Source organism: Malaclemys terrapin, chromosome 21, assembly GCF_027887155.1.
Source record: "Malaclemys terrapin pileata isolate rMalTer1 chromosome 21, rMalTer1.hap1, whole genome shotgun sequence".
NCBI lineage: Eukaryota > Metazoa > Chordata > Testudines > Emydidae > Malaclemys > Malaclemys terrapin.
The window spans coordinates 19,523,200-19,592,771 of record NC_071525.1 but is presented as its reverse complement, the minus strand read 5'-3'; the positions used below and the strand labels follow the sequence as shown (position 1 = coordinate 19,592,771).

The 69,572-nt window shown below is 52.8% G+C and overlaps 3 protein-coding genes across 4 annotated transcripts; all 3 read left to right on the top strand.

Moving 5' to 3' along the window:
- The first annotated feature begins 4,181 nt into the window (after positions 1 to 4,181).
- On the top strand, positions 4,182 to 15,896 carry LOC128827193 (phospholipase A2 inhibitor and Ly6/PLAUR domain-containing protein-like). Of its 2 annotated transcripts, none has more exons than XM_054010986.1 (6): positions 4,182 to 4,260; positions 9,044 to 9,146; positions 10,954 to 11,067; positions 12,096 to 12,248; positions 13,598 to 13,741; positions 15,170 to 15,896. In XM_054010986.1, the coding sequence occupies exons 2-6, from the start codon at positions 9,074 to 9,076 to the stop codon at positions 15,406 to 15,408; spliced, it is 723 nt and encodes a 240-aa protein (XP_053866961.1). In that variant the 5' UTR covers positions 4,182 to 4,260; positions 9,044 to 9,073; the 3' UTR covers positions 15,409 to 15,896. The 2 variants fall into 2 exon arrangements, with proteins under 2 accessions (XP_053866961.1, XP_053866962.1); XM_054010987.1 differs by lacking the exon at positions 4,182 to 4,260 and adding an exon at positions 8,901 to 8,944.
- Positions 15,897 to 35,241: 19,345 nt separating this feature from the next.
- LOC128827388 (mucin-1-like) lies at positions 35,242 to 49,672 on the top strand. The gene is made up of 5 exons (XM_054011236.1): positions 35,242 to 35,345; positions 36,745 to 36,871; positions 45,876 to 45,992; positions 46,900 to 47,052; positions 48,837 to 49,672. Exons 2-5 carry the CDS (start codon positions 36,823 to 36,825, stop codon positions 49,670 to 49,672), a joined length of 1,155 nt encoding a protein of 384 aa, XP_053867211.1. The 5' UTR covers positions 35,242 to 35,345; positions 36,745 to 36,822.
- A 6,067-nt stretch (positions 49,673 to 55,739) lies between these two features.
- LOC128826905 (phospholipase A2 inhibitor and Ly6/PLAUR domain-containing protein-like) lies at positions 55,740 to 69,179 on the top strand. Its single transcript, XM_054010452.1, has 5 exons — positions 55,740 to 55,814; positions 56,811 to 56,938; positions 60,931 to 61,083; positions 61,478 to 61,618; positions 68,026 to 69,179. Exons 1-5 carry the CDS (start codon positions 55,759 to 55,761, stop codon positions 68,238 to 68,240), a joined length of 693 nt encoding a protein of 230 aa, XP_053866427.1. The 5' UTR covers positions 55,740 to 55,758; the 3' UTR covers positions 68,241 to 69,179.
- Positions 69,180 to 69,572: the final 393 nt, after the last annotated feature.

Genomic DNA, 69,572 nt, shown 5'->3' with positions numbered 1-69,572 from the left:
ACACACACACACACACACACACACACACACACACACAGCAGGGCTCAGCCCCTCCAGAAGGCGGCATCAGGGACACACACACACACACACACACACACACAGCAGGGCTCAGCCCCTCCAGAAGGCGGCATCAGACACACACACACACATAGAGTCATACTCAGACTGTGGGCCTCACTAGGCGGTACAACTTGAAATACAGATTCCCTTGCTCAAATGCTCCCGTCACCCGTGCAGCCCCCCCCCAACCCCACCTCCCCCCAACCCCACCTGTGGCACGCACCAGGAGTGATTCCTGCAGTGTAACCATGCCAGTCCCCAGACAAACAATGCAACGTGCCGGAAACGCACATCAAGGAAGCGGTTTGCTGGGTCACTTCGGGAGTGTGCCGCGCCCTGCATCCCCGCCTGACGCCTGACTCAGAGCGACTCAGCATCGCTTCGCCGTCGGCCAAACAGCGGCACCCAGGGGACGAAATCCAGGCTCGAACCGAGGGGGGTTTTTTAGTCTCCAGAGAACTGGACGAAGTTTCCTCCTGGAACAGGACCAGGTGCTCCGGAGGAGCTGAGTGGAAGTGGTTCTGGAGGGGATCCCACCCTCTGGAACCAGAGTCGCTAGCGAAAATAATGGTGACAGCATAGGCGCCGACTCCGTGGGTGCCCCGGGGCTGGAAAAACTGCCAATCAGTTTCTCTCCCTCCCTCCAGTGCCTCCCGCCCACCAAGATCACCTGTTCAGTGGCCTGCAGGAGGTGCTGGGGGAGGGGGCGGAGCAAGGGTGGGAAGAGGCGGGACAGGGGCAGAAAGAGGTGGGGTGGGGTGGGGCCTTGGAGGAAGGGGTGGAGTGGAGACAGGGCCTGGGGCAGAGTGGGGATCTAGCACCCTCCGGGAAATGAGAAAGTCGGCGCCCGGGGGTGACAGAAAACCTTCACCTTGATTTCGTCTGCACCGTAGCCGCAGCCGTGTTAGTCCCAGGATGTTAGAGAGACAAGGTGTGGGAAGGAACAGCTTTGATTGGACCAGCTCTCTCGCCAACAGAAGTCGTGCCGATAAGGTGTGATGTTGAGCAGAATTTCAGGGGGGAATTTTGCAGGAAATGTCCACTTGAAAGGACTGGCCCGAGCCTCCAATTTTCATAGATGTTATGGCCAGGGGAGACAGCTGCACTCACTTCACCTCACCTGCCTAACACGGGCTGTAGGATTTCCCGAAATCATCCCCATTTGGACAAAAGTGGATCTTCTCGAGAAACAGCCAATCTTGCTTTTAAAATCGCCAGGGATGGAGAATCCACCGCAGGGCTTGGCCAGCTGTTCTATGTGTTAATTACTCTCACTGTTAAAAATGTGTGCCTTAATTCTCATCTGGATTTGTCTGGCTTCAACTTGCAGCCATTGGATCGTGTTAGACCATTGCTGGATTGAAGAGCCCCCGATCAAATTTCTTTCCCCCATTAAAGACTGTGATCAGATCACCCCTTCACCTTCTCTTTGTTACACTAAATACATCGAGTTTCTGGAGTCTCTCACGCTAAGGCAGGTTTTCCAACCCTTTAATCATTCTCGTGGCTCTTCTCTGACCCCTCCTCCATTTATCAACAGCAATAACGGGACACAGGATTCTCAGTTTTGAACTGTTCTTTGTGGTCACAAGAACTAGAAACTGATATTTTTTTATTTGACAAAAGTGGAGATTTTCACGTATTCACCTGACTCCAGGAACTGAGGCTTGAAGAAAATCAGCAAACATTGAAAGAATTGGCTGTGCCTGAATGGCGAAATCTTTCACCAGACTGTTATCCTGTTTTTTTGACTATTCTAAATGAAAGGATCCATAAAGCTACAGCCCACTGGGTGTTGGCTTCTGGGCTGTTGTCACTGCTGTAACTTCCCTTAGCATCACTGTGAGGTGCATGGTATTTTTAATAAACCGCACCCTGCTACTTCCCGCTTTCTGTATGAATCAGTCGACGTAAAGAACAGATGTGCTAGGAGGGGAGCTGGAGAGTATGTGTATTTCATGGGCTAATATACCGCTTCACTGAAACCACAACAGCTCTGTGTGAAGTGATTTTCCTCTGGTTTGTGCATAATATCTGACCTAGAGCTGGTTTATGGGCATTCGTAGCTCTCCCATAGCCCTAAACACTTCCCCCTTAGATTGGTGGCAGTAGTGGGATCCTTGGTCTTCCCCCAGGTATCCAGTCTTGTGCCTCTATCTGGCTTACAGTGGAATTTTGCGATTCTCCCACTCTTAGACCAAGTGTGGGCACAACACGCATGTGTACCGACCATTTATTCCTAGCCTGGTCCAACTAGGCATCTGTTTAGAGCTAGTGGGAATGTTCTTTTGCTGGAAAATACCATTTCAGCAACACCGAAATTCCCCATGGGACTGTGTCAATTCTGAAGAAATTTCATTTAGGGGGGAAAGATGGAAAACAAACAAAAGCATTTCAATATGGCTGCAGCTTCGACATTTTTGGGAGAGAATGTTTTGATTTTTCATTTCTTTGTGAAAGATTTTGATCTGTTTTGTTTTAAAATTGCGTAAAAAACATTTTAAAGCATCAACATCGAAGCCAAATGCTTTGATTGACCCACAACGAATGTTTCCCCCCCAAATACCCACCTAGCAGGAAGCGTTGACATTCATGATTTGCATTCGGATTTGTAAAGAAACACAAACGTCACAAATTTTCCAATAAATTGGCAGTTCCTGTTCCCGCACAGCCCTGCATCTCTCTCTTTCGGGAAGCTGTGATCGCTTCTATCCCGTAACGAGCCTTCTTAAAACAAGGAGGTTTATTAGCAAATAGACCAAAGCAGCAGAGAAACCGATTTCCAAACAACAAACAGCCGACACGGACGCTTCCGTGCATCTGAAATAAATTTCACTCCAAGCTAAGGGCTTGTCTATGTGGGGACATGAACACCCGCTTTGCAATGGGAGGAGATCAAAGTGCAAGAGGAAACTTTTAGTAGCAAGGTCCATGCGACAGCTAGTGCACTAAGTGCACCTAAGCTAGATGGGTCTCTGTCACGGAGCATGGGGGGACACAAGGCCCTGCACACCCGGCTTCCTGCGATTCACCATGACTCTCAGCCAGCCAGTAAAGCAGAAGGTTTATTTAGACAACAGGAATACAGTCCAAGACAGGTCTTGCAGGCACAGACAACAGGAACCCCCCCCCAATTAGGTGCATCTTGGGGTCCCAGGGCACCACAGCCCCCTTGGGAGGTCAGAGCCCCATCTGCCTCCCCAGCCCTTCCACCAGCCAGCTCTGAAACTCTCCCTCCAGCGACCCCTCCCACAGCCTTTGTTCAGTTTCCCGGGCCAAGGTGTCACCTGGCCTCCAACCCCTTCCTGGGTTCTCATGTAACATGCTCAGGTATTCTCCCTCATGGCCAGTCTCCCATCCCCCAATGCAGACCATCCTAGCCACACTCCCCTCTCAGCATTCAAAGACCACATTAAGAACAGTCCCAGTTCGTCACACAGCCATTCCCCAGTTTGTAGCTGTGCATTGGGGTCTCCCTTCCTAAGTGATGTTCTTTGCTCTTGTCTTGACAGAATTTCCTCCTGTTGATTTCGGACCAATTCTCCAACTTGTCTAGGCTGTTTCGAACTCTCAGCCTGCCCTCCAAAGTGCTTGCAACCCTTCCTGGCCTGGGGTCAGCCACGGATCTTAGAGACATGCTCCCCACTTTGTTATCCGAGTCATTAATAAACATATGGAAGAGTTCCAGTCCCAGGACTGGCCCCGGGACCCCACTAGATGTCCTCCCAGTTTAACCATTAATAGCTGCTCTTTGAGGAGGGTCTTCCAACCAGTGGTGCACCCACCTAGTGGTGATTTCTTTGAGCCCTCATTTCCCTGGCTTGCTTATGGAAATGTCAAAAACCCAGCGAAAATCAAGCTCTATCTCATCTTCGGTGTCTCCCCCGTGCATTAGGCCGGGAACGTTGTCGATCTTCAGAAACACCCATCCCCACACCTCTTACAGGGCTGCCCAGGGCATCAACTGCTCCCCACACATTTCAGTTATTATTTTGATTCCCTTAGTTACGCCGCCAGCAGTAACCAGGATCCTGAGGTTTTGCTGCTGTGTGTTCTTTCTCTCGCCGCTTCCGTTCTCTATCTGAACCAGCCTTTGGTTCTGCTATAAAGGAAGGAAGGGTGGGGGCTCTGGCCACGGCTGGTGACTGAGACTTCAGAGAGGGAAGCACCTGGGTCTGCTGAAGCCCACGATAACCAAAGGTACGTTTATTATTCTTCATTCTACGGTAGCAGCCGGTGGCTCCGGTTAGCGATGGGCGTCCGGGAGCGCCAGCTGCTGTACGCACGTACTGAAAGGGTACTGTCTTCCCCAAAGATCTTGCAGTAGAAGATCAGGGTTCCTGTTGTTCCAGGCAGTGCACAGACCCCAATATTGTCTCTGTTGTGCCGGGTGCTGCACAGATCCCAGCCAAGATCAGGGCCCCGTTGTGCCAGGTGCTGTGCAGACCCTGACCGAGATCAGCTGCTGCGTAAGCAGCTCATGACAGACAGTCCCTGACTTCAAAACACTTGCACTCTAGATAGACCAAGGAAGGATCAGTCTCTCCACTTAACAGATGGGGGAAACTGAGGCACAGTGTGATGCAATGACTCAGACGGGTGTCTGGGGCTGACCCAGGAATAGAACATGGGTGTCCTGAGTCCCACTGGGAACAGTGCTGCTCAACATAGCCATACATTGCTAGATTATTGGGCTCAACGGGTAGAGATCAATGACTCCATGTCTAGTTGGCAGCCGGTATCAAGCGGAGTGCCCCAAGGGTCGGTCCTGGGGCCGGTTTTGTTTAATATCTTTATTAATGATCTGGAGGATGGTGTGGACTGCACTCTCAGCAAGTTTGCAAATGACACTAAACTGGGAGGAGTGGTAGATACGCTGGAGGGTAGGGATCAGATACAGAGGGACCTAGACAAATTGGAGGATTGGGCCAAAAGAAACCTGATGAGGTTCAACAAGGGCAAGTGCAGAGTCCTGCACTTAGGACGGAAGAATCCCATGCACTGCTACAGACTAGGGACCGAATGGCTAGGTAGCAGTTCTGCTGAAAAGGACCTAGGGGTTACAGTGGACGAGAAGCTGGATATGAGTCAACAGTGTGTCATTGTTGCCAAGAAGGCTAACGGCATTTTGGGCTGTATAAGTAGGAGCGTTGCCAGCAGATCGAGGGACGTGATCACTCCCCTCTATTCAGCATTGGTGAGGCCTCATCTGGAGTACTGTGTCCAGTTTTGGGCCCCACACTACAAGAAGGATGTGGAAAAATTGGAAAGAGTCCAGTGGAGGACAACAAAAATGATTAGGGGTCTGGAGCACATGACTTATGAGGAGAGGCTGAGGGAACTGGGATTATTTAGTCTGCAGAAGAGAAGAATGAGAGGGGATTTGATAGCTGCTTTCAACTACCTGAAGGGGGGTTCCAAAGAGGATGGAGCTCGGCTGTTCTCAGTGGTACCTGATGACAGAACAAGGAGTAATGGTCTCAAGTTGCAGTGGGGGAGGTCTAGGTTGGATATTAGGAAACACTATTTCACTAGGAGGGTGGTGAAGCACTGGAATGGGTTACCTAGGGAGGTGGTGGAGTCTCCTTCCTTGGAGGTTTTTAAGGTCTGGCTTGACAAAGCCCTGGCTGGGATGATTTAGTTGGGGATTGGTCCTGCTTTGAGCAGGGGGTTGGACTAGATGACCTCCTGAGGTGCCTTCCAACTCTGATATTCTATGATTCTATGAATCTATGATCTGGAAAAACCTGTGAGGTGACCAAGTTTGCAGATGATACAAAATTACTCAAGAGAGTTAAGCCCAAAGCTGCCTGTGAAGAGTTACAGAGGGATCTCACCGAACTGGGCATCAAAATGGCAGAGGAAATTCAAGGTTGATAAATGCAAAGTAATGCACATTGGAAAACATAATCCTAACTATACATATAAAGTGATGGGGACTAAATTAGCTGTTACAACTCAAGAAAGAGATCTTGGAGTCATTGTGGATAGTTCTCTGAAACATCCACTCAATGTGCAGCGTCAGTCAAAAAAGGGAACAGAATGTTGGGAATCATCAAGAAAGGGGTAGATAATAAGACTGAAAATATCATGTTGCCTCCATATAAATCTATGATACGCCCACATCTTGAATACTGCGTGCAGATGTGGCTGTCCCATCTCATAAAAGATATACTGGAATTGGAAAAGGTGCAGAGAAGGGCAACAAAAATGATGAGGAGGATGGAACAGCTTCCATATGAGGAGAGATTAATAAGCCTGGGACTTTTCAGCTTGGAAAAGAGACGGCTAAGGGGGGATAGGAGAGAGGTCTGTAAAATCACGAGTGGTGCAGAGAAAGTGCACAAGGAAGTGTTATTTACTCCTTCCCATAACACACGAACCAGGTGTCACCAGATGAAATGACTAGGCAGCAGGTTTAAAAGAAACATGCGGAAGTACGACTTCACCCAGCGCACAGCTAGCCTGTGGCATTCGCTGCCAGGGGCACCATTTCAGATCCGGGGGGGGGGGGGGGAACTTTAACCATCATTCCAGGAGTTATGTAGGCAGCTGAAATCTTTAGTTTTTTTGGCAGATACTAACTTAGAATTAGGTGGCAGGCGCTCTGTATCTAATTCCTATATGAAGAAAGAAAAATATAGATACAAACCCCAGTGAAAGCCCCATTTTACATTTATGTGTAAACTTAGAACAATCAGGAGATAACATAGCAAGATATTCCCACCCCAAGCCTTGAGGGATCGTAAGAGAATAAGAACGGCCAGACTGGGTCAGACCAATGGTCCATCTAGCCCAGTATCCTAGCTACTACCAGAAGACGATGCCAGGTGCATCAGAGGGAATGAACAGAACAGGCATTGATCGAGTGACCCATCCCGTCATCCACTCCCAGCTTCTAGCAAACAGGCTAGGGACACTCAGAGCAGGGGGTCACATCCCTGCCCATCCTGGCTAATAGCCACTGATGGACCTATCCTCCATGAACGTATCTAGTTCTTTTTTGAACCCTGTTCTAGTCTTGACCTTCACAACATCCTCTGGCAACGAGTTCTACAGGCTGACTGTGCGTTGTGTGAAGCAATACTTCCTTTTGTTTAGTCATTTCACTGGGTGACCCCTAGTTCTTCTGTTATGAGGAGGAGTAAATAACACTTCCTTATTCACTATCTCCACTGTCTCCGAAAACATTGTATAGCCCTCTCTCATATCCCCTCTCAGTCGTCTCTTTTCCAAGCTGAACAGTCCCAGTCCCAGTCTCCTCATACGGAAGCTGTTCCATCCCCCTCTTCATGTTTGTAGTGGTTCTCTGAACCTTTTCCAATTCCAGTAGATCTTTTTTGCGATGGGGTGACCACATCTGCACACAGTATTCAACATGTGGGCATCCCATGGATTTCTATAGATCCAATATTTTCTTTTCTGTCCTGTTATTGATCCGTTTCCTAATGATTCCCAACATTCTGTTCCCTTTTTTGACTGACGCTGCACATGGAGTGGATGTTTTCAGAGAACTATCCACAGTGACTCCAAGATCTTTCTTGAGTGGTAACAGCTAATTTAGATCCCATCATTGTATGTGTATAGTTGGGGTTATGTTTTCCGATATGCATCACTTTGCATCTACTTTCCTATATCAGTTTTGAAGCCTTAATACAAAACCGAACATTTTAATGTATATTACCTTTTGGAAAATGATAAGCAGGCAAATATACGCACTTTTAATTTGTGTATCTCGTTGCTCATGAAAAAGTTGAGTCTAAAGCAGTTGAGTTTCCCTCAAACATTCTTCTGAAACACGGAATAACTAATGAATTAGAGAAGTTCGTTTTAGCTTAATAAAAAGGAAAAACAAAAAGCTTTTCGGCTGACACTGGAAATAAAACTGCCCGGCTTTGTGGGGGAGACTCCTGGAGCTCAGCACTCACCAGGTCCCTTCTCTGGGCCAAGGCTGCCCAGGACCTGCCCTCCCCTGGCTCCCATCCCACCCGCGGGGACCGAGGAGCTATTTCCCCACAGGAAGGGCTTTGAGTGCCCGCTGGTGCCGGGGCTGCGAGCGCTGCTGCTGGCTGCGGGGGCTGGCAGGGGGGCTAATGGGCCAGGCTCTCAGCCGCCCAGCCGGAGGGGGCATGTGGGGATCTCATTATACCCGCTCTGCTCAGGGTGGGGGCGGACAGAGCCACGCAGACAGCTCCCCCCTCCCCCCCCCCCCGACCACGGAGCAGCAGCAGCCCACACAGCCGGGGATTTACATCCCACAGCCCGGCGTCAAGAGGGGGAGCTGGGGGGAGCTGTCGGTGCAGCTCCCGGGGGACAGCCCTGTCAGCCAGCAGCCACGTCCCACTCAGAGCCCAGCTACGGGCTGCGGCTTCCTCCGGGGAGAGCGCGAGGCAGGGGTTCATTTTCCTGTTTGTACCCCGCTGTGGTAGGAAACTCGGGGGATGGGGGGAAGAAGCCCCCCTTGCCCTCCCTAAATGGCGACCCAGGGGATGTTGTGAAACCCAGAAGTATAACTGGGCTCAGAAGACAATGAGATCAGTTCCTGGAGGATGGGTCCATCAGTGGCTACTAGCCAAGGTGGCCAGGGATGCATCCCCCTGCCCTGGGTGTCCCTAAACCTCTGACTGCCAGAAGCCGGGAGTGGCCGACAGAGGCTGGCTCACTTGATAATCGTCCGGTTCTGTCCATTCCCTCCGGGGCACTTGGCACTGGCCACTGCCAGACACAGGACCCTGGCTAGACGGGCCATTGCTCTGGTGATGCGGATATATTTTCTAGTGGTCTTAACTCGTTTCATTTTCTTTCTAGTCCCACCACATTGTAACTCCCAGGTTCAGACCGCCGTGGCTCAGAGACCTGATCGGTCCCAGCTCAAACACACCAGGTCTGTGACTGAGACGGGGAGAGAACCCAGGAGTCCTGGCTCCCAGTCCCAGTGTCTGCCTGTTAATCACCTGACCTGTCAATGCTTGCTGTCCTACAGGGCCCACGTGACCTTGTGCTCTGCTCCGTCATGACGAAAGTGCTCGTCACCCTCTGCGTCCTCGGCGCTCTCCAAGCAACCGCAGCAGCTCAGAATGAAACGGGTGAGTCACCAGCGGTCGGGGCCGGCAGCCTGAGCTGTGGCCACCCCATAGGGGACAGGAGGGGCGTGGTCCTGCTTTAAAGAGTGTGTGAGCCCTCTAGCGGTGCTCACTGTGTTCTGTGACTGAGACACCCCCAAACCCCAGGTCGTCTGGGGATAATGTCGGTTGGAAAGTGGGGGGCGTCAGGGGGTTCCCCCCCAACGGAAATTTCAAGCTGTCCATGGAAAATCGAAACATGCAAAATTTCAATCCTGAAACGTTGCCGCAGTGCCTTGTGGGAGCTGTAGTTCAGGGACCTTGTGTTCTTTTGAGGAGGGGAGTGGGGTCTAGTGGTTAGAGCAGGGTGGGGCTGGGATCCAGGACTTCTGGGTTCTAGTCCCAGTTCTGGGAGGGGAGTGGGGTCCAGTGGTTAGAGCAGGGTGGGGCTGGGATCCAGGACTTCTGGGTTCTAGTCCCAGTTCTGGGAGGGGAGTGGGGTCTAGTGGTTAGAGAAGGGCCAGCTGGGAGCCAGGACTCTTGGGTTCTCCCCCCCCCCCAGAGCTCTGGGAAGGGAGTGGGGTCTAGTGAGTTAGAGTGGGGGGGCAGTCTGGGACCCAGGACTCCTGGGTTCTCTATCTGTTTCTGGGAGGGGAGTGGGGTTGAGTGGTTAGAGCAGGGGGCTGGGAGCCAGGACTCCTGGGTTCTCTCCCCAGCTCTGGGAGAGGAGTGGGGTCTAGTGGTTAGAGCGGGAGGCTGGAAACCAGGTGCATCATGAGACACTTAGTCCAGGTAGGAGAATAGGAGCAGGAGACAACTGAATGGCACCTCCCATGATGCACCGGGTGCCATTTCTGGCTTCAAATATGATCTTTTTTGGCCCCCGAAATCAATTCAGTTTCTGGCTGTTCAGCATTTCAGCCACAGGGGGTAGGGGGGCAGAGTGCAGTCCCGCGGGTGGGGAAAACAAAGACAAAACAACCCCACCAGCTACCCAATGGGCTGTGGGTGGGGAACTAGCCCTGCCAATCAGCAGGAGGTGTGGCCCAGCTGGCGTTGATCAATCACCAATCACTGCCGAGGCTGCGGGCAGTGGGCGGAGCCTGAAGGCTATATGAGTCGGACCCCGCGCACTCCAGGAGGGCCGGGGGGCGAGAGGTGACCCACGGCAGAAGGGGTCACTCAGCCGCAAGCCCTAGAGACAACGCCAGAGCTGGGTCTGACCCACGGCTCTTTGGGCGAGATGGTGTCATGTGCGGGCACCGATCAGAGCTTCTGTGAAGAGACGGAGAACTCACAGGGAAATGGGCCCGAAGCAAACAGCTGGAGATGATGGTGAAAGCTGTGTTGATGCACCCCTGTTTTGTAAGAACTGCTACGTCTTCTGCTTTCCTGTCTGCCCCTCACCTCAGTTTCTGGGTCATCTGGGCCCACAAACAATCGGGGGGTGACATCAAAATATTCAGCCCTTTGCCAAGGTCCATTTTCCATCCATGAATGGCCGGAATGGAAAATTTTCCGCTGCCATTGGGACCCGGCGGGGTAACATTTGTGGGTTATTATCAGGTGAACGCAGAAGATGTCACAGCCCCTTGGTGGTTTGATCTGCTCCCCAGCCCTGGGGTGGAATAGTGCCCCCTTGAGTGAGGGTGGCTGTAGGTGAGCAGGTCTATTGCACACTTCCAAGGGCTTTTGCACACTCAACCCTTTCCCCCGGGCCACGGGGTAGCAGTGCCAAGTCCGGGGGAAACTAAGGCAAGCAAAATTGGGAAGCCAGACGTTGGTTGGGTACAAAGATGAGTTTTTCTCCCTGCCCCCCCTCTCTTTTCAGGTACGCCTCTGGCCTGTTTCTATTGCAAATCTGGGCAAAGCTGTCACACCGTCCCCCAGACCTGCTCCCCGCCCCAGGACGCCTGCATCATCGTTCAAGAACACAACACGCTCGGTGAGTCCCGTCGTGGCGGCTGTGGGAGGCGCCCGTGCGGCAGGAACCCTGCTCTTGGGCACGTTTGCCATGCGCCTCCCTAGCTGCTCCCGAGGGCGGTCGTGGGGTCCCCATCAGCGGAGGTTTTCCGACCAGGTTGGACGAACACCTGTAAGGGCTGGTCTAGGTTGCCTTGGTCCGCCCTCAGCACCGGGGGCTGGACTGGATGAGGTCTCTTCCAACTAGCGGCGGCATGGGGCACTCGCCGGGTGATCGCAGGGAGCCCCCCAGCAGCGAGGGGCCCCCCAGGCCTGGGGACTCAGTTTCTTGTCCCCAGGGACAATATGACAGCCAAGGGGAAGTGCCCGCCCCACTCAGTGTCATGGCCCAGGGATGGCAGCCCCCCCGGTGGGATGATGCCAACCCCCCCCATGGTTTTGGGGAGGCAACACTAGTCAGGACCCTGGAATTGAGCCTAGCAGGGAGGGCACCCTGGGATGAACCCCCCGCTGCTTCCAGCCCTGCGGTCCTACAGAGGCAGCTGCTGATGGTTATAAGGTGGCGAGGGGTGAGGGGCGCATCCTGGAACGGCCGTGGCTCAGGGGCCGTCCTGCTGAGCGAGGCACCAAGGAAGAAAATGTAGAGGGAACGGCTGGGATTCAGGGCCCGATCCCCTGAGGCGCCCAACTCTCCTAGATCAGGGCCTTGGGCGGGAGGCCCCTCTCTCTGCCTGGGACGATCTCTCCCCTGGAGGTGGGCGCCCAAGTCAGGCCAGGCATTTCCCGTTTGGAAAGAAACAAGGGAGACCCCCAGGCCCGGCTAATCTCTGCTCTTGGAGCTGCTCTGACTGGGGCAGCTAACTGAATGGTGCCTGGGCTGGGGAGAAATCGGCTGTATTGCCTGGTGGTTAGCGCCGTCACCTGGCTGTGGGAGACCCACCTTGAGGATCTGCTCATGCCAATATTTAACAGGGGCCGTGCGGCTGCGGTGGCTCCGTCAGTGTAACAGGCACATGACATTCCCTTCTTGCTTCGCTGCCTTTCCAACAGGCGCGGAGAATTCGGGCACGTACCAGTCCTGCGCCGACTCCCGCCAGAGCCTCACGGGCTTCCTGGCTTTTTACTTCGGGGCCAAGGTGGCCGTGGAGATCCGGTCGGAGATTTGCAAGAGCGGTGACTGCAGTGCCGAGTCCACGCCCTCCAGTACGTACCGCCGGCTTCGGGTCTGATTCGCGGGCGCGGGGAAGCCGCTGGGTCGAATCTCAAACCTCCAAGGCGCTGCTATTCCTGGCCTCGGGGGAAAGCCAGGAGATTTCCGAAGACCCTGGGGCAAGCAGGCAGTTCGGGGGGAAGTCATTTGTCATGGGAAGCAAGTGGGGATGAGACACGTGCAGGGGAGAGAGGGAAGTTTTAATGCCTTTGTCCTGGTAAGACCTTTCCTTGCACACTGTGTCCAGCTGTGGTCCCCAACCTTCAAGGCAGATGAATTCAAACTAGGGCAGGTGCAGAGCAGGGCTACGGGGCTGCTCAGAGACATGGGGAGCCGGATTTATGAGAGGGGACTGGAAGAGCTGGGTTTGTTTAGCCTGGGATAATGCAGGCTGAGAGGAGACCTCATTGCTCTCAGGGGGCATCTTCTGGGGTGCAAACCGGACCAGTAAGGGGTCACCCTGTAACCACGTGTGCCTGAAAACGCCCTAGTTCTGTAGCTTACTGCCTGGATGCCTGCAGCCTGCGGTCCCCTGAGTGTCTGTGGGCTGGGCAGCAGGTGTCCAGCACTCTGCCCCTGGTACCCTCCACTCCGTGGCTGCTGCTTGCAAAGGTGACCCCAACCCACGCCCCCCCCGTCAGAGGCACAATCCGGTTTGTTTGCTCCTTTAAAGAGACCCTGCAGCTTGCCACAGTACCGGCAGTTAACCATCGCTTCTGTTCAAACACAGCACCAGGCTGGCTGAGATCAGTGGTTTTCCACCTGTCTGAGATTTCCAAAGGAGTCCGCACCCCCATTCGGAATTCTTTAGGGCCATTTCTTACCGACCCTTTTCTTCGATCCCTTTGGTTGAAGAACCCATCTCGGCCTCCGTCGCTGGACAGGCACCTGCGGGCCGGAGCTCCTGCACGCGGAGAAACATGGGTCCTTCCACCAAGGCGGGTTGAAGCCCCTGGAAACTGCTGGGTTTTGTCTCTTGAAAGGAGCAAACGTGCACGGAGCAAGGTGGACGCAAGCCCTGACTAGTCCGGAGTGTGCCCCAGAACACGACAGGGGGAAGCAGCCCTGAGGGATAAGAATGATAGAAGTTGGTGGATGAGGTGGGTGCGGGAACACACGGGCCAGGAAGTGACCGAGGCTGGAAGTCAGGATGTTTCTAGTGGCCAGAGGAGAGGGGTGGCAGGACAGCTGCCCGCTGGAGGTGTGGGGGCAAATAACCGCGCTAGCTGCCTGAGCGGGATGATGTGCCGGGTTGATGGCCCGGGAAGGTCCTGCCTGTCCTACGTTCTCCTGCCACGGTTTCTTCCCGGAGCAAAACCTTCTTTCCCCGGCTGCCTTTCAGGGCGGGCTATCAGCAACGTCCCCAACGGGCTGCAGTGCCCGGCCTGCTACGCCCCGGGCTTCGAGAGCTGCGAGAGCGACGGGAACCTGCGCTGCACGGGAGGTGCTGACCAATGTGCTGCCGTCGTTGGGACGCTGGCGCAAGGTGCGGCTTCCTTCACTCCGGGGCGGGTTGGGGAGCCGGGGGGCGTCCTGGGGCTCGTCCGCACCGGCTGAGCCGGGAAACGTCCCTTTGCTTAGCAACAGCCGAAACAATAGAGCCCATCACTCAAAACAAAGAGCTACATGATCAGACTCTGTCCCGGCTCCAAGCCCCCCCACTCTAGCTCACTGCACCCCACTCTCCTCCCACAGCCAGGGATAGTACCCAGGTGTCCTGGTTACCAGTTCTCTCTAACCACTAGACCCCATGTCCTTCCCAGAGGTAGGGATAGAACCCACATGTCCTGGCTCCCAGCCCCCCTGCTCTAACCACTAGATCCCATTCCCCATCCAGAGCCAGGGATAGAACCCAGGAGTCCTGGCTCTCAGCCCCCTGGAGATTCCAGCAAGACTTTTACCCCCTTTGCTGAGCAGCAGCAAAATTCTAGGGCCTTGTAGATCAGTTTCCCACTGGAGGAGAAATCCGTGGGGCAAAGTCTAGTATTTCCTTAGGGCAGCTTGCCTGTTTACACTGTTTCCACCAGTCCTGGAACAGAGGAGGGTGTAAACGGCATGCAGGCTGTCCCCTTAATCTCCATTCAAACTCAAGGGACTCTCAGGGAATATTTCTGGAGTTAGAGATTCATGCAGAGAGCAATTTCTCCTGCTGCTTGCCACAGCTGCCCTGGAAAGATACCACATCAAAAAAAAACAGACTGCAAGCTTCTCCGACTAGGTGAAACATCTGCCCGGAGGGTCATTGCTTCTGTAAGATGAGCACACTGCACCCCCTCAGAGCCCCCTGTGCCCCAGGAACTCCCTGCCATTCCTCCTTACTCCATGTGCCCCCCATACCCAGGTACCCCCAGGCCAGGGGCTCTGCATGCTCTTATCCACCAAAGCATGAGATGCTGTCATACGGCATGCAGGACCTCCCTTTGCTAGGCCAGTGATAACGATTCAGAGGCCAGGGCATCTTGCAAAGAAACGTGGGTGCATCTTGAGGACTGCGCTGGAAGAAGAGCGGGGTTCCCCCAACCCCCAGAGGTTTATTTTACCTCCATACTTGATACTGGTTCCACCGCTGATGGAATCCTGTGTCCAGTGCTGGGGTCGGGGAGCATGGTGGTAAATTGGAGTGTGTGGGTGGGGGTGGGGGGGCGAGAGGGGGGTCCAGAGAAGAGCCATGGGAATGATCCAAGACATGGAAAACCTGGCTTTAAAGTCCGGGGGCCTACGCTACGCAGGACGCCATGTTCACTGATCACAAGGGTCCTTCCTGGCCTGAGAATTATTAACCAGGCTGGGAGCTACCCCAAGACCACTAGGGCTTGGAGACGAGGTCCCTGGAGAACCAGCCTGGGCCCGATCATGGCGTCATGGAAGGGATTAGGCCGTGCCGTGTCTGATCTGCTCTGGTTTCCCCACACAGGTGGTGTCGCGATCCCGTTTGCAGGCCGGGGCTGCGCTACCCGGGCGGCCTGTGGCATCAAGATGCTGGAATCGGGGGTGTTCACCTACAAACTGACCAATGTCCAATGCAGCCCAGCGCCCAAAGCGCAGACCAGCAGCGCCACCCGGAGTCTGGCCTGGGGTCCCTTCACCCTGGGCAGCATCGTACCCCGGGTGCCCCTTTTCCTCCCTGCTCTTCTGGGGCTATGCCTCTGCTAATGCCCCATCTGCATGACTGGCCGCCCCACAGGCCATTAGTGTCTCAGTATAACCAATGCGCTCTGCCTTTCCCCGCGCCTGACTGTGCCTCAGTTTCCCCCTCTTTGTAAGGGGGATAACAATGGCGAGCTGCCCTTGCAAAGGTCTTTGGGATCCCTGGATGGGCAGGGGCTTGAAACAGAGTCCGATACAGCCAAGAGGAGACTCTCTGCTAATTCCGTTGGGTTTGGAGCAAAGTGCTGTGTATTATTAATATCCCCTCACAGCTTCTCCCCCAGCCTTTCAAAGATCCCTGCGAGGGAATAGAACCCTGGACTCCTGACTTGCAGCCCCCCAGCTCTAACCACTAGACCCCACTCGCCTCCCAGAGCTGGGGATAGAACCCAGGAGTACTGGCTCCCAGCTCCCTGGAGACTCCAGAAATGGTCCGAGTCCCCCTGTGCGTTTCAAATGGCTCTGAATAAAGCATGATCAGAGATGCAATCGCCCAGGAGCGTCCCTGCATGCGCGTGTGTTTGTGTGTACCAGCGCTGACCGTGTCTGCTCTGCTTTCATGTGTCTCTGCCAAACACCAGTGCTTCAGGGAGCAACTCTGCCTCCAGAACTGACTCCAATCAGAAGCTTCAGGGCACAGCAAACGCACCTGCTCTTGCACACCTCCCTCCACACAAAAACCTTGCACAATCCCCCCACCCCAGAACTAGCAAAACCCCAGCACGTCTCCCTGCGAGTCACAACTTGCTCGCACAATCAGAAAAGTCCTGCCCAGGCTAAGTGTAACAGCGCCACCTGGTGACACCTGCCCTAATGATATTCTGGAGTTCCCCCTATTCACTATTTACGTGTTGTTATGCTGAAGGTTGCTAAGGGCTGCCAACGGGTGACTCTTGGGTGCAAAGACAACCCCAGACCACATGAAAGCCGATGGCTGTGGCAAGCACCTGCCTTCAGTCTCAGGGCAAGGAGCAATTAAGCCCCTCTAAATAGCAGAAAGAGCCTGGAAAATGGAGGTGACCACCCAAGGCACATGGCTGCTCAGAGCTGAGCCCCGTGGGCTGTGGGGAACCCAGGCACTAGGAGGTCGGCTGCAGCTGCCGTGCCGTGGAAGAGAGCGAGCTGCAGATAATATCAGCAGACTGGGTTGTGTTTTCCTCCATCGCGTTTCATTGCAGAAAGGAATAGCAACCGCCAAGAGGGGACTGCAAATATTCCAGTGTTGCCAGCACTACTGCTATTTGGTGCTTTGTTAGAGACCCTGCTCCGGGAGTCACGGGATTAGGTGAAAATTTCAGCTTTCGTTAAAAAAATAGATAAATTTCTAATAGAGCTGCTTGAGAATTTTCCAATGTCTCCTTGACTGTGACTGGGGTCCCAGTGGGGGCCAGCTATGGTCACTCAATTAGGGTGAACTGCAAAGAATGGACAGTCTTTGGCGGGTTGGATCACAGAAACCCCCTTGGAACTGCCACCTGATTTGCTTTGACTACCTCTGAGCCTGTTTTCCCTGCCAGCTTGGGACTTCAGTGCCCTGCCTGATTTGAGCCAGACCCGCTAGCCTGCTCCAAACACAGCCCCAGGTCTGAACCATGTCCCCCAACGGCTGCAGGCTTAACTAAAAACAGAAAAAAAGAAGTGTTCCTGTTTCTAACACTCAGATGCCCAGCTCCCAATAGCGTCCAAACCCCAAATAAATCCATTTTACCCTATATAAAGCGTATACACCAGGGGTCGGCAACCTTTCAGAAGTGGTGAGCCGAGTCTTCATTTATTGACTCTAATTTAAGGTTTTGCGTGCCAGTCATACATTTTAACGTTTTTAGAAGATCTCTTTCTATGTCTATAATATAGAACTAAACTATTATTGTATGTAAAGTAAATAAGGTTTTTAAAATGTTTAAGAAACTTCATTTAAAATTAAATTAAAAGGCAGAGCCCCCCGGACTGGTGGCCAGAACCCGGGCAGCATGAGTGCCACTGAAAATCAGCTCGCGTGCCACCTTTGGCATGCGTGCCATAGGTTGCCTACGCCGGTATACAGGATAAATTCATAAATTGTTCGGTCTCTATAACATTGATAGAGAGATATGCACAGCTGTTTGCCCGCCCCCACCAGGTATTAATACATACTCTGGGTTAATTAATAAGTAAAAAGTGATTTTATTAAATACAGAAAGTAGGATTTAAATGGTTCGAAGTAGTAACAGACAGAACAAAGTGAATTACCAAACAAAATAAAACAAAATTACAGATGAAATCTCACCCTCAGAGATGTTCCAGTAAGCTTCTTTTACAGACTAGCCTCCTTGTGGGTCCAGCAATCACTCCTTCCCCCTGTAGTTACAGTCCTTTGTTCCAGTTTCTTTCAGGTATCCTTGGGGGTGGAGAGGCTATCTCTTGAGCCAGCAGAAGACAAAATGGAGGGGTCCCCCAGGGGCTTAAATAGACTCTCTTGTGGGTGGAGACCCCCGTCCTCTCTCCTATGCAAAATCCAGCTCCAAGATGGAGTTTTGGAGTCACATGGGTAAGTCACATGTCCATGCATGACTGAGTTCCTTACCAGCCAGGGCACATTCCTGGGAAAGCTCCAATGTGGATTGGCGTCTCCAAGTTCATTGTTCGCTTAAGCGTTTCTTGATTGGGCACTTAACTTGCAAATTCCTTTCTAAAGAAGCTGACCAAATGCTTCACTGAGTCTACTTAAAATGAAACAAGTACACAGCCAATATTCATAACTTTGAATAGAAAGATGATACATGCATACAAATAGGATGAATAGATTCAGTAGATCATAACTGTTACAGAGATATGTTACACAGCCTATGTAGCATAAAACATATCCTAGTTATGTCATATGTAGGGATAGCTCAGTGGTTTGAGCATTGGCCTACTAAACCCAGGGTTGTGAGTTCAATCCCTGAGGGGGGCCACTTAGGGATCTGTGGCAAAATCAGTACTTGGTCCTGCTAGTGAAGGCAGGGGGCTGGACTTGATGAACTTTCAAGGTCCATTCCAGTTCTAGGAGATGGGATATCTCCATTTATTTATAAGCATAGTTCCATAAAGCCTTATGGGGTGCAACGTCACACAGACAATCCCCATAAAACTGGTGGATATTCCAACACTTTACCAAGACAGCATAAAACAGCTTCTTTTGGTTACTCAGAAGTCCAAACAACACAGTTCCCTTAAATCTTATTTCATCATATAATAGAAAAGGTTCTACCAATCCCAAAGGATCGGACACATAACTTCCCAGGTTAATGAATGTTCCAGATCTTACCCAAATACACACAACAGCCAATTCTTATGAACTAAACTAAACTTTATTAAAAAACAAAAGAGAGAGAGTCTGGTTAAAAGATCAATATACATGCAGACATGAGTTCAGTTCATTGAGGTGCAGATTCACAGCAGAGATGGTGAGCTTCGTAGTTGCAGAGAGTTCTTTCAGAAATAGTTCATTCCTTATAGTCCAATGTCCAAATCTCATATTCAGGGCGTACCAGCATAACTGGGACCTCAGGCTTGTGACTCAAACTTCCCCTGATGAAGCCTAAACAGATCTGAGATGACAGAATCAGGACCCAAGGATCTTTCATTCAATTTCATGTCTTTGGACAAGTTGGAGTTCCTGGGGGAACAAAAGGGAATTAGGATGACGTTGAAGGAGGTCCATCACCGGTACTGAGCTATACAAATTAACGTACAGCCATTTGCTTGTTCCTCTGCCATTCTCAGTACATTTCAAAGAGAGACGAATACTGAGATATCCTGTGTTTACAATTCATTTACATGACAGGATGTTCTTTTGACCTCTGAATGATCAGAATACAGCACAGACAGGGACTGTTGATTACGTTGTCCACTCTACTCAGAGATATGTAAATACACAAAACCACAAACGTTCTCTCTCCACATGTCTTCTGAGGGTTATTTATTTTGCAGGATGTTTAACCCTTTCTAACCACCAGTGAGGCTGGTGTGGAAGGGTGAAATTAAAGCTCCTGGATACACCTTAAGGACCTTCCAACACTGATATGAGCTGTGTTTACACTGAATTCTTTGTAAGGCCAAATTATTGATGCATGCGTTGGCCCCAGACGTACTTTGGGAAACACTTTAGTGATTCCAGGGTTTGATCTATGTGTTAACTTAAGGTAGCCATTAATGTTTTTCAAGGAGCACTTCCGCTGACTTCCGCTGTGAAGGTTGTGAGGTGTTGTACCTCAGTTTCCTTTTTGCACAGCAGTTCAAGATCAGATACAGGCACTAACTCTGGGATATCAGTATCACCAGGCCTTTTAACACAGTGTGTGTTGTCATGTCATGAAACAGTCTAACCATGAAGGCTTTTACAACATAATGAGTTCTCATGTATCACCCCCAACATGTTCAAGGGTTTTTCCAAAAAACCCTGCACATTGTACATTGTTACAGTTCTTGGTATCAGTACCACAGTCACAAAAGTGAACATTAACATCACATTTATTGCCAGTGTACATTCACAATCATGTTTGTCATGCCACATCTTTGGCTCAACACCACTGGGGTTTTGGCATTTTAGGGTTAACCTGTGGCTTTCATTAGCAGGATCAACTTTTCCCCTTTCTTCGTGTTCTGGAGCTCTGAGCTCTTTTGCTTAACAGAGTCCATTGGCTAGCTGCGTGTGTCCTTTTTGCTAACAGCTACAGGCAAGTCTTTCTCCCCCCAGTCAGACCGGTAATTTGCATCAACACAGACACTAGCCTGTTTATCAAATTTCAGATCCTCAAGCGTTACCAATTCCAAGGCTGGACTCTGTCTTAAAGAGACACCGTCCATTTTCACTAGCATGTTAGACTCAAGGTTCTTTTGTCCGTCCATTACCAACCTCTGGTTCCACATGGAATCCGATGTCAAGTCCACTGAGAGACTCCAAGTCATATCCATAATATCTAGAGAGGAGAGTTTGCCTGCTCTCCCCTGCATCCTTTCCCCAGTACCTGAGTCACAGACTGCTTATTCAAAGAATCAACATGGAGAGGTTCATGTACCAACAACATTGTCCCCCCAACAAGCTGGTTAAGCTTGTAGGGCTGTTAAAACTCCCTAACCATTTTTATTTCATCTGAAATCTTTTCAAAGCTCTCCACACTGGGTCCTTCTGAAGGAAGGCCGGTGGATTCATACACATTTGGAAGACTTTGGCCATGTCAAGGCTGGATCCCCACTTTGAACTTTAGGGTACAAATGTAGGGGCCTGCATGAAAACTTCTAAGCTTAACTACCAGCTTAGCTCTGGTTCGGCTGCCACCATTTCAATGGATTCCATTCCTGGGAAACCTTGAAAAACCTTCACCAAATCCCTGGTGAATACAAATCCAAACCCCTTGGATCTTAAAACAAGGAGAAATTAACCATTCCCCCTCCTTCCTCCCACCAACTCCTGGTGAATCAAGATCCAAACCCCTGGGATCTTGAACAAGGAAAAATCAGTCAGGTTCTTAAAAAGAAGGTTTTTAATTAAAGAAAAAGGTAAAAATCATCTCTGTAAAATCAGTATGGAAATTAACCTTACAGGGTAATCAAACTTAAAGAGCTCAGAGGACTCCCCTCTAGTCTCAGGTTCAAAGTACAGCAAACAAAGATAAACACTCTAGTAAAAGGTACATTTACAAGTTGAGAAAACAAAGGAAAACTAACATGCCTTGCCTGGCTATTTACTTACAAGTTTGAAATAGGAGAGACTTGTTTAGAAAGATGTGGAGAACCTGGATTGATGTCTGGTCCCTCTCAGTCCCGAGAACGAACACCCTCCCAAACAAAGAACACAAACAACAGCCTTCCCCCCCCCCCCCCGCAAGATTTGAAAGTATCTTGTCCCCTTATTGGTCCTTTAGGTCAGATGCCAGCCAGGTTACCTGAGCTTCTTAACCCTTTACAGGGAAAAGGATTTTGGAGTCTCTGGCCAGGAGGGATTTTTATAGTACTGTACACAGGACAGCTGTTACCCTTCCCTTTATAGTTAAGACAGGCCATTAGGAACCAACACACGTTCCTTAAAAGACAGACTGTTTCCTATCAACAATGCACTGCAACAGATTCTTTCTGAGCTTTATTTATGTCCAGAACTGACTTTGGCACAACAGACAAATCACCACATTTCTTCTGAGTTTCACTTACATCCAGAATCACCTCTGGCCCATCAGGAGGGTTTTCACACAACCCCCTTTCAGGTAAACTGCTAGACTTCATAGTCACAAGATTAGAAGCATTCTCTTCCTTGTTACAAGTTTCCACACTGTCAGTGGGTAATAGTCAAATCACCTTCATGCTTTTCTTGTGCCCTGGCTCTGAGATCACCCTGATCAGACAAGGTTGTCATATCTTTACCCAGCAACACACAAAACAGAAGCACCAGAATCACTTGGGCCTGGTCTACACGACGGGTTTAGGTCGACTTTAGCAGCGTTAAATCGAATTAAGCCTGGACACGTCCACACGACGAAGCCCTTTCTTTCGACTTAAAGGGTCCTTTAAACCGGTTTCTTTACACCACCTTTGATGAGGGGATTAGCGATAAAATCGGCCTTTGCGGGTCGGAATTGGGGTAGTGTGGACGGAATTCGACGTTATTGGCCTCCGGGAGCTATCCCACAGTGCTTCATTGTGACCGCTCTAGACAGCACTCTCAACTCAGATGCACTGACCAGGTAGACAGGAAAAGCCCCGCAAACATTTGAATTTCATTTCCTGTTTGCCCAGCGTGGAGAGCACAGGTGACCACGCAGAGCTCATCAGCACAGGTAACCGTGATGGAGTCCCAGGATTGCAAAAGAGCTCCAGCATGGACCGAACGGGAGGTACGGGATCTGCTCGCCATATGGGGAGATGAATCAGTGCTAGCTGAACTCCGTAGCAGTAAAAGAAATGGCAAAGTATTAGAAAAGGTCTCCAAGGCCATGAAGGACCGAGGCCATAACAGAGACACACAGCAGTGCCGCGTGAAAATTAAGGAGCTACGGCAAGCCTACCACAAAGCCAGAGAAGCAAACGGAAGGTCCAGGGCAGAGCCGCAAACTTGCCGCTTCTACGCGGAGCTGCATGCCATTCTAGGGGGTGCAGCCACCACTACCCCAACCGTGTGCTATGACTCCGTCAATGGAGAAACACACAGGGATGACGGTTCGGGGAACAAGGAAGATGAGGATGGAGGTACTGTAGGTAGCTCACAGCAGCAAGAAAGCGGAGAAACCGGTTTCCCCAACAGCCAGGGTATGTTTGTGACCCTGGACCTGGAAGCAGTAACCCCCGAACTCACCCAAGACCCTGAGGGCACACAGGAGACCTCTGGTGAGTGTACCTTTGTAAATATTTGTAAACATTACACATGGTTTAAAAGCAAGCGTGTTTAATGATTAATTTTCCCTGGCAATCGTGGCCAGTACATCTACTGGAAAAGTCTGTTAACGTGTATGGGGATGGAGCGGAAATCCTCCAGGGACATCTCCAGAAAGCTCTCCTTCATGTACTCCAGGCCAGTAGCACGTAGTCTGGAATCATTGCATAACAAAGCATGGCAGCGTATGGTCCCAGTGTTTGCTGGCATGCAGACAATATCCATTCCTTATCTCTCTTTGTTATCCTCAGGAGAGTGATATCATTCACGGTCACCTGGTTGAAATGGGGTGATTTTATTAAGGGGACATTCAGAGGCGCCCGTTCCTGCTCTTCTGAACAGAAATGTTCTCCGCTGTTAACCACGCTATGGGGGGAGGGGTGAAGTGATCATCCCAGAGAATCGTGTGTGTGTGTGTGAAGGGTGGTTTACTTGGGTTTGTGCCGCATGTTAACCGGGAAACCGCAGCCCCTCCTTTTACATTGAAAACCCATTTTAAATGGACAACCCAATTCATCCTTGATATGGGAAATGCGCTGCTGTTTGAAACCTTTCCCGCATGTTAAGAAGGTTAAAAAAGCCAAAACACTGTGGCCTACCATGGCTGCCTGCAAGCCGAAATATGCGACCTTGTAATGAAAGAGTGTACCCATTGTTCTCTAAAATGTGTCTTTTTTAACCACCTCTCCCTTCTCCTCCACCAGCTGCAAATGTTTCTCCTTTGCAGAGGCTAGTGAACATTAGAAAGAGAAAACGTAGGACGCGGGATGATATGTTCACGGAGCTGCAGATGTCCTCCCACGCTGATAGAGCACAGCAGAATGCGTGGAGGCAGTCAATGTCGGACATGAGAAAAGCACAATATGAACGAGAGGAGAGGTGGCGGGCTGAATGGCGGGATGAAAAGAGCAAGTGGCGGGCTGAAGACGATAGGTGGCGTCAGCTTGCAGACAGACGGCAAGAGTCAATGCTCCGTCTGCTGGAGCATCAAACTGATATGCTCGAGCGTATGGTTGAGCTGCAGGAAAGGCAGCAGGAGCAGAGACCGCCGCTACAGCCCCTGTTTAACCAACAGCCCTCCTCCCCAAGTTCCATAGCCTCCTCACCAAGACGCCCAAGAACACGGTTTGGAGGGTTCATCAAGGAGAAACAAACAGAAGTTTCACACAGTAGCCTGGCCAGTCACAAAACTCGTTTTCAAAGCTTCTCTGATGCGCACCGCGCCCTGCTGTGCTCCTCTAACCGCCCTGGTGTCTGGCTGCGCGTAATCAGCGGCCAGGCGAGTTGCCTCAACCTCCCACCCTGCCATAAAGGTCTCCCCCTTACTCTCACAGATATTGTGGAGCGCACAGCAAGCAGCAATAACAATGGGGATATTCTTTTCGCTGAGGTCTGAGCGAGTCAGTAAGCTGCGCCAGCGCGCTTTTAAACATCCAAATGCACATTCCACCACCATTCGGCACTTGCTCAGCCTGTAGTTGAACAGGTCCTGACTCCTGTCCAGGCTGCCTGTGTACGGCTTCATGAGCCATGGCATGAAGGGGTAGGTTGGGTCCCCAAGGATCACGATAGGCATTTCAACATCCCCAACGGTTACTTTCTGGTCTGGGAAGAAAGTCCCTTCCTCCAGCTTTCGAAACAGAGCAGAGTTCCTGAAGATGCGAGCATCATGTACCTTTCCCGGCCATCCCACGTTGATGTTGGTGAAACGTCCCTTGTGATCCACCAGGGCTTGCAGCAGCATTGAAAAGTACCCCTTGCGGTTTACGTAGTCGGTGGCTTGGTGCTCCGGTGACAAGATAGGGATATGGGTTCCGTCTATGGCCCCGCCACAGTTTGGGAAACCCATTTCAGCAAAACCATCCACAATTGACTGCACGTTGCCCAGAGTCACTACCCTTGATATCATCAGGTCTTTCATTGCCCTGGCAAATTGGATCACAGCAGCCCCCACCGTAGATTTGCCCACTCCAAATTGATTCCCGACTGACCGGTAGCTGTCTGGTGTTGCAAGCTTCCACAGGGCTATCGCCACTCGCTTCTGAACTGTGAGGGCTGCTCTCATCTTGGTATCCTGGCGTTTCAGGGCAGGGGAAAGCAAGTCACAAAGTTCCATGAAAATGGCCTTACGCATGCGAAAGTTTCGCAGCCACTGGGAATCGTCCCATACCTGCAGCACGATGCGGTCCCACCAGTCTGTGCTTGTTTCCCGGGCCCAGAATCGGCGTTCCACGGCATGAACCTGCCCCAGTGACACCATGATTTCCACATTGCTGGGGCCTGTGCCTTGTGAGAGGTCTATGTCCATGTCAATTTCCTCATCACTCTCGTCGCCGCGCTGCAATCGCCTCCTCGGCTGGTCCGGGTTTCGCCTTGGCATGTCCTGGCTCTGCATATACTCCAGGACAATGCGTGTGGTGTTCATAGTGCTCATAATTGCCGCGGTGATCTGAGCGGGCTCCATGATCCCAGTGCTAGCTATGGCGCCTGGTCAGAAAAAAGGCGCGAAAGTAGTATCTGATGGACCAGGAGAAGGAGGGAGGGCCGAGTGACGACATGGCGTACAGGTACAGGAACAGGGAATTAAAATCAAGAAAGGTGGCTGTGCATCAGGGAGAAACACAAACAACTGTCACACAGAATGGTCCCCCCAAAGATTAAACTGAAAACCCTGGGCTTAGCAGGCCGTTGATTTCACGGAGGAAGGGGAAGCAAATGAACACAGAACAAATCTATTTTTTACATCTTAAGCTGGCAGCCGACGGTGCAGCATGAGTGATAGCCTCTGCAGTATGATGACGATGGTTACCAATTGTAATATACCATCGTCTACCAAAAGGCAAGGGGCTGCTGCTGTGTAGCAATGCAGCCCCACGTCTGCCAGCCCCACGTCCGCCAGCACCCAGCATCGCCCTTGGCCTCTTCTGGGTGCTTAGCAGACAATACTGGGCAATTGGCAGAAAATAGTATATTACGACTGATAGCCATCATCATCGAGACAGTAGCATGTCTGCCCAGGTGGCCATGATTGACAGCCACTGCAGTATGACGACGACGGATACCAGTCATAATATACCATCTCCTACCAAAGGGCAAGGGGCTGGTGCAATGCAGCCCTACGGCTGCCAGCCCCACGGCTATCACTCATGCTACACCGTCTACCGCCAAAAGGCAGTTAGCAGCTGCTGCTGTGTAGCAATGCAGTCCCACGTCTGCCGGCACCCAGAGGACATATGGTGACGGTGAGCTCAGCTGAGCTGAGCGGGCTCCATGCTTGCCGTGGTATGTTGTCTGCACAGGTAACCCAGGTAAAAAGGCGCGAATCGATTGTCTGCCGTTGCTGTGACGGAGGGGGAGGGGCCTGACGACATGTACCCAGAACCTCCCGCGACACTGTTTTGCATCATCTGGGCATTGGGATCTCAACCCAGAATTCCAAGGGGCGGTGGAGACTGCGGGAACTGTGGGATAGCTGTGGGATAGCTACCCATAGTGCAATGCTCCGGAAGTCGATGCTAGCCTCGTACTGTGGACGCGGTCCGCCGACTAGAGCACTTAAAGCATTTTATGTGGGGACACACACAATCGGCTGTATACAACCGATTTCTATAAAACCGGCTTCTATAAATTCGAACTAATTTCGTAGTGTAGACATACCCTTGGTCTTTGGGAGCTATTTATGACATTAAATGGATGCAACCTAGTTACAATGTCATTATTCCTAACTGACACAAATTTAGGACCACTTCCTTCCTGGGCTTTAGTTGTATCCAGAATCAACTCTGGGTCAACTGATAAATTTTCAGCCATCATAGGCTGACAGGCTTCTTCTGTCTGCTTCACAGACAGAAAAGAGCTGGAGAAACATTCCCCTTAAACAGACACACAGCTCGGGATCTCATTTCCCTTGTCCCAGCACACATGGTTGTTCACGGACAATTGCTTGGAGATTGGGGTAGCTCCCTTCATAGGCAAGTCATTGCCCCTGACAGACACAGGAACATTTCTTTCACTGTCACAATTCTCCACACTGGTAACAGGTAAGGTGCAGGGATACTCATGTTCCACTGTCCTTCCCTTCCCAAACTGCTGATTAGACAAAGCCATCAGCTCCCAAGGCTGCCTCTGCTCATCTGAACTCTCTTTGCCTTCCCCTCCCTTAACAGATAAGCTGCTGTTTTCCACAAATAGTTCTTATTACACTGAACTGCTCTAAGCACATCACCTTTACCTGGGCCAGGCTGACTTCCCCAAGGTTTACTAGCCAACAATTAATCTCGCACCAAGACTGTCCCTCTTCCTTCCTCAGTTGGGGCTTCAACCTCATCACCAACTTTAATTTGCTCTAGAGAATCATCTTCCTGAGCCTTATCTAATGCCAGATTTACTTCTGAGATACCAGACAGATACGCAGAACTTTCTTCCACATGTGCACTGCTCCTTTGCCCAGACAAACTGCCGTCTTCCTCAGACAAACATTTGGAGAAACCCTCCGTAGGCAAATCCTTGCCCCTGGTAGACACAGGTTCAGGATTATTTCTTTCCTGTGACTGATTTATGTCAACCTGGCTGAACAAAGCTTTAATATCATCCCTAATCATAAGATCCTTAGGCAATAACTTCCTTACACCAGCGATAACTTCATGTTTAACACCATTCCAGTCCAGATGGATTCTGGCTAAAGGCACACGGACAGTAAACTCATAGAGGATCACAATATTCACACTCTGATTTGGTAAATAATCTTCCTCTTTGACAAGATCTGTTTTAACAACAGTGATGTTAGAAGCTGTCATTTGCCCTAAACAGCTTTTCCCATTGACTTTTACATTCTCCACACAAGTTACGGGGTCACCGTCACCTGAGCTCACAGCAAAAGCATTTACATAAAAGGTGGCCATGTCAAACAACCTACCAACATGGTTACAGACTGGATAGATTCTATCCCCATCCTTGCTGTTGAGAGGAGCTGGTTTTTCAGGATGGGACAGTTCCTGTTGTTCCTTTATTTTCTTCAGCTGGAGCGTAAGTCTGTCCACTTTTGGTGTAGCTTCTACTTCCTGCAATCGAATAGATGCCATTCTCTGTTCAGGTTCAAAACACGGGCGTTCTCCGTCCATATCAGCTATGTTTTGCTTTTCTTGCCATTGACGGTATCCATTCTTTGTTCACGTTCAAACTGCTGCTGGTTTCTCACCGCAAGCATTTTCGCTGCCTCTGCTTCCTTATCCCCGGCAATTAACAGATTGTTCAGTTCCCGCTCTGGGGCCTTTTTCTTAAAAGACAACGCCCTCCGTGAGCCCAATTCTTCCCGGCTTTTTCTGTCAGGATCTTGATTATGGGTCACTCACTCTAACTGATTTTTAACCCTTAAACTCTCCAATATCAAAATTAAATTTTGACATGCCGGTGGCTCTGATCCAAAAAGCCATTTAACCCATGGTAATGTGTATCCAAGCACGACTACGCCACTGTGACCGGGGTCCCAGTGGGGGCCAGCTACGGTCACTCAATTAGGGTGAAGTGCAAAGAACGGGGCAGACAATCCCCATAAAACTGGTGGATGTTCCAATACTTAGATTTACCAAGACAGCATAAAACAGCTTCTTTATTACCTTACTGCTTACTCAGACGTCCAAACAACACAGTTCCCTTAAAGTGACACAGCCTCAGGCCTCCATCCAGGTACCCACGTCAACTATAATGAAAACTTCTGTAAATCTTATTTCATCATATAAAAGAAAAGGTTCTACCAATCCCAAAGGATCGGACACATCACCTCCCAGGTTAATGAATGTTTCAGATCTTAACGTATCGGGGGGGTTGCCGTGTTAGTCTGTATCCACAAAAAAAACAAGGAGTCCAGTGGCACCTTAAAGACTTAAGAGATTTATTTGGGCATAAGCTTTCGTGGGTAAAAAGAAGTGGGTTTTTTTTTACCCACAAAAGCTTATGCCCAAATAAATCTCTTAAGTCTTTAAGGTGCCACCAGACTCAGATCTTAACCAAATACATGCTACAGCCAATTCTTATTAACTAAACTAAACTTTATTAAAAAACAAAAGAGAGAGAGTCTGGTTAAAAGATCAATATACATGCAGACATGAGTTCAGTTCATTGAGGTGCAGATTCACAGCAGAGATGGTGAGCTTCGTAGTTGCAGAGAGTTCTTTCAGAAATAGTTCATTGCTTATAGTCCAATGTCCAAATCTCATATTCAGGGCGTACCAGCATAACTGGGACCTCAGGCTTGCGACACAAACTTCCCCTGATGAAGCCTAAGCAGATCTGAGATGACAGAATCAGGACCCAAGGATCTTTTATACAATTTCATGTCTTTTGACAAGTTGGAGTTCCTGGGGGAACAAAAGGGAATTAGGATGACGTTGAAGGAGGTCCATCACCAGTACTTAGCTATACGCATTAACATACAGCCATTTGCTTGTTCCTCCGCCATTCTCAGTACATTTCAAAGAGAGACGAATACTGAGATATCCTGTGTTTACAATTCATTTAAATGACAGATGTTCTTTTGACTCTGAATGATCAGAATACAGCACAGACTGGGACTGTTGATTACGTTGTCCACTCTACTCATAGATATGTAAATACACAAAACCACAAACATTCTCTCCCCACATGTCTTTTGAGGGTTATTTATTTTGCAGGATGTTTAACCCTTTCTAGCCATGCGTCACACCCAACACGCTATCACTACGCGCAAGTGGATCCAGGCACATTTCTCTTTGGTGACAGGCAGCAATGGTGGAGGACATCAACTCACCCTCTTCCTCCAGGCCCTGGCTGGGTCCATCCCATCCTGACCCCCCCTTTCCTGCCAGCCACGTGGGTCCCACTCATTCACTATGACCTCTGCAGTCTGGGTGGAGAACGACAGCTTGATTCTAATTCCCCTCTGCCACCAACCCCCTTTCTCAGTCCAAAACCCATGGAAGTCAGTGGGGAGTCTCCCAGTGTAAGGGCTGGTCTTTGGATGGGGTCCGTATCATCCCACCATTAGCCAGGGCAGATGGCAGGACCTTGGCTGGCAGGACAAATACTTGGGACCCCACTCCTGACACCAGCACTTCTCCTGGGGAAGTCTGTGCCCACCCATCTGGAGTGGCTCCCCTGCTGGTGTTGGCAGTGGGAAATCATTGGAAGGTCTTGCAGTTATCAAGTGGACTAGGCTCTGGGTTTGATTCCTGACACTGGCACAGGGCTGGGGACTCAGGAGATCCAGATGCATCTCCCCACCCTGCCATTAGCTCCCTGTGTGACTCTGGGGCAAATCCCGGCTCCTTGCCTCAGTTTCCCCATTTACAAAATATGGATAATGATCCTTCTTTTGTCTATTTAGATGGCAGTCTCTTTTGGGGGGCAAGGACTGACCCTCATTGTATGTCCCAATTTGGGGTGTGTGTGTCTGCACAGCACCTGGAGCAGTGGGGACCTGATTGCAGTTGGGGGGGCGGGAGGGGAAGCTGGTGTGGCTGTCTCTCCACTTCCACCTCTGAGAGAGGCCACGGCTCCTCGCAGTTTGGTCTTCGATAGACTTTTCCAAGCAAAGATAAAAATGGGGGGGATTAGCGGTTCTCAAGGGGCCCCAGCCTTCAAGCGGGACAGGGCCGTAAACAGCCCAGGCTCTGACCTGCAATCAGGCAGAACTGTAGCCTTTATTCACCCCACCTTTAAGCAGGGCTCAGGTAGTGGTGAGCACCACACGCAGTCTATGGGGCTCAGATGGGGTGACCGAGGAGCGCAGGCCCCCTGGAGGGGGAGTCCTGGCACCCCAGGAGTGAGGTGGCAGGGGGGACACGGGCCCACCCATCTCCACCGCATCCCCGCGCAGGGCTCTAACAGTGGCAGAGGGGTCTGCCACTGGGTCAGCGGGGATCCGCCCGCAACACGCTGGTCAGCTCTCGACCAAACAGTTGCCTGGTTTCCCCCGGCTGCTTCCTACTGTCCCCCTCAGGGGTACCTGTGTCCAGGGGTCATCCTCAGTCTCCCTGAGATACACCGCCAAGGGTAGTGGTACCAGCTCCTCGGCATCGGGAGTTGCAGGGCTTTCTGGTGGCTCGTGCAGGCCCTCGGGGCAGCCGCGGTTCTCGGCGCCCTGCTGGGGAAGACACGTCTGTCTCCCTCGGCAGCTGCCTCTGAACTGAGCTGCTGGGCCGGCCTTTTATACTTCCCTTTCCTGTCCCCGCCTCTGCATGCGGGGCGTGGTCCTCCTGGCTCTGCCCACCAGGCGGCTTGCGGCGTTCCGCTTCCATCTCGAGGCCACACCTCCTCGCTACAGGCTGGGTTTCACCCTTAGGAGATCTTAGCTGTTTGCTTGGAGTTGGTGTGATTTGTTTGCAGGACCACCCATAGGCTCATCAGTAGCTGCCACCCCCTCATCCAGCCCCACATTTGCTTTCCCACCATTGCTTGGGCCCAGGGCGTCTCTGCGTCTCACCGTGATGCTCCCTTCCGGATGGGCAGATGTCTTGTAAATTGCAACATAAATGTCACCCATCTCGCGGTATCTCCCCACCCCAGGACAGCAGCGAAGGGGCAGTGCAAATTTCACTGGGACGCAGCAGGGGTCGTGATGTAACCATTCGAGCCCACTGCTTCCCAGAGCTAGGGACAGAACCCAGGAGTCCTGGCTCCCAGAACCACCCCCCCTCTAACCCACTAGACCTCACCCCGCTCCCAGAGCTAGGGACAGAACCCAGGAGTCCTGGCCCCCAGACTCCCGACTCTAACCCACTAGACCCCACTCCACTCCCAGAGCTAGGGACAGAACCCAGGAGTCCTGGCTCCCAGAACCCCCACCCTAACCCACTAGAGCCCACTCTGCTCCCAGAGCTAGGGACAGAACCCAGGAGTTCTCACTTCATTTCTCCAACTGCTAGACCCCACTCCCCTCTTGGTGCCATGAATAGAAACCAGGCCTCCTGGCTCCTTTTCCTTTAACTCATTACCCGCCACACCCCTCCTGGAAGCAGGAGAAGAACCCAGGAGCCCTGACTGTACAGCTGATTTAGGTATTCTGTTCCACACCCTACATTTGTTGGTCTTAATCCAAGGCGGGGCTGTATGAATATCAACGGCTGTTTGTCATGGTCTTTCCTAGTTTGGCTGGCAGCTTCCACCACGAGGAGAAAGCCCTTTGGAACAATCTCCTAGTAGCCCCAAAGATGCATGGTGGTCACCGGGTGTGGTCCAGTTTCCCTACCCAGAATTTCCCCTGAGTGCATTCCCACGGCTGCCCCATGCGCCCACCCTGTGGGTTGCAATCTGATGCCTTATGACAGTGGTTCCACCCCCCATGCTCTAACCCTGCCCTTCCCCCAATTGGAAGGACAATGAGGCAGTGACAATGCTCCCCAGGAGTGGGGTCCCCAAATATTTATTCGGCCAGCAAAGGGTTGGGCCTAAAATCTCACATGGGGCTGGATTATGGCAATTCAGTGCTCACCCAGGCTGAAATACCCTCCCCCCCCCCCCCCGCAACTTCCTACCAAAACTTTTATGACTCAGAGTTTTGAACTTTTCAAGTTTTTGTTGTTGTTGTTGTTAATTAAATCTGACGTTTCTTCTGTGTTGGGGGAGGGAATTCAATTCTACTTTTGCATAACATTTATGATATAGTATGAGAGACTTTGGGTGACTGATAGAAGGAAGAGAAACAGCGGCTACACCCAATTTACAGAACATTTTGGGGTTTAGGTTGAAAATGACTCATTTTTGGCCAATAATTGCTCAATTAGTAGCAGTTTGTAACCAAAATTTCTCCAGTTTTAAGCTGTTTCCACCCAATGCTATTTCTTATTTTCATCCGAACAATTTTAATTTTTTGGCTGAAATCATTCCCCTGCCCCCGCAACTTCCCACCAAAAATTTTACGACTCTCAGAGTTTTGAACTTTTCAAGTTTTTGTTGTTGTTGCTAATTAAATCTGACATTTCTTCTGGGTTGGGGACGGGAATCCAATTCTACTCTTGCATAACATTTATGACACAGTGTGACAGAGTTTGGGTGACCGATAGAAGGAAGAGAAACAGAGGCTACACCCAATTTGCAGCCAGCTTGAAACCAGAGCTGTTGTCAAGGTCATTAGGGAGGTGATGGAAACCCCTGGAATGATTTTACCAGGTGCTAGTATGGTAGAATCTCGACTGCTTTGCAGGGCCCTGGTTCTTCTTCATGCCCAGGTCGCTCTGTTCCGCTCTGCGTTTAAACGGGGCTTAACATGAATGCCAATGGAATGAAGGTGGGAAAGGACCAAAAACACCCTCAGAGCTTTAGCCCTCCCCATGCCCAGCACATTAATGTACTACGAACTTTGCAAAGGTTATTACGAGAGCTGGTGGAGATTGCCAATATTGTTTTAATGTATAAAACGAAAAGGAAAAACAGGCCCTGTGACTTTCCCAAGGACACGGAGTCATTGGTGGAGCTGGGAAGAGAACCCGAACCCGGGAGTCCTGGTTTCCAGTCCTTCTGTACTAACCTACCAGAACCCACTCCCCTCCCAGAGCTGGGGCGAGAACCCAGGAGTCCTGACAACCAGTTTTAACTACTAGCCCCCCTCCCCATCATGTCTCAATGGAACCCAGGAGTCCTGACCTGCAGGCCCCCTTCCTCCTGCGTTAACCCACTAGACCCCACGTCCTTATGAAACCCAGATTTCCAAGGCCCAACCAATCCTACTCCACTGTGCCCCACTGTCCACTCTATAGAACCCAGGCATCCTGGTTCCCACCCCCACGTCTCTCACCACTGAATCCCGCTTCCCCAGGGACAGGAGTAGGACCCAAGGGTCCTGCCCTTGATCTACATGGCTCCAGGAACAGAACCCAGAAGTCTCGCCGCATTGTCCCATGTTTGACCTGTTACCCTACATTGCCACCCCAAGTCTTCCCAGGGGAGTTGGTTTCACTCATTCCTCTAATTCAGTGGTTTTTCCAACTTTTCCAGCTGTGTACCTGTTTCCAAATAACGCAGTTTACCATGTACGCCCGTCTGAGCAGCGCCTAACTTCAGAGCTGGGCGGCCAGAGAGCAGCAGCTGCTGGCCGGGGGTTCATGTTGTTTGCATTGCGGGGGAATTAATTTCTCTAATCCTGCTCCCGTCCCTCCCACGGCCATTTTTGCTGACAACAGTTTGTGTTTTCATAGTTTGGGGTCAAAAGATTTTGGGGTTTGGGTGGAAAATGATTCACTTTTAGGCCAACAATTATTCACATAGTAGCAGTTTGTAGCCAAAACTGAGCCCGTTTTAAGCCCCTTTTCAACTCTTTTTTTTTTCATCTGAACCATTTTCATTTTTTCGCTGAAATTCACACATGCCCCCAACCTCCCACCAAAAGTTTTATAATTCTAAGGTTTTTGAGGTTTTCAGGGTTTTGTTTATTAAATCTGATGTTATCTCTAGGTTGGGAGCAGGACTCCAGCTCTGTGCTTGTATAACATTTATAACACAGTGTGTGGGAGTTGGGGTTGACTGATAGAAGGACGAGGTGCAGAGGCTACACCCAGTTCACAACCAGCTTGAAACCAGAGCTGTGGTCAAGGTCATTAGAAGGGCGATGGAAAGCCCTGTCCTGGTTTACCCAGCATGGTAGGATCAGTTCCCGTCTTCGCTCATTGCATTGTGTCTCGACTGCACTGCAGGGCTCGGGTTCTTCTCCATGCTCAGGTCGCTCTGTTCCGCTCTGCGTTTAAACTGGGCTTAACATGAGTGTCAATGGAAGGAAGGAGGGAAAAGAATAAAAACACCCTCAGAGCTTTAGCCCTCCCCATGCCCAGCACTGCAAGGTACTAAGAACTTTGCAAAGGGAGAGGTTTCTAGTTGCTTTGTGTGGGGAAGCGGAGACACATAAGAACATAAGAATGGCCAGACCAAAGGTCCATCTAGCCCAGTGTCCTGTCTTCCGACAGTGGCCAGTGCCAGGTGCCCCAGAGGGAATGAACAGAACAGGGAATCATCAAGTGATCCATCCCCTGTCGCCCATTCCCAGCTGCTAGCAAACAGAGGCTACGGACACCATCCCTGCCCAGCCTGGCTAATAGCCATTGATGGACCTATCCTCCAGGAACTGATCTAGTTCTTTTTGTAACCTTCGGGTGGTGGCACTGCCTTCAGAGCTGGGCAGCCAAAGAGCGGCGGCTGCTGGCTGGGGGCCCTGCCCCTCTAAAGATGGAGGTCCAACTACTCCTGTGGTTATCCGCTGTTACAGGATTTCTCACATGTACCCCTGACGAGAGCTCATGTACACCCTAGGGGTACGCGTTCCCCAGTTTGGAAACCACTGCTTGAATAGGATTTCCCGGCAGGAAGAGAGGAGTAGTTGTCAGGGTGCACAGGTGCACAGGTGGGCAGGGCCGGCGAGGGGAACAGGAATGTATAGGCATGACCAGTAGAAACTTGCTAAACTATTTGTTTCTATATTACATCACAGCATCTACCCAAGCCTGTCTATAAAAAGAGAGAGACAGGTGCACCTTTCTGTTTCGCAGAATTAGCCACCTACTTCACCCCAGGCAAACTTCTCTCTAAGGAACATTAGGTAAGTGATACCCCTCTGGTCTGTTGGTGCTGTAACCACTAGACCCTACTCCCCTCCCAGAGCTGGGGAGAGAACCCAGGAGTCCTGGCTCCCAGCCCCCCTGCTCTAACCACTAGACTCCACTCCCCTCCCCTCCCAGAGCTGGGGAGAGAACCCAGGAGTCCTGGCACCCACCCCCACCCCTCCACCATATGAATGCTGATGAAGGCGAGAGCCAGCATGCAAACGGGGCAGCTGATGGGTGCAGCAGGTTCACATCAAAGGAGAAGCACCATTGTGCTCCAGTTCCCCTCCCAGCGAGTGCAAACAGCTGCCTGAGACTGAGGGGTGGGGTGGGGTGAAAGAGCCGCCCGCTGCCGCACTGGAGAGATGACTGTCTGACTCCCATGTAGACTCTTGGACTCCTTCAGCCGGGAGCAGGAAATCAGCTCTGTCCTCTCCTTACCAGGGAACATGGGGCAGAACAGAGCCGGAGGGTGGCTGAGCTCCCAACCACAGGTGGGGAAACTGAGGCAGCTGCAAAGCATTGGCAATGCCATGACACCTGCCAAAGGTGGGACGTGTCCAAGCGCAGTGCACAGGGGTGGGAGGGAGAGGGCAGAGGTCGCTGCCCCCAGGAGGGAGAGGGGATGCCTCCCCCCACTCTATGGCTGCCTGATGGTCTGTGCGAACATGAATGACCCCAAGTGGGTGCGGGAGGTGTCACAGCTGTGTGGCGTGGGGAGCAAAATCCCCACTCAGTGTGGGGGAGGGGGTCAGTAAAATTCCTCCTCCCCCTGGGGAACCTGGGGTGATTGTGCAGGGGTCCCAGGCCCTGGTCTGTGGGGAGGGGGCACAGAAGGAATTTGGCTCTGGAAGAAGGATTAGGGTTTGTCCTGGCCCGGGCCCTGGGATCCCTCCACTGTTAAAAGCAGTGCATGGCTGAGAGCTGCTTTGCAGGGAGCTGGGCATTGTGTATTGAGGACTGTTTGTAGTGGCAAGCTATCACTTTAAGAGTGCTTGGGTTGGGGGAGTGGAGTTTCCTGGTCCTGCTGGCAGTCTGGGAGCTCTGCGGGGAAGTGTGGGACCACAGGCAGCCTGCAAAGAACCAGCCTAGAACAAGGTGGGCTGAGTTGTCTCTCACCACCATAGGGAGCAGCCTGCTTTGTCTCCCTCTTGTTTTTGGTTCTTGTGTGTGATCATTCTGGATTCCCAGAAACAGAGTCACCTTACGCCGCTACCTTCCAGCAGGAGCATTTGAGGTTTGTCTCTGACTTATCTGTGTGGGTGCCACAAACATACCAGCCACGAAGGGGTCGGAGGTGCGGCTAGCCCAGAACTGTGGCAAATAGCTCTGTGGTTTCACCCACCTTATCAATGGGCTCATGCATGTGCCATCCCTCGTCTGATCTCATTTCAGTGATCAATCTCCCGGCCAGAGAATTGGCTGCACCACAGACCCCAGCGCCGATCTACTGTTTACTGCTTCGCCATCACCATGGAGGCTTCTCTTGCCACCTGCATCCTCGCTGCTCTCCTGGCTATGGGTGAGTGGAGTTGACAGTTGGCGTGCGTGCCTGTTCTTTCCATGTGCCGTCACAGCTCCGCGGGCACGGCAGACCTGGATGGTATCACCCAGAAAAACACAGTCTCAGTTCAGCGGCAAAGGGGCGAGAGAAAAAAGTCCTAGGGTCCTGGCTGCGTGGTTAGAGCGTCCTAACAGTTCAGTCAGCAGCCGGACAAAGGTGCCCTCGTATGATTTCTCTTTTATGCCTTGATACAAACAAGTTGTGTATCACCCTCCCGACGGTTCACCCACCCTGCACCTTCTCCTGTTGGTTCGAACACACCATGTCCATCCATCACTCTGTCCTCCTACCTTTGGCTTCACTGGGGGTGGGGGTGGCCCTGCTCCGGCTCCCAGGACGGTATTTATACGGTAGTTTTATGTTGGGGTGGACCTGTCCTCGCCTTCTGGAATGTGTTTACATGAATATCCAGTGCCTGGTACTTCTCTTGAGAACCGTGTTTTAGCAACATTAGCAACCCTGCTGCCAAGTTCCTGTACCAGACGCTGACCTGGTAACTCTCTGCTTTGACTTTGGGTCCAGCCACTGGTCTTACACCAGACCCTACGCTCCCGGCTCTCTCTTCACTACAAGTGGGGTCTGTTCCTACAGGGGCTGATTTCCTAACTTCTCCAAAGTACCAACAGCTCAGAGCCACCTGCCGGGTGAAACCAGCCGCAGGATAACGGGGGCTGAGCTGGGGGCGTCTGAGTGACAACGTCCGAGGAGGAGAGGGCTGGAAGTCACAAAGTCCCTGTGACAGCGAGTGAAACAATTGTGGAAATGGGAGGAAATATTTACAGTTTAAATCACTAGAACCAAGTCGTGACTGGGCACGTTTCAGAGCTGGCCAGAGGCCAAGGGCATTTCGAACGGGATTGTCTGTTGTGTAACAGGCAGCGGATCTGAATTTCAGTAGCAGGAGCTCAACTCTATATGAAGGGTCATTCTGTGTGATCCCCAGCCAGTGTCGGGGGATGTGGGGCGCAGCTGCACTGGAGTCAGTGGGGCAGGGCCCAGCCGGTGTCAGGGGGGTGCAGCTGCACTGGAGTCAATGGGGCAGGGCCCAGCCGGTGTCAGGGGTGTTAGCCAAATGGGCTCGTTTCCCCCTGGAGCTGCCCAATTACCCCAAGGAGGCACGGGAGTCGAGAAGACGGCTTCAAGTTCTTTATTGATCAGTCAGCTGAGCGGGTGTCCCCCTCGACTCATGCCAGAGGGAGGAACACACCTTACAAGGACAACTGGGCTTCTTTTATACAGAGAGACAAACAACTTAGCGTGTCTAAATTCTGCTAACCTATGCTTTGTTTAAATTCAGTTCTAGTAGTAATCAGGATACATCTGTTTAGCTTCCCGTCCTTCACATTCCTTTCCCAGGGTCCGTCCAACCCCCTCCCCTTTGCCATATATCTTCTATACATCCTGTATACGTGCAGCTTCATGCATGGGAAACGACAGTGAGAACTGAGATAAGCATGTTTACTGAGATAACAAGCAGAAGCCGAGATAAACATGTTTTTCAGTTTTTGGGCCTAACAAGATTCCCCCCTAAAAAGCATTTTGAGAGCCTTATGGCCCCCAATCCTCAGCCTTCACCGGCTGGTATAGGGCCATCATTTGTTGGTGTATAATTTGATTAGCCATTCGTCAGACTAATGCAACTACACAGGGAGCTAAGCAAGCTAGGGTTAATAGGGTTGTAATAAAGAGTACAAAGAGAAGAAGGCCTTCTCGGAGCCATCCCAGTTGCGGTAACCAGGACGTGAACCAGTCCATATTCCACCCGCCCCATGTTTGGACCAGGACATGGGCTAGCTTCCTCATTTCTTTTGTTAGCTGTTTTACCGCCTTTCCATTATCATCTATTTGTAAACAGCAATTAGATTCGTTTAATTTTGCACAAATTCCCCCTTCTTCTGCCAGCAAATAATCAAGTACTAGATGGTGCTGGTAGAGCACATTCCTCATCTGAGTGGACTGATCGGCCAAAAGATCAAGAGCTGCAGCCGTCTGATTAGTTATTATTTCTAAGATGGCTTGCAGCCTAATTATCCGATTCAAGTTGTAAATGGGCTCCCTGGCCCCTGAGATCCACTCATTAGGATTCCATGTAGCTGGACCATAATGTTTTATAATTCTCTCAGGGGGCCACTCCTGAGCCCCCCATGTTTGGGAGCTTCCGGCGGTCAGGGTGGAATCCACGAACCGCCTTTCTCTAATTAAACCTTAATTCCCAATTTATTTCCCTGCATCTGGAGTAGTAGAAAGAACAAGGGTCTTATATATCCAACATAACATATCCCAGACCAATTTGGAGGCAATCTTCAGTAGGCATAGGACCCGCAGATCCAATAATGGCCCTTTAGAGCCCAGGTTCCATTAGCAAAGGGGCCATCCCAGGTTTCCTCATTCTCATCGTCCTCTAGATGGTCAAAATATAAAGGATTACCTGGCCTAAAGGTCCCCCCACCATTCCATCAGCTGAACTGCAATAATCACATCTCCACGCCCCAGCTCCTGCTTTCCAGACACAATCGCAGCCCCATTTTGGCTGATTGGTGCTAGACCAGAATTGTTTAAAACCCCATACTCGAGTTCCATTTTGATTTTGCCATGCCCATTTGAAACCACCGTACCACGTGGTCCTTGCTAGTGGTATTGTCTACCTGGCAACTCGTGAATAGGGCGTCAAAGAACCCATCCTGTCCTACCGCCCTGCAACCTTCGGCCGTAGGGTAGTATTGTTTGGAGCATTTCACCCAACTATTATTGGTGAGCCTCACATGGGTCTGGTTCCATTGCCCCTGATATTTAGAACAGTCATACAGATGACAATAAGGGTCCCAGCAATCAAACCCTGGGGATAGAGTCCAATCACACTTGCTTTCTCCCAAGTACACTCCCTCCCACCTTGTCCAATTAAGGCAGAGAATACCCTTTCCAGAAGAATACAGTCGCCAGGGGCTACTATCCTCAGTCCAAACCCCCGTTCCATCGTGGACTATACTTAAATTGCTGAGCCACCATTTGGGCTGTACAGGCTGGGCTACCCAAGGCCATTCATTTAATTCCCCTGGGCCTCCGCATACCCAACAGTTACTGAGGTTAATGGATTTTGCTATTGTCTCCCCCAGCTGTAAAAACCTATTTTCCCAACCATAATAGTGGTGGAAGCACATAAACAAAGATATTAACAATAATTTCATTATCTTTTTCTAAACAGTCCCTTTAGTCCGTCTAAGTACTGATACTCCCAGGTGGAGTCTTCACCTGTGCCACCCCGGGCGTCCGGAGCCGGGGCGGGCAGAGGGCTGGTGTCCTCTTCCGCTAGTTCAGTCTCCGGGTTAGGGTTCAGAAACAGCTTTACCCGCGTATGGTGTGCCCATTTGTCACTCCCAAGAACTTTGACTGCAGCTTGGCTGATGAGCGAGACAGTGTGCGGGCCGTCCCACCGTGGTGTAAGGGGGTCACGCTTCCACTTCTTGACGAGGACCTGATCACCGATCTGGAATGGGTACATGGGCTGGTCCAAGGAAAGGGCCTGAAAAGGCACCGCGTCAATGCAGCTGTAACAAAACAGACTGCAACCCAGAGACCTGTTTCCATAAGGAGTCCTTCCCCATTTCCCAGTTTACATCCTCCCGGAACCCCGGGATAATGGTGAAAGCTTAAGACCCTTACGTGGGGCCCTTTGAATGCGGGTAAGGGCGAGTGGTAACGCATCAAGCCACTTTAAACTAGACTCTGTGCATAGTTTAGTGAGGGTATCCTTGAGAGTTCTAATCATCCTTTCCACCTGTCCCGTGCTTTGCGGCCTCCAGGGGGTATGCAACCTCCATTGTATACCGAGTGCCTGGGACACCTGTTGCAAGACTTCAATACAGTCATGAGTGGGGCTGGTCTCATAGGAAACCCAAGGGTCAGGCAATAGGGTAGCTAGGTTGAGGGAGCTAACTGTCCTAAAGGTTAAGTTAGGGGCTAGCAAGGGCCCTACCTCATATCTGGTATGTCGACTGGGATTTAGATGCTTTTCCCCAGCGCCTGTCCCCAGTATTTGAGGCATCCCGTGGGGAACCACAACCTCAGTGTCCCCCCCCCAGGGTAAACTTTTCAGCCTCCTGTACAAGGAGAGCGGTTGCTGCAACGGCCCATAAGCAGGCAGGCCACCCCTTGGCGACAGGGTCCAAGACCTTTGAATAGTATCCAATGGGTCGCCAGGTTGGTCCTGACCTTTGGCACAGGACTCCAGCTGCCACCCCTCCTCTTTCATGAACGTATAAGGTGAATGGCTTCCGGGAATCTGGGAGGGCTAGAGCGGGAGGCTGAACCAAGGCTTCTTTAAGCTCTTGAAATGCTTTTTCCATTTCCCTGGTCCATTTCCAGTGGAGCAGACCTTCTTTAGTCAAAGACTCATAGTGGTCTGGCTTTTCCCCCATAGTCAGGGATCCAGAGTCGACAGAAGCCAGTCAGTCCCAGAAATGCCCTTAATTCTCGGGGGTGTCGGGGCTGAGGGCTATCAAGTATAACCTGGATTCTTTCTTTACCCAAACTGCGACTCCCTTGGCAGAGGTGGTATCCAAGGAAGGTGACCTGCTGCTTAACCAACTGAGCTTTTTCCTTTGATACTTTATACCCCTGTACCCCAAGGGGATTGAGGAGCTCTACAGTTTGCTCCTTGCAGACTGTCTCTGTTCAGTACTCAAGAGCAGATCATCGCAGTACTGAACTATGTTACATGAAGGGTGTTTAGCCAGGAATGGGGTGAGGTCCCTTTTTAACTGGCCGCCAAAAATCTCTGGTGCACAGGTGAGTCCCTGTGGGACAACAGTCCAAAGATATTGGGCCCTGTAATGGGTGTCCGGATCCTCCCACTCAAAGGCAAACAGTCTCTGCTATTAACTTGTTAATTTGTCTTAGGTCCTGGACCAACCAATACTGCCCATTAGGCTTAGGCACCCCCATTATTGGAGTATTGTATGGGGACGTGTCTTCCTTTAACCACCTGCACTGCAAAAACTTTTGAATCAGGGGTTTTAACCCGATCCGAGTGGTTAGCTTAAGGGGGTATTGTCGAATTCAGACTGGGCTGCTTCCCTCCTTAAGGGAAATATGCACTGGTGTAGCATTCCTGGCTCGGGCCACGCCTCCTTCCTCCGCCCAGACCTTGGGATTTACACCCCCCTCCCAGCAGCTGGCTTCCAGGGAGTGATCTCTAGCATTTATGAGAGCCATCTGGTAATTAGAGGCTTGTTGCTTAGGGATTCTGACTTCCATTGTCCCGTTATCGAATGAGATCTCCGCCTGTAATTTAGTGAGGATATCTCGTCCAAGCAGCGCTATGGGGCAGGAGGGACTGCAAACAAACTGATGGGAAATTTGACGGTCCCCTATTTTTACTAGGAGAGGCAAAGTTTTTTTCCAAAGCTGTAGTTTGTCCCTCTATCCCCTGGACTATGGCACGTCCCCGAGCTCTATCTCGGGGAGCCTTATTAAGGGGGAGCAAACTAAGAGTGGCCCCAGTATCAATAGGGGCTTCAATTGGGCGGCCCTCCACTTTAATATTTACCGTGGGATCCAGGCTGGCAGCTTGTGCTGTCAGGAGGGGCCGCTGGGTCCCCCAGCCCCCCTATGGGGAAGACTCCTCCCCTGAACGTCCTGTACTGTCGTAGAGGATGGGAAGGGACGGGGTTTTATCTTTACGTTCCTTTCCCATGGCCTGTCACCGGGGGCATTCATTCTTCCAGTGCCCCTCTTTCCTACAGATAGCGCACTGATTTCGACCCAGGCAGGGGCCCCGCCCCTACCACGGTGGCCCTGGCCGTCCCTTAACTTTGTCCCCCCTTTCTTCATATCCTTTCCTTTGGGCCATGGCTAAAACGTGGGCCCCTTTCTTCCGAGAACGGGGGATTCTGTTGCTTCCAATTATATAGATCACTAGTGGTAAAGGGAACATATACCATAGTGAGATTACCCTCAGGGGCTACAGTTTCCTGCAGTGGACACAAATAATTCTGTTGCAGGGGCCCTTGGAGTACCGGGCCACCCTTGCTCCTGGTGTGGTTAGACACCGGGGAGCTCAGAGAGATCGGAGGGGGTTCCCGTTTGGAAAAGTCCTGGTCGCTTGGCTCACCCCTTTCAGTTGAGCCATTATCCTCAGAGGAGGGGGTGGGGATTTCAATTGAGGATACCAGAGCCAGGAGGCCGGGATACAAAGGGGGAGGGGGCATAGGATCAGCGGCAGAGGGAATCACAGCCCGCAGACAAGATTTCTTAACAGGGAAACAGGGTTTCCTAACAGGGGCACGGGCCATTAAGGTTTTAATAGTTTGTGATCTACATTTTTGTAACCATGGGGGATGATTGGCCACAAGGTCCTGCCAAATATCTATATAGGGATATTGGTCCCAATGCCCATCCCAGATCACAATGCTATGTACTGCTTGTACAACCCCTGGTTTGAGCGTCCCTCCCTCGGGCCATTCCACCCTGAATGTCATCCATTCAAGAGTACAGAATTTTACAAGCTTGACTTTACATAATACAATTCCATAATTAGCCTGGCGTCTAAACGCCTTCCAGTTATGCAGCATACATCCCAGGGGTGTCCAGGAGAAGGTGCTTTGTCCGGACCCCATTATGCTTTACCCAGAGTTTTCCAAGACAGAGATATCAAGAGGGGGAAGAGGTATAGATCTAGTTCTAACTCAGATATCCGCTGGGTCACGAGGTTCGGCTGACCCCCCTTGCAATCAAGATATCCTGGTCATCGGGTTTCCCCTTGCAGGAGTCTTGGGGCGGCTGAAGTCAGCTTAAGCCTCAGACCTGTCAGCAGCACTCATTCATCTTTCACACAGATCCTTTAATCAGTTACAATCTCGGTTTCCAACACACCATTAAGAGGAGAAACAAGATTACCCTTCCTATAGACAAGAGTAATCCCTGAGGTTGCTCCAAGTCCCAGTAATTGTTAAAAACGGCCCATGGACTTGTGGAGTTAGTTACGTTACTCATTGGCCGTTATTTGCTTACCCTTTAACCAAAAACACAACAACAAGACATTTACAAAGCTACAATAATGTTAACATACCTTCCCGTATACAGGCTGCCTAGGGGATTTCCACTGTCCAACCCACACCTCGGGGGCGTTATTCCTCAAACCCAGGAGGTAAACGCACTTACCGCCCGAAGTGGCCGCGTCCGGCAGTCAGACTTCCCCTCCTTCTGAAGCCGTCTTGCTTCCGTGTCCTTCAGAGTTCTCTTTAGAGAGGACGCAGCCGCCCCGGCCGATTGTGACGATCCGAGGCCCGAGCAAAGCAACAGCTCGAGGTGGCCACTCCTCGGAATCGCCCTCGGCCGTCGGTCAGTGCCCTCTACAGGGAGAGAAGTCCCGGCGGAGTCGCCATTTGTTAGCCAAATGGGCTCGTTTCCCCCTGGAGCTGCCCAATTACCCCAAGGAGGCACGGGAGTCGAGAAGACGGCTTCAAGTTCTTTATTGATCAGTCAGCTGAGCGGGTGTCCCCCTCGACTCATGCCAGAGGGAGGAACACACCTTACAAGCACAACTGGGCTTCTTTTATACAGAGAGACAAACAACTTAGCGTGTCTAAATTCTGCTAACCTATGCATTGTTTAAATTCAGTTCTAGTAGTAATCAGGATACATCTGTTTAGCTTCCCGTCCTTCACATTCCTTTCCCAGGGTCCGTCCAACCCCCTCCCCTTTGCCATATATCTTCTATACATCCTGTATACGTGCAGCTTCATGCATGGGAAACGACAGTGAGAACTGAGATAAGCATGTTTACTGAGATAACAAGCAGAAGCCGAGATAAACATGTTTTTCAGTTTTTGGGCCTAACAGGGGGGTGCAGCTGCACTGGAGTCAATGGGGCCACGGCCCAGCCGGTGTCAGGGGGGCGCAGCTGCACTGGAGTCAGTGGGGCAGGGCCCAGCCGGTGTCAGGGGGGTGCAGCTGCACTGGAGTCAGTGGGGCCAGGGCCCAGCCGGTGTCAGGGGGGTGCAGCTGCACTGGAGTCAGTGGGGCAGGGCCCAGCCGGTGTCAGGGGGGTGCAGCTGCACTGGAGTCAATGGGGCAGGGCCCAGCCGGTGTCAGGGGGGTGCAGCTGCACTGGAGTCAATGGGGCAGGGCCCAGCCGGTGTCAGGGGGGTGCAGCTGCACTGGAGTCAGTGGGGCAGGGCCCAGCCGGTGTCAGGGGGGTGCAGCTGCACTGGAGTCAGTGGGGCAGGGCCCAGCCGGTGTCAGGGGGGTGCAGCTGCACTGGAGTCAATGGGGCCACGGCCCAGCCGGTGTCAGGGGGGCGCAACTGCACTGGAGTCAGTGGGGCAGGGCCCAGCCGGTGTCAGGGGGGCCCAGCTGCACTGGAGTCAGTGGGGCAGGGCCCAGCCGGTGTCAGGGGGGTGCAGCTGCACTGGAGTCAATGGGGCAGGGCCCAGCTGGTGTCAGGGGGGTGCAGCTGCACTGGAGTCAGTGGGGCAGGGCCCATCCGGTGTCAGGGGGGTGCAGCTGCACTGGACTCAGTGGGGCCACGGCCCAGCCGGTGTCAGGGGGGTGCAGCTGCACTGGACTCAGTGGGGCAGGGCCCAGCCGGTGTCAGGGGGGTGCAGCTGCACTGGAGTCAATGGGGCAGGGCCCATCCGGTGTCAGGGGGGCCCAGCTGCACTGGAGTCAGTGGCAGGTGTGACTCGGCCCTTGCTGAGAGCGACACCGGCTCACACCCGCTGGGATCTCTCTGGGATTTGTGAGGTGGGAAAACCCACTGGGGAAATAAAATCTGCAGCAAACCTGGGGAGATGCAGCTTCCGAGCAGCGTGAAATGTCTGTAGCCCGTGGGGATGAGGGACCGAACTGGGGCAGTGCAGTGGATGAGGGACCCCAGGGCGCTGTACAGAGATTCCCCATAGAGCCCAGGGGAAGGTGAGGGAGGGACAAATCCAGGTGGCTCATGTTCTCTCTCCGTCCCCAGGGGCCTGTCTGCAGTGTGAGGTTTGCGACGGACCAGGAACCAGCTGCACGGGCAACCTACAGACCTGCCTTGATGGGCAAGACTCCTGTGGTGTCGCTCTGACAGAAATGACATGGGGTAGGTGAGAGGGACCCGACCCAACATGGGTCAGTGAAGATGGTGGGAAGCCAGGACGCCTGGGTTCTATCCTAGTCCCAGCTCTGGGAAGGGCGTGGGGTGGGTGGGTCTGAGCAGTGGTTAAGGAGCCAGGATGCCTGGGTTCTATTGCAGACCCTGTGGCTAGCTCCCCAACGGGGCCTTTGGCTTAGCACTGCGATGCCGAACCCCCAGGTGACTTGCCAGCCAGTGGGTCGGGGCCCGGCTCCCTGTACGGTGCATGGGGAGAGGGAGGTACCTGAGGAGGGGATCTGCCCAAGCCAGCACGCCGAGAAGGCAGCCGCCTAAGCAAGCCAATAGGAAATTCCGAGGAGAGGGGTGTGGCCTAAGCCCCGCCCCTCACCCGGAGTTTGGCTTCACAGAGGCGCCCAGCTCTGCTTGGGATACACAGCCGGGAATCCGGGGTCTGGCCCGGGTCAGCCCTTCCTTGCGAATGACGGCTGTGGAGGAGGGGCTGCCAGGAGACCCCAGTGGCTAGGAACTCAGCTGGACCCTGGGGAAGCCAACTTCAAATTCCCACTCGGCCCGAATCGGGTTGGGGTCTTCAGTCCAGATCTCTCCCCTCCTACGGTCGTGCCTGGCCCTTGGATCTGGGTGGGTTTCTCAGTCTCCCCTGTTGAAGCCGCCCCGCGTTGTATGAAATAGTTAAACATTCCCTGGAACCTGATTCCCCCACAGCAGGAGAGTGGGGAGCTGGAGGATGTAAATCCAGTATTTAGGTGCTGAAATTGCTTTGTCTAGCCCTACGGGACCTCAGGGGAGTCACTTCCACTCCCTGTGCCTCAGTTTCCCCATGGGTGGAGGAAGGCTAATGGCACAGGGGTGTGAGTGGAAAGGGAATAAATCTCAGGCGTCTCCTCCTGTGCAGTGGGAATGAATACCCAAACCGTTCTCAAGGGCTGTGTGGCATCCAGCCAATGTAGATCCGGCCCCGTCTCTGTGAATTTCGGGAATGGAATGGAAATAAGGACACGCTTCACTTGCTGCGTGGGAGACGCCTGTAGAACAACCACAGTTACAGGTAAGTCCGCCTCTCCTGCCCCATCCCCTGCACCTCCTGCTGCCTGGAACCTACTTCGTGTTCACTTCCTGAGACTGGTCCTCTGACCCCGCAGGAGGCGCCCCTTGGAATAACACTGATCACCTGGGAATAGTCCTCCTGACCTGCAGGGGGTGCCCCATGGGGGTACAATTGGGGGGTGTTTTAGGGGTAATTTGGGGCTGCAGGAGGGGTGTGTGTGTACTGGGAGGAGGTACCTGGGGGATGCTGGAGGGGTGTGTGTACTGGGAGGGGGTAGCTGGGGGATGCTGGAGGGGTGTGTGTGTACTGGGAGGGGGTAGCTGGGGGATGCTGGAGGGGTGTGTGTGTACTGGGAGGGGGTAGCTGGGGGATGCTGGAGGGTGTGTGTGTACTGGGAGGGGGTAGCTGGGGGATGCTGGAGGGGTGTGTGTGTACTGGGAGGGGGTAGCTGGGGGATGCTGGAGGGGTGTGTGTACTGGGAGGGGGTAGCTGGGGGATGCTGGAGGGGTGTGTGTACTGGGAGGGGGTAGCTGGGGGATGCTGGAGGGGTGTGTGTGTACTGGGAGGGGGTATCTGGGGGATGCTGGAGGGTTGTGTGTACTGGGAGGGGGTACTTGGGGGGATGCTGGAGGGGTGTGTGTGTACTGGGAGGGGGTACTTGGGGGGATGCTGGAGGGGTGTGTGTGTACTGGGAGGGGTAGCTGGGGGATGCTGGAGGGGTGTGTGTGTACTGGGAGGGGGTAGCTAGGGGATGCTGGAGGGGTGTGTGTGTACTGGGAGGGGGTAGCTGGGGGATGCTGGAGGGGTGTGTGTACTGGGAGGGGGTAGCTGGGGGATGCCGGAGAGGTGTGTGTGTACTGGGAGGGGGTAGCTGGGGGATGCTGGAGGGGTGTGTGTGTACTGGGAGGGGGTAGCTGGGGGATGCTGGAGGGGTGTGTGTACTGGGAGGGGGTACTTGGGGGGATGCTGGAGGGGTGTGTGTGTACTGGGAGGGGGTACTTGGGGGGATGCTGGAGGGGTGTGTGTGTACTGGGAGGGGTAGCTGGGGGATGCTGGAGGGGTGTGTGTGTACTGGGAGGGGGTAGCTAGGGGATGCTGGAGGGGTGTGTGTGTACTGGGAGGGGGTAGCTGGGGGATGCTGGAGGGGTGTGTGTACTGGGAGGGGGTAGCTGGGGGATGCTGGAGGGGTGTGTGTGTACTGGGAGGGGGTAGCTAGGGGATGCTGGAGGGGTGTGTGTACTGGGAGGGGGTACCTGGGGGATGCTGGAGGGGTGTGTGTGTACTGGGAGGGGGTAGCTGGGGGATGCTGGAGGGGTGTGTTTGTACTGGGAGGGGATAGCTGAGGGATGCTGGAGGGGTGTGTGTGTACTGGGAGGGGGTAGCTGGGGGATGCTGGAGGGGTGTGTGTGTACTGGGAGGGGGTAGCTGGGGGATGCTGGAGGGGTGTGTGTACTGGGAGGGGGTAGCTGGGGGATGCTGGAGGGGTGTGTGTGTACTGGGAGGGGGTAGCTGGGGGATGCCGGAGAGGTGTGTGTGTACTGGGAGGGGGTAGCTGGGGGATGCTGGAGGGGTGTGTGTGTACTGGGAGGGGATAGCTGGGGGATGCTGGAGGGGTGTGTGTACTGGGAGGGGGTACCTGGGGGATGCTGGGGGTACCTGTGGCCTCACTCTCAGGTGGGGGGCAGTGTTGCTCCCTGTCACTGTGCAGGGTGGATGGTGCAGGCCTGGGACACCTCGCCAGCCTGTCCGTCAGCGCCTCCCTATGGGTCTCTCCCCCTCTCCAGGTCACCCCTCCTGGACAGGCTCTGCGGCCCCTGGCACAACGGATGCGCCTCCGGGACCCGGGGTCCCCAACGTGACAGACGCGCCTCCGGGACCCTGGGCCCCCAACGTTACGGACACGCCTCTGGGACCCGGGGCCCCCAGTACAACGGACGTGCCTCCGGGACCCTGGGTCCCCAATGTGACGGACGCGCCTCCGGGACCCTGGGCCCCCAACATGACGGACACGCCTCTGGGACCCGGGGCCCCCAGTACAACGGACGTGCCTCCGGGACCCTGGGCCCCCAACATGACGGACGTGCCTCCGGGACCTTGGGCCTCCAACATGACGGACGTGCCACCGGGACCCCGGGACCCCAACGCGACAGACGTGCCTCCGGGACCCGGGGCCCCCAACACGACGGACGTGCCTCTGGGATCCGGGGCCCCCAACGTGACGGACGCGCCTCTGGGATCCGGGGCCCCCAATGCGACGGACGTGCCTCTGGGACCTTGGGCCTCCAACATGACGGATGCGCCTCCGGGACCCGTGGCCTCCAATGCGACGAACGCGCCTTCGGGACCCGGGGCCCCCAACGCCACGGTGGCACCTCCGGGACCTGGGGCCCCCAACGTGACAGATGCGCCTCCAGGACCCGGGGCCCCCAACGCGACAGGCGTGCCTCTGGAAACCGTGGCCTCCAATGCTCCGAGCGTGGCTCCAGCAGCCACGACCTCCCGTACAGCGGGCATGACTTCAACAACCACAACCTCCGGCGCTGCGGGCGTGGCTCCAGGACCAGCCGGGTTTCTCCTTGCAGCCTTTGCTGGCCTCTTCCTGATGACACTTCGCTCTTAATTCCCCACCCGGTGAAACAGCCACACCGCACTGAAATCCACCCCTGGAGCCTGCGTTAGCCCCTCTCCCCTCCGGGGGTTCTCAGCTCCCGCATGGACTCATATCCCCTTGATATTGTTGCATTGAATAAAACACACTGGAGACCAAACTCTCTGGAATTTTATTTATTTTTTTCAATGGAGGGAAAATGTGATTCTCATGGGTAGGACCATCAAGAAGCCAGGTAAGAACATAAGAGCGGCCACAGCTAGTCCGGTGCCCTGTCCCCGACAGTGGCACAACCAGAACTTCAGAACTTCAGGGGTGGTGCACAGAACACAGTAATTTAGGACAGACCCACCCCTGTCTTCCCCTCCTGGCTTCTGGCAGTCAGAGGTTTAGGGACACCCAGAGCTGGGGGTTGTGTCCCTGACGATCTTGGCTAAACGCCATTGATGGCCCTATCCTCCCGGAACAGATCTAGTTCTTTTTTGAACCCTGCTGTGCTTTTGATCATCCCCACATCCCATAGCAATGAGTTCCACAGGTTAATTGTGCACTGCGGGAAAAAGTACATCCTCTTGTTTTAGTCTTTCCTCATATGGAAGCCGCTCCGTGCCTTATGATTAGGTTAGAAATATCCCTAGTGGGGAAATTAGGCAGCAGAGACTGGGGCTACACGGTCAGTTCAGCCACCAATGGGGGTGCAAATGCTCTGGGACCTGCCGAAAGTTTTCAAGATATGCTATTGGGTCAGTCTATACGACCCTTGACTCAGGAATGGCGGAGGATAAGTGAGTTATAAAGGGAAGGGATCTCAATTTAAACCAGAAATGACTAAAATATATCTTTGACTGGATCTATGAATAAATCTATGACTGGGTTTGGACAGTACTTGCTTTTTAGGCAAAACAATGAATGCTGCAATCTGAAGCTGGTATTGCGTCACACATGATATGAATTGCATCATGTTATTCCTAGAAGTCATGGATGATGCAATCCTAACGAAGCTTACATCACTCTGCTGAACAAATTGCCCTATATCAGCTCTAGAAATCATACAGTGTCGTGCTCTCTTATTTGTCAGTGTTTGATTTTGCAGAGGGACACATTTCTGTTTAGCCAAAGTGAGCGGAGATACCTCGTACTTGTGTGAACAGTGCAGATAACTTCTGCTATGTTTGTGGTGAAGTGACTTTTGCATCACAAAAGCACAGTATAACCACTATGGTTAAGAAAGCCATCACCTTTATTTTGGCTACAAAATTGGAGATAAAGCAAGAGGTGGGCCCCACACATATGCTGCAACACTTGTGCAACAAATCTTCGCCAGTAGTTGAACAGGAAAAGGAAATCTATGCCTTTTGCAGTGCCAATGATTTGGAGAGAGCCAACAGATTGTACCAGCAATTGTTACTTCTGCATGGTGCCTCCAGTTGGGAAAGGTGTGTCAAAGAAGAAAAAGTGGACTGTGCATTATCCAAACATTCCATCAGCTATACGCCCAGTACCCCACGGAGAAGGACTGCCGGTTCCTGATGCACCAGAATCATTCTCACTTGAGTCAGACGAGGAAGAGGAAGAGGGTGAAATTTCTGGTCCTGAACCATCAATGTCACAGGACCCACATTTTCTCCCATCCTCCTCCTCTGAACCACATCTCATAACACAAGGTGAACTGAACGACCTTGTCAGGGATTTGGAACTACCCAAGAGTAAGGCAGAGCTGTTGGGCTCCAGACTACAGCAGTGGAATCTCCTGGCAGGTGATGTTAGGGTTTCCATGTTCCGTGACCGTCAAAAGGATCTTGTCCCATTCTTCTTCATGGAAGGTGATCTTGTAGCCTGCAACAACATCGATGGTGTGATGGCAGCCCTCAACATCGTTCACGATCCAGATGAGTGGAGACTGTTCATTGATTCATCGAAGACGAGTCTTAAAGCTGTTTTACTGCATAATGGCAATGTTTTGCCATCAATTCCAGTTGGTCATGCAGTCCATATGGAGGAAACCTATGACAACATGAAACAACTTTTGAGGTGCATAAACTATGACCAACATCAGTGGCAGCTTTGTGGCGATTTGAAGGTTGTTGCTCTCTTGCTTGGTCTGCAGACTGAATACACAAAGTACTGCTGTTTTCTCTGAGAATGGGATAGTCGTGCAAGAGATTCCCACTACATCAAGAAAGATTGGCCACTCCGAGGGCCTGGGAGGAAAAGTGTTTAGCATCCACCACTTGTTGAATCAAGGAAGATTTTGTTACCACCCTTACACATCAAGCTGGGTCTGATGAAGAACTTTGTCAAGGCCATTGACAAAACACAAGCAGCTTTCAAGTACCTCCATGGAAAATTTCAAAGGTTAAGTAAAGCTAAGATAAAGGAAGGTGTCTTTGTTGGTCCTCAGATTCGTGAACTTCTTCAAGATGATGCATTTGACCATGCACTGCGTGGCAAGGAAAAGACAGCATGAAAAGCCTTCCAGTTAGTGGCAATAAATTTTCTCGGAAACAACAAGGCAGACAACTACAGGTTGTTGGTGGAAAACCTCAAGGCATACAAAAGCCTTGATTGCAACATGTCACTAAAGATACATTTTTTGCACTCTCATCTAGATTTTTTTCCACCGAACTGCGGAGCAGTGAGCGACGAGCACGGCGAGCGATTTCACCAGGACATTGTAACAATGGAGAAACGCTATCAGGGCAAATGGAGCCCATCAATGCTTGCAGACTATTGCTGGACAGTGACAAGAGATGCTCCATTTAATGAATACAAGAGACAAGCCAAGAAGCGCCGAGTAGACACTGAATAGAACTAAACTATGTACATAATAGTTTTTTGCCTTTTGTTTCATAATAAATTTTATTTATATAACCCTTTTGCTGATTTTTAAAGTGTTACATAAACAGGACAGGTGAAATATTATCATGTCAAGCAACCATAAACACATGAAAAGACCTAGGTTTACAATTTATGATTAAAACTCTACTATCTACACAATATACATAGACATAAAATGTAAAAACTTAAATATCTTAGAAACAGTAGCCAATCAGTTGTTTTAATTGTCATATTTGAATTCAGCACATAAAAATACATGATTTTATAGCACATTTTATCTCTGAAGCAGACGACTTCTCAAAAATTGTAGACCAGTGTAACCTGCCCTTTAACAACAGCTCTCCTTACACAATCACCATTTTTCAATAAACCTTACCCAAACTTTAAACTTCTCTCACTCTAGTCTTTTAACCTTTTTCTCTCACAGCTCTCCTTACTCAACCTCACCCAATAACCTTTCTCTCCCTTTTTTCTCTAAACCTTACCCCAACTTTCTTTTTCAGCTTTAAAACTTCTCTCGCTCTAGTCTTTCAACCTTTTTTTCTCAATGTATCCACGCACAAACACAAACACACACACACAAAAATAAGAAAAAAAATCAAAATGGCCAACGGCGCCAAACTTCGGCGCCAACGGAAATGGGGTGGGAGGGCGGAACAAAAACTGCAAATGGGGCATGGAATCCTGCCAAAAAATGCATGGTGATGAAAGCTATCAAGCCGTATACTACTTAGATGACCTCCTGAGGTCCCTTCCAACCCTGATATTCAATGATTCTATGACCTGAAGTGTTGGCCTCTCCGCATTGGTCCTGGGGCCTGTCAGTCTCAAGATCCTGCTTTCTCTTCGGCCCTTCCCCTTTATTTTGGTATTGGGAGAGGGTCAATCAAACCCCCACCCCCACCCCCACTGTCCAGTTTAGGGGCCAGCAGCTCCCTGGAACTTCCATGGGAATCTGTGAGGAAACTTTCCATCACAACTTTTTTTAATGGAAAAATCAGGGTTTTTTTTACTCAAGCTTTTTCACAGCAAGGGCCCCTGCATTGCTCCTAAATTTCAATTTTTGTAACCCCCTTCCCCCCAAAAAAACAAAACTATTTTTTTTCTGTTTTCAGCAGGTTTGGGCCATGTTCTTTTCATTTCTTGGCTGAAAATAGTCATGTTTTCTGAAGATTTGGACTAAAAATTGTCCAGATTTGAGTGCAAAGATTTTGGCAGGTTTGGGTTAAAGATTGCTTGATCTTTGCCTGAACTCGTTTGGTTTTCAGCTGAAAATTGTTCAGCTTCCAGAACATTTTGGTTGAAAATAGTTGGGAACTCAAATGTTTTTCAGTCTGTGACTTTTTTCAGCTTTAAGGTGATTTTGATTTTGGCAGTTTCTGGGCCAAAAAATTGTTCAGTTTTCAGCTGGAAACATTACATTTTTCACTTTTTTTTTTCTGAAAACTGTTTGGGTTTTGATAGTTTGGCCTCAAAACATTGTTGGGTTTAGGCTGAAAATTATTCACGTTTAGGCCAATCATTGGTCACTTTGTAGCAGTTTGTAGCCAAAACGTATCCAGTTTTTAACGCTTTTCAACCAACATTATTTTATATTATCAGCTGGACAATTTTCATTTTCTGGCTGAATTTTTTTTTACCTGCAATTTTCCATCAACGGTTTTATGATTTTCAGATTTGTGAGGTTTTCGGCAGGGCTGGGTGTGTATGTTTCTGATTTAATCTGACATTTCCTCTTAGACTGGGGGCGGGAATCCATCTCTACGCTTGCATAACATTTATGACACAGTGTGAGGGAGCTGGGGCTGACGAACAGGAGGAAGAGATGCAGAGGTCAAGCTCAAATTACAACCAGCTTGAAACCAGAGCTGTTGTCAAGGTCATTAGGAAGGTGATGGGAACCCCGGGCATGACTTTACCAGCCTGGTAGAATCTCAACTGCATTGCAGGGCCCGGGATGCTCTCCATGTTCAGGTTCCTCTGTTCCCTTCTGCATTTAAATGGGGCTTAAATTGTGTGTCAATGGGATGAACAAGGAAAAGGATCAAAAACACCCTCAGCGCTTTGGCCCTCATGCCCAAATGTACCAAGAATTTTGCAAAGGTTATTACAAGAGCTGGTGGAGGGGAGCAATGTTGTTATAACATGTGCAACGAAAAGGAGAGACAGATCCTGTGACTTTCCCAAGGACACAGAGTGATTGGAAGAGCTGAAAAGGGAAACCAGGTTCCTAGCCCTGCTGTAACCCATGAGATCCTGCTTCCACCTAAGAGCTGGGCCTAGAACACAGGAGTCCTGACTCCCAGACCTTTGTTTTAATCCACCAGACCACACAGCTGGAGGCAGAATGTGGAAGTCCAGCCTCCCAGGCCCCCTGCTTTACCTTACTAGCCCCCACTCTCCTCCCAGAGCTGGAGAGAGAACCCAGGAATCCTGGCAACCAGTTTTAACTACTAGCCTCCCTCCCCCTCCGCCCCTATGGAATCCAGGAGTCCTGACCAGCTGGCCTCCTTCCTCCTGCGTTAACTAGATCCCACGTTCTTATGGAACCCAGATGTCCAAGGCCCACCCAACCCTACTCCACTGTGCCCTGCTTCCACTCTATAGAACCCAGGCGTCCTGCTTCTCCCAAGGACAGGACCTAGAAGTCCATCCGCTCTGTCCCTTGTGTGACCCGCTGCCTCCGTTGCCACCCCAAGCCTCTTAAGGGGAGTTGGTTTCACTCATTCCTCTAATTTGATTCCCTGGCAGGAAGGGAGGAGAATTTGTGTGCACAGGTGCCAAAAGGGGGGCAGGGCCAGTGAGAAGAATAGAAATGTATATGATCTACCTGATGAAGCATGCAAATCTTACAGATTTCTATATTGCATCACAGCAGGTACCTGAGCCCTTCTATAAGAAGAGACAGAGAGAGCCCAGGTGTGACAGGCCAGAACGAGAGACGGGTGCAGCTTTTCCACTCTGCAGAGTTTTCACCGACTTCACCCCACGCAAACTTTACTTTAAGGAGCATTTGGGTAAGTGATACCCCTTCAGTCTGTTGATGCTGTAACCACTAGACTCCACTCCCCAAGCCAAGATAGAACCCAGGAGTCCTGGCTGCCAGCCCCACTCCTCCACTCTATGAATGCTGATGAAGGCGAGAGCCAGCGTGCAAACGGGGTAACTGACAGCTGCAGCGGGGTCGTATCAAGGGAGAAGCATGGTTAAACTCCAGTTCTGTACCCAGCGAGTGCAAACAGCTGCCTAAGACTGACAGGATGTGTCAGGAGAAAGCTGCCTGCTGCCACACCGGAGAGGGGACTCTGACTTCAGGGTAAACTTTTGGACTCCTTCTGCCGGGAGCAGGGAAATCAGCTCTGCCCTGGCACAACAGAGCATTAGGGTGGCTGAGAGTGGGGAAACTGAGGCAGCTGCAGAGCACTGGCAATGCTGTGACACCCTGCAAGGGTGGGAAGTGCCCCAGCACAGTGCATGGGGGAAGGGGAGGCAGAGGTACCTGTCACCAGGAGGGAGGGGGAATGTCTCCCCCCAGCCTATAGCTCCCTGATGGCCTGTGGCAATGTGAGGGACCCCAACTGGGTGGGGGAGGTGTCACAGCTGTGTGGTGTGGAGAAAAAAATTCACCTGAGTGTGGGGAGGGGTCAGTGCAATTCCTCCTCCCCCTGGGAACCTGGGGTGATGGTGCAGGGGCCCTAGGCCCTGATCTGCAGGGTGGGGGCACAGAGGGAATTTGGATCTGGAGGAGGGATATGGGTTTTCCCTTTTCCAGGCCCAAGGATCCCTCTGCTGTTAAAAATAGTGCGTGGCTGAGAGCCGCTTTGCAGAGACCTGAACTTAGTGTATCAAGCACTGTTTGCATTGGCAAGCTATTGCTGTAAGAGTGGGTGGGAGTGGGGTTTCCTGGTCCTTTTGGCAGTTGTGGGGGCTCTGCAGGGAGACATGGGACCAGATGCAGTCTGGAAAGAACCAGCCTAGAACAAGGTGGGGTGAGTTGTCTCTCGCTGCCACAGGAAGCAGCCTACTTTGTCTCACTCTGTTTAAGGAGCTGCCTGCTTTGTGTCCCTCTTGTTTGTGTTCTTGTCGGTGATTGTTCTGGATTCCCAGAAACAGAGTCACCTCATGCTGTAACCTTCCAGCAGGAGCATTTCAGGTTTGCCTCTGACTTATCTGTGTGGGTGCCACGAACGTACCAGCCACCAAGGGCTCAGTGCTACGGCTACCCTAGAGCTGTAGCAAATGACTCTGTGGTTCCACCCACCGTGTCACCTGGATTGTGCATGTACAATCCTTCGTTCTGATCTCATTTCAGCCTGTCTGTGATCAATCCCCCTGTCAGAGATTTAGCTGCATCCGAGACCCCAGCGCCAATCTACTGCTTCCCCATCACCATGGAGGCTTCTCTTGTCATCTGCATCCTCGCCGCTCTCCTGCCTACGGGTGAGTGGGGTCCGTTCCTATGGGGCTGATTTCCTAACTTCTACAAAGTACCAACAGCTCAGAGCCGCCTGCTGGGTAAAACTCTTAATGAACGTAACCAAAAAGAAGCCAGAAAATAACGGGGGCTGAGCTGGGGGCGTCTGAGTGACAACGTCCGAGAAGGAGAGGGCTGGAAGTCACAAAGTCCCTGTGATAAGGAGTGAAACAATTCTGGAAAAGGGGGGAAATATTTACACTTTAAATCACTAAAACCGAGTCGTGACTGGGCACATTTCAGAACTGGCCAGAAACCAAGGACATTCCTGAAAGGGGATTTCCACCAGTGCAGGGCGTAGTCTGCCTTTGCAACCAAGTCCATGTCTTCTGCCTCCAGGCCCTGCAGAGACTCCTTTATGGTGCAGGTAGTCCAGCGTGGAGCATGTTGGCGCACGCCTTCCTCCGCCATCTCCGAGGGCTCCGATATGACTGGCAACTCTTTTCTCCACCCGAGGGGTCTTCCGCGAGACCTCTCAGAGCTGCCGGTCTTCTACCAGGACCTCCTCCAGACCTGGAAGCTCTTTTCAGTGACCAAGTCCTTTGTGGCCACTGAGGGGGCAGACCTCCTCACAGATCCCCTGCTACACAACCCCGAACTACGTGTGCAGGTGGTGAAGTCTCCCTCAGTGCGCCGGAGGTTGGTCCTGGCAGAAACCGCCAGGGTCGGAGACCTCCTGGACTACGACAGGGAGGACTGGGTGGATCCCCATGTGCTCGGTCAGCGCATGGGTATCTCCACCCTTCCGACCCCCCTGCGTGTACTTCGGGAAGTGGAGGCCGCCTTGTCACCCGTTTCTCTCGTCTTCTTTCAGTGGGCCCTGCAAGACAGCACTCCCCGCCCACCCCTCCCCCCGGGCCCTCCGGACATTTTTATTCGCCCCTGTTTCGTGAGCCACCCTGGCCTTCCCGTTCTCACACCCTGAGCCAGCTGCACACCCTGAGGCTGGTCCGGTTCCGAACCGTGCCTAGAGACCAACTGTACACACTCGTGCTCCACACACTGCATTTCCTCACCCTCGAGTCCTGCCCCGACACCAAGTGGTGGGACTATCTTCAACCTAAAGGGGGTGAGAAGCCCTGGTGGGCCAGCCTTTATTCCACCTTGGTCCCACGGCTTGCCGGGGACATCAGTTGGCGGCTCCTTCACGGAGCCGTGAGCATGGGCATGTACCTGGTGCAGTTCACACCTGTACCTGAGGCCTGTCCCTTTTGCGGCGTGAGGGAGAACCTGGCACACGCCTATCTCGAATGTGCCAGGTTGCAGCCCCTATTCCGGCTCCTCCAGAACCTCTTGTTGAGGTTCTGGCTACACTTTTCCCCATACCTGTTCCTTTTTGCACACCCCATCCATGGCCCCACGAAGTCGCGAGATCTCCTCGTCAACCTCCTCCTGGCCCAAACTCTCCATCTACACTACCAGGAGGAGGATGCTGGACGAGGGGGTGCTCTGCGACTGTGGGGCCTAATTCCGATCCTCCATCCGCTCACGCATCCGGGCAGAGTGGCACTGGGCAGCGCTCGCTGGCTCCCTCGACACCTTTGAGGAGCAGTGGGTGCTGTCCGGGGTTCTCTGCTCGGTGTCCCCATCCGGTACCCTTGTTTTGAACCTATGACCTTCACCTCAGTCCCTGTTTTTCTCATTGGTTGTCCCCTGTATTCACTTGGTCCCTGGGTCCAGTGGTCCCTCCTGTTAGGCTGGGGGAGGGTTTAGAGGGCCCACCTCCCAGGTTTTCCAATAAGATGAGTTTGTTGGAAAGGAAACAGATCTGAATTTCACGCACATGAACTCAAGACAATATAAAAGGCATTTCTACATCATGATTCCCAGTTGGGGTCAGTGGGCTCCACTGGTGTCAATGGGGCCAGATCCTCAGCTGGGGTCAGTTAAATTCAGGGGAAAGTGAGGGCAAGGAAGGGACAAATCTAGACCATTGTGTTCTCTCTCCTTCTCCAAGGACCTGTCTGCAGTGTGAGGTTTGCAATGGAGTTGGAAACAACTGCACGGGCAGCATGCAGACCTGCCCAGCTGGGCAAGACTCTTGTGCCATCTTACTTACCGAAGTCATAGTGGGTAGGTGAGATGGACCCTAACCAACCTGGGTCAGGGAGGAGGCTGGGGAGCCAGGACTCCTGGGTTCTGTTCTACACCTTCCTCTGGGACGGGAGTGGGTGGCTGGGTTCAAACGGGCAATGGCTGGGGAGCCAGGACTCCTGGGTTCTGTTCTACACCTTCCTCTGGGACGGGAGTGGGTGGCTGGGTTCAAACGGGCAATGGCTGGGGAGCCAGGACTCCTGGGTTCTGTTCTACACCTTCCTCTGGGACGGGAGTGGGTGGCTGGGTTCAAACGGGCAATGGCTGGGAGCCAGGACTCCTGGGTTCTGTGCTGCACCCTGTGGGCTAGTACACCAAAGGGGTCTCAGTCTCGGTATTGCAAGCAGTGGGTCTCACATGAAAGGCCCAGCAAATTCACAGTGGCTGCAGTTTTCACAGTTCAAACACTGTCCTGGTGACAGTTTGACGTGCCGTGTCAGTACGGGCAGACACCCAGGCGGTGTGAAGAGGAAGAGGTGCTAGGAAGAATACCACCAATGTGACATGCTTGCGACTAGCTGTATGAACTGAACACAAGGAGTTTGCTGTAAAAAAGCGATTCAGACTTTTTTGGTAGCAAAGCCGTTGTAAATATCAGGGAATGATTTTCTAGTTCATTCACGGCAAAGGGGGAGAGGAGAGAAAGCCAGATCCTCCCTCCCACGGACAGAGCCAGCCACCCTACGGCGCTCTAAGGAAACACCACCGCACCCACAGTGCTGCTCCAGGGGGCAGGGCAGGTGTTGGTCCCCTGGGAGCTTGGGGAAGGGTCTCTGGTACCCCAAAACTTGTAGCAGCTGTAATTGAAGCCTCTGGTGGCCACATGTGTCCACTGTAGCTGCTCTTGGGATTCAATCCAGGCAACTAGCCAGCCCGTGGGCTGGGGCCCCACTCAGGATGGGATCCGCAAAAGCCAGCACAGCCATCAGGAGCCGCCTAAGTCAGTCAATAGGAAATTCCGAGGAGAGGGGTGTGGCCTAAGCCCTGCCCCTCACCCAGAGTTTGGCTTCACAGAGGCGCCCAGCTCTGATTGGGATCTACAGCTGGGAACCCCTTACAGGTAGTCGGGCGTCTGAACTGGGTCAGCCCTTGCTTGCAGAAGACAGCGTTGGAGGAGGGGCTGCCAGGAAACCCCAGTGGCTGGGCGCTCGGCTGGGCCCTGGGGGAGCCAAGTTCAAATCTCCACTTGGCCAAAATCAGGCTGGGGATGTCAGCCCAGATCTCTCCCCTCCTATGGTCTTGCCTGGCCCCCTGGCCTCCGGGTGGGTCTCAGTCTCTCCTGTTGAAAATGCTGCACTTTGTATCAAATAGTTAAACGTTCCCTGGACCCTGATTTCCCCACGTCCACAGGGAGCGTACGACCCATTGGGCTCCTGGGTATCCGGGGGGAGCAACCCAGAATCTCCTCCCCCGGCTGGCTTTGTGCGGGGCCAGATCTGGTGGGTGTGCTCCAGGGGCATCCCCTGGCTCCAACCCTGCAGGTGAGATAATCAGGGGAACGTCTAGTGTATGAATCCCGCCGCGGCTAAGGGGTGGCTGGACGCCCTGTGTCAGGATCTCAGCAGCCCGGCACGTACCCACTGGTGGGAACTTTAGCATCAAAAGGTCTTTCTGGGTAGGAGATTCGGGGCCCTCAGGGTTAGGTGGCAGCTGAGTGGGGAGCTGGAGGATCTAAGTGCTGGGTTTAGGTGCTGAAATCTCTTTGTTTGGCCCTGTAGGACCTTGGGTGAGTCACTTCACCTCTCCGTGCCTCAGTTTCCCCATGGGCAGAGGAAGGATAATGGCACAGGGCCTCGTTGTGCAGAGGGTGTTGAGGGGGTGGGAGTGGAAGGGGAACAAATCTCAGACTTCTCCTCTTGTGCAGAGGGAGTGAAGAGTCAGAGCTTTCTCAAGGGCTGTATGGCAGCTAACCAATGTAAAGTCGGCACCATCTCTATGAATTTTGGGAATGGAATGGCAACAAGGACGAGCGTTGTCTGCTGTGGTGGAGACGCCTGCAGAACAACCACTGTTACAGGTACCTCTCCCCATCTCTGCCTTTCCTCCCCCATCCCCTGCACCCCCTGCTGCCTGGAAACTGCCCCACGTTAACTTCCTGAGACTGGTCCTCCTGCCTTGTAGGGGCCACCCCATGGAATAATGCTGAGCTCCAGGATGGGTGGAGTTTAGTGGGCGGGGCTTCAGGCTCCCACCAGGTGTGAACCCAGCTGACCCCACCCAGGGCGGGGTCCAGGGCTCCCTGCTGCAAACCTCTCCCCTGCCCCTGCTGCCCCCGGCGTCCCCAGAGCTACAGCTCCCCCTGCAGGGGGCACCCAGGGGCTGAGCTGTGCAGCCCCCAGCTGCTCTCCCTGCCCCAACGCCTCCTGGGGCTCGTCCCCCGAGCTGACTGCGTTTGCTCCACTTCTTCCCAGTGCCCCCGGCTGACACCAAACCCAACGGCCGGAGCTGCCCTGGCTGCTTCCCCTCAAGCCAGGGTCCATGCAAGGAAGGGACCATAGAGTGTACTGGACCTGAGACGCATTGTATTGATCTCGCTGGGACCGTAACGATAAGTAACTTCAGTTCATTTATTCTGGGGTTATTTTTCCTTTGCTGTTCCCTCCCCCCGCCCCGTAGGGTAGAAGCGAGACGCTGGGTGGGGGCCGTTAGATAACGGTATTGGCTGCAGATCAGGACACCTGGGTTCTGTTCCCAGTGCTGGCCTCCACTGTGAACTTGGTGTGATGGGTTGGATCACAGAAACCCCCTGGGGAACGGCCAGCTGACGTGCCAAGACTACTTCTGCCCCTGCTTTCCCTGCCCTGCCAGCTTGGGACTCCAGCGCCCTGCCTGGCTGTGCTAGACACGCTTGCCGGCCACAAACACAGCCCCAGGTCTGAACCACGTCCCACAAACTGCAGGCTTCACTGCAAGCAGCTTAAGAAGTGTTCCTGTCTTTAACACTCAGATGCCCAACTCCCGATGGGGTCCAAACCCCAAATAAATCCATTTTACCCTGTATAAAGCTTATCCAGGTAAACTCATAAATTGTTTGCCCTCAATAACACTGCTAGAGAGATATGTGTTGCGGAGTATTGGGGGACTCAGGGCCCTGCACCCCCGGCTTCCTGCGATTCACCATGACTCTCAGCCAGCCAGTAAAGCAGAAGGTTTATTTGGATGACAGGAATACAGTCCAAGACAGGTCTTGCAGGCACAGACAACAGGGCCCCCCTCAGTTAGGTCCAGCTTGGGGTCCCAGGGCATCCCAGCCCACCCCCCTTTGGGGGGTCAGAGCCATCTCTGCCTCCCAGCCATCTCTCCAGCCTCCTTCTAGCCTGCTTCCAGCACTCTCCTTTTGCGACCCCTCCCACAGCCTTTGTTCAGTTTCCCGGGCTAAGGAGTCACCTCACCTTCAACCCCTTCCTGGGTTCTCATGTTACACACTCAGGTATGCGCCCTCGGGCAGATCCCATCCTGCAATGCAGACTATCCCAGCACACTCCCCTGTCAGCATTCACAGACCACCGTGAGAACAGGCCCAGTTCGTCACATCTCTCCCCCCTTCGAGACCGAACTGAGCAGGGTCACTTTAGCCAGTGACCCGGGGAAGTTCGAACCTACCCCCGTTCCCATGGATGCCCCCGCATCCCTCCCATTCCTTGGTGAGAATTACACCAGGCCCCTCCAGTTTCACGCTCCCCCTTAGGTTGGGGTTGCTTGATGGCACTCGCAGTTCGCATGTGGGAAGGTTTATGCGGCCTGCGCCCTTTTCCCACCCCCATACCTCTGGGGCTCCAACTGGGCGGTGGTCTTCTCCCAGCGCTCCAGTCTGGAGGTCTGTGCTTTGGGCTCTCTTGGTTTAGAGCCGCCCTTTTTACCTTGGCCACCCTCCGAAAAGGCTCCTCTATGCTGGGCAAGGGTCCTAAAGCTGTTTTCCCCTTGTCCCAGGCCTTCCTCCCCCTCTGACAGGGGTCACAGGATCCGCAGTACTGTTGGACAGTAACAAAGACCCCAGGCCAGTAAAAGCTCCGTAGCAGCCTCTGCTGGGTACGCCAGGTTCCCTGGTGCCCTGAGAGGGGAATGTCATGGGCCCGGCACAGCAGCTGGCGGCGATACTTCTGGGGTACCACCAGCTGCCTCCTGATCCCCCCTGACTCCATTTCCCCTGGGGGAGCCCATTCTCGGTACAGGAACCCCTTCTCCCACAGGAACCTTTTCCGGCCACCTCGTCCCATGGTCTGTACCGCATTGAGGTCGGCCAGGTCCCTTATCTTCCGCAAGGAGGGATCTCTCTGCAACTCGGCCTGGAACTCAGCAGCTGGGACGGGGATGGCCACCTGCTCTTTCTCGCCCGCTGGGTCCGAAGCTGCAGCCTCCCTGAGCCGCGTCCCTGGGCGTTCCCTCCCCACCAGGTTAGAGTCCCGCGCCTCAGGCAAGGCACCCCCCCCAAGGCCAGGGCGCAGTGCCCCTCGCCGGCTCTGACCGCGGGTCACAACTAAGGCGGTCTGGGGGCTGCTGGGCCAGTCCTCTAGGTCCCCCCCCATCAACACCTCAGTGGGCAAATGGTGGTGCACTCCCACGTCCTTGGGGCCCTCCTTGGCCCCCCATTTCAGGTGTACCCTCGCTACGGGAACCTTGAATGGGGTCCCGCCCACCCCGGTCAGGGTCAGGAAGGTGTTGGGCACCACCCGATCTGGGGCCACCACCTCGGGCCGGGCCAGTGTCACCTCTGCGCCCGTGTCCCAGTAACCATAAACTTCCTTCCCATCCACCTCCAGGGGAACAAGGCACTCGCTCCGCAGGGACAGCCCCACGCCAACCCTGTAAACGGAGAACTTTGAATCCGGAGCATCTGGCCCCCCAGAGAAGCTGGCCTGGGGCTCTCCTCCCTCCTTAGCAGGTGGTACTCTGCCAGCCCCCCTTCCCTGGGAATGCTGCCTCTCGCCGGGCTGGGTCTCTACCCAGTCAACCCTCTGTGGGTTCGGCCTGCTCAGTCTGTCCCTGAGCCTGGGGCACTGGGCCCGTATGTGGCCCTTTTGGCCACAGTGGTAGCAGCCCATGTCCCATGGGTCCCCTTGAGTGGGTCGGATGGTCCTGATGCCGGATGTTCCCCTCTGATGGGGTTTTTCTGTATTTTCCCACGGGGAGGTCCCATGGTGACTCTCTCTCTGCGTTGTGGTGGGATTGCTCCTTTGGGACTCCTCCCTGCCACCCCCTGACCGGCTCTTTACAAACTCATCAGCCAGCTGCCCGGCATGTCGCGGGTTCTCTGGCTTTCTGTCCACCAACCACAGCCTCAGGTCGGATGGGCACCGCTCATACAGTTGCTCCAGTACCAGCAGTTTAATCAGGTCCTCCTTCGTCTGGGCCCCACCAGCCCACTTGCTGGCGTATCTTTCCATGCGGGCGGCTAGTTGCAGATATGAGATCTCAGGGGTTTTATCTTGACTCCGGAACCTTTCCCGGTACATCTCAGGAGTCAGCCCAAACTCTCGTAGCAGGGCCTTTTTGAATAGTTCGTAGTCCCCTTTCTCTGCCTCTCCCAGTTGGCGGTACAATGCCACGGATTTGGGGTCCAGTAAGGGGGTAAGGACCCGGAGTCTGTCCGCGGGATCCACCCGGTGCAGCTCGCAGGCCGTCTCAAAGGCCTCCAGGAAGTCATCCATGTCCTCCCCCTCCTTGTATGGGGCCATGATGCACTTATCAAAGCTCCGTGCAGTCCTGGGTCCCCCTTCACTCACCGCAGCCGGGGGTTCGCTGCCCTTCAATCTCGCCAGTTCCAGGTCATGCTGACGCTGTCTCTCATTCTCCTGTCTCTGTCTCTCATTCTCCTCCCGTTCCTGCTGACGCTCTCTCTCTTCACGCTGATGCTGTCTCTCTTTCTCCTCCCGTTCACGCTGATGCTGTCTCTCTTTCTCCTCCCGTTCATGCTGTCTCTGTCTCTCTTTCTCCTCCCGTTCATGCTGTCTCTGTTGTTCACGATCCTCCAGCTCTCTCAGTTTTAGCTCTTTCTCCCATTCCAGCCAATTCCGCTCCCCGGATGCCGAACGTCGCCGGGAGGATCCTCTGCTGGCCGGCGAGCTTCGCCGGGGGGATCCCCTGCTGGCCGGGGGGGCCACGGCGCCTTCGGTATTTGCTGGTCTCCTCCCCACCCTTCCCCTAGGCATAGGAAGGAGGGGTCTCGGGACGCCCTCAGCAGCCGGCTGACCACTCCCAGCTGGGACAGACACTGGTGCCTGCGCTGCATTTGCCAGGCTGCTTCCCTGAGACACAGGGATCAGTTCATTCGCGCGATCTTCCGCCTCCAGCTGGGCAATGAGCTGTTCTTTGGTGAGCCTCCCAATGCACAGCCGCCTCTGCTTGCACAGCTCCACCAGGTCGCTCTTAAGCCGCTTGGCATACATCTTCCTGCTGGCCACTCACCGGCCTGTGTGCTCACAGCTCCCCACAGTTCCCAGGGGGCCCCCTAGTGTGCCAGCCCTTCTCGAGGTCACCGCCTCTCTGCCAGGGTCGAGCTGCAGACTCCTCCACCCCTGGGACCACTCGCTGCGATCCCCCCGGGGGACCCTGTTACTGCAAAAGTCCTTCTCGCTGGTCACACACTCCCAGGGGTAATAACCGTCTCTCTCTCACTCTTCAGCACGCCTGGTCCCCGTCAATCCCCCTTCGTTTTACTGCTCCCCAGTCACTTACTGCAGGAAGCGCCGTCCACGGGGTGCAGTAGATCCCGCCGCTGCCACCAGTTGTTGCGGAGTATTGGGGGACTCAGGGCCCTGCACCCCCGGCTTCCTGCGATTCACCATGACTCTCAGCCAGCCAGTAAAGCAGAAGGTTTATTTGGATGACAGGAATACAGTCCAAGACAGGTCTTGCAGGCACAGACAACAGGGCCCCCCTCAGTTAGGTCCAGCTTGGGGTCCCAGGGCATCCCAGCCCACCCCCCCTTTGGGGGGTCAGAGCCATCTCTGCCTCCCAGCCATCTCTCCAGCCTCCTTCTAGCCTGCTTCCAGCACTCTCCTTTTGCGACCCCTCCCACAGCCTTTGTTCAGTTTCCCGGGCTAAGGAGTCACCTCACCTTCAACCCCTTCCTGGGTTCTCATGTTACACACTCAGGTATGCGCCCTCGGGCAGATCCCATCCTGCAATGCAGACTATCCCAGCACACTCCCCTGTCAGCATTCACAGACCACCGTGAGAACAGGCCCAGTTCGTCACATCATGCACGGCTGTTCCCCCACCCCCCAGGTATTAATACATACTCGGGGTTAATTAATAAGTAAAAAGTGATTTTATTAAATACAGAAAGTAGGATTTAAGTGGTTCCAAGTGATGACAGACAGAACAAAGTGAATTACCAAGCAAAATAAAATAAAACACACAAGTCTATGTCTAATACAGTAAGAAAAACGAATACAGATAAAATCTCACGCTCCGAGGAGTTCCAATAAGTCCAGCAATCACTCACACCCCCTGTAGTTCCTGTCCTTTGTTCCAGTTTCTTTCAGGTATCCCTTGGATGGAGAGGCTATCTCTTTAAACTGAAGACAAAATGGAGGGGGTCTCCCAGGGGTTTAAATAGACTTCCTCTTGTGGGTGGACACCCCTCCTCCCCCTGTGTAGAATCCAGCTACAAAATGGAGTTTTGGAGTCACATGGGCAAGTCACATGTTCATGCACGACTGAGTTCCTTACCAGCCAAGCCACGTTCCTGGGAAAGCTCTGATGTGGATTGGCATCTTCACGTTCATTGTTGGCTTAAGTGGTTCTTGATTGGGCACTTAATTTGCACATTCATTTCTCAAGAAGCTGACCAAATGCTCTACTAGGCTACTTAAAATCAAGCGAGTACACAGCCAATATTCATAACTTTGAATACAAAAATGATACATGCATGGGGGGGAGGGATAGCTCAGTGGTTTGAGCATTGGCCTGCTAAACCCAGGGTTGTGAGTTCAATCCTTGAGGGGGCCACTTGGGAATCTGGGGCAAAATCAGTACTTGGTCCTGCTAGTGAAGGCAGGGGGCTGGACTCGATGACCTTTCAAGGTCCCTTCCAGTTCTAGGAGATGGGATGGGATAAATAGGAGGAATAGATTCAGTAGATCCTAACCTTTGCAGAGATATGTTACATAGCCTATTTAGCATAAAACATATTCGAGTTATGTCATATATACATTCATAAGCATATTTCCATAAAGCTTTATGGGGTGCAATGTCACACTTGGGCCGGTGTCTTCCCCTCCCTGTGCCTTTGGTTCTCCTCCATCCATTGCCTGTCAATAGTTCAGTCTCTAAACTCCTTATTGTAAGGCCTGGCTTAGTCCTGGGAACCCCTGTTGTGCCCGGCACTGGACAGACCCCTGAGCAAGATTTGGGTCCCTCTTGTGCTGGGTGCTGCAAAGACCTTTGACTGAGATCAGGGTCCTCTCTTCTGCCAGATGCTGAAGGAATCCTAGTGAGACACAGTCCCTGCCCACAAAGAGCCTGCAATCTAAGCAGGCAAATGAAAGATCTTTCACACCCATTTTAAAGGTGGGGAAACTGAGGCACGGAGCAGTGCCTTGACTTGCCCAGTGTGGCACAGAAAGGTTGTGGCAGAGCTGGGAACTGAACCTAGTTTTGTGGAGTCCCATCATGGTGCCTTAATTCACTACAAAGCTGCCCTGCTTAGAGATCCCACTACTGCCACCAGCACTGAGCTGCTGCTTTGTAGATGAGCCATGGGGTTAATACAGGCCTCATCCAATTTAGGAGTTGTCAGTGGGCTCTGGATTGGGGCTGCACGTGACTGGTTTACAAACACAGAGTGAAACTCTGACCTAGCGGAGGAGAAGGGGGAGGCCATCCAGGGCCAGGAGGCTGGGGGGTCAGGGGAGGTTGGTGGGGCCATGAGGAGCGGGGAGGCCGTTGTGTCCTAGTCCAGCTGGAGGAGTGGAGCTGCTCCCCTGACAATTGCCTGTTTCTCCCAAACACGCAGGTGGAAGTCAAGTGCAGACCATCATGAAGGGCTGCGCTTCCGAGTCCGTCTGCGCCAATATAAAAGTGGGTTCAGGGACCTTCACAGGGATTAGTGCAGATCTAACCACAGCCAAATGCACAGCAGCCTCCGGCGCGGCGGGTGTGACTCCGGGACCAGCCGGGCTCCTCCTCCCGGCCCTCGCTGGGCTTCTCCTGCTGAAGCTTCTCTCCTGATTCTCCACCCAGTGCAATGGCGACATCGCACTGAAATACACCCTGCAGCCTGCGTTAGTCCCTCTCCCCTGCGCACGGGTTTTCCTCTCCAGGACGGACTCACATCCCCTTGATGTTGCCAGTGGCGTAGCCAGGATCCAAGAGCAGGGGGAGCAAACATAAAAAAGGCACCCCCCTTGGCTCCTCCTCTGGCCACGCCCCCTCCTTGGCTCCTCCTCTGGCTGCTCCGCGCCCCCCCCCCCGTTTTGCTGGCTCCTCCGGCTGTGCCTTCCCCACCATTGGCTGCCGGCCGCCATGCTGCACCCCCCCTTACTCCTCCGGCCACGGCTGCCGGCCGCGCTGCGGGCCACCTTGCTGCACCCCCCGCCCCTTGCTCTGCCTCCTCTGGCTGTGCTCGCCACCCTGGCCCATTGGCTGCGGGCCACCCTGCTGCGCCCCCCCCGCTCCTCCGGCCGCCGCCCTGCTGCGCCCCCCCCGACTCTGCCTCCTCCTCCTCTGGCCGCACCGGCCGCCCCTCCATTGGCTGCCAGCCGCGCTGCGGCCTGCCCTGCTATGCCCCCCCTCGCTCCGCCGGCCACGGCTGCACGGGCTGCCCTGCTGCGCCCACCCCTCGCTCCTCCGACCGCGGTTGCCGGCCACGCTGTGCTGCCTCCTCCTCCGGCCGCACCAGCCGCCCCCCGATTGGCTACTGGCCGCGCTGCGGGCTGCCCTGCTGTGCCCCCCGTCGTTCCTCCGGTCGTGCCGCGGCCTCCCCATGGCTCTTCCGGCCGTGCTGTCCCTCCTTACCTGTAGGAGGTCAGCACCGGCCGGCAGGCGCGCCACTTTTTAAAAACGTGCTGAGGGGAAGCGGCTGCTTCCCCTGCACCCCACTAGCTACGCTGCTGGATGTTGCTGCACTGAATAAAACACACTGGAGACCAAACTCTCTGAAATTTTTATTTATTTATTTATTTCAAAGGGGAAAAATTTAATTCTCGTGGGTGGGACCATCAAGAAGCCTGTTAGGAACAGAAGAGCGGCCACAGCTAGTCCGGTGTCCTGTCCCCGACAATGGCACAACCAGAACTTCCAGGGCAGTGCCTAGAACACAGCCATAGTGGAGGGACCCATCCCTGTCTTCCCGTCCTGGCTTCTGGTAGACAGAGGTTTAGGGACACCCAGAGCAGGGGGTTGTGTCTCTGAGCAATTGGCAAATTGCCATGGATGGCCCTATCCTCCAGGAACTGATCGAGTTCTTTTCTGAACCCTGCTATACTTTGGCCCATCCCCACATCCCCTGGCAGTGAGATCCACAGGTTAATTGTGCATCGTGGGGAAAAGCATGGCCTCTTC

Excerpts from the sequence above, each read along its gene's own strand:
- LOC128827193 (XM_054010986.1), top strand. The coding sequence starts at position 9,074 with ATGACGAAAGTGCTCGTCACCCTCTGCGTCCTCGGCGCTCTCCAAGCA. Across the intron at positions 12,249-13,597 it reads TGCCGAGTCCACGCCCTCCA|GGCGGGCTATCAGCAACGTC; the intron begins GTACGTACCGCC and ends GCTGCCTTTCAG. Across the intron at positions 13,742-15,169 it reads CGTTGGGACGCTGGCGCAAG|GTGGTGTCGCGATCCCGTTT; the intron begins GTGCGGCTTCCT and ends TTCCCCACACAG.
- LOC128827388 (XM_054011236.1), top strand. The coding sequence starts at position 36,823 with ATGGAGGCTTCTCTTGCCACCTGCATCCTCGCTGCTCTCCTGGCTATG. Across the intron at positions 45,993-46,899 it reads TCTGACAGAAATGACATGGG|TGGGAATGAATACCCAAACC; the intron begins GTAGGTGAGAGG and ends CCTCCTGTGCAG. Across the intron at positions 47,053-48,836 it reads TAGAACAACCACAGTTACAG|GTCACCCCTCCTGGACAGGC; the intron begins GTAAGTCCGCCT and ends CCCCCTCTCCAG.
- LOC128826905 (XM_054010452.1), top strand. The coding sequence starts at position 55,759 with ATGTGTCAGGAGAAAGCTGCCTGCTGCCACACCGGAGAGGGGACTCTG. Across the intron at positions 55,815-56,810 it reads GAGGGGACTCTGACTTCAGG|CCTGTCTGTGATCAATCCCC; the intron begins GTAAACTTTTGG and ends ATCTCATTTCAG. Across the intron at positions 61,619-68,025 it reads CGCTGGGACCGTAACGATAA|GTGGAAGTCAAGTGCAGACC; the intron begins GTAACTTCAGTT and ends CCAAACACGCAG.